This window comes from Lactuca virosa, chromosome 8 (assembly GCF_052849685.1).
Source record: "Lactuca virosa cultivar CGN04683 chromosome 8, Lactuca_virosa_CGN04683_v6, whole genome shotgun sequence".
Lineage (NCBI taxonomy): Eukaryota > Viridiplantae > Streptophyta > Magnoliopsida > Asterales > Asteraceae > Lactuca > Lactuca virosa.
The window spans coordinates 244,065,269-244,126,216 of record NC_136433.1 but is presented as its reverse complement, the minus strand read 5'-3'; the positions used below and the strand labels follow the sequence as shown (position 1 = coordinate 244,126,216).

The window sequence follows — 60,948 nt, the reverse complement described above, 5'->3', positions numbered from 1 at the left end:
TCGTAAACTCAAGAACTGAGTTTACGGTCTTTGAAGCTCGAACCGTAAACTCGGAAAACGAGGTTTTGAATGTTGATTTCGATGCGAGGAGTGATTCCAGACGTTCCAAAGTGCTCCAAACGGTGTTTTTCGACGTTTCCCGGAGTTTAAATGCGTTTTAAGGAGTTTACGGTTGAAGAATCTTAGAGAGAGAAGGAGAGAATGTGGCCAGAAATGTTCTAAGGAGGGTGGGGGTATCGTATTTATAGGGTGAAAATGGGGTCCACTCGTGGTTTACGGTCGTAAACCATTTTACGGTCGTAAACGAGTTTACGGCCGTAAACTAGTTTACGGTCGTAAATCCCATTTTTGACCAAAAATGTTGATTTTCGAGATTTTCAGGTTTCCGCGCGATTTTTGGTTTCGACTCGTAAATAATTTAATTAAGCATAACTAGATTATTTTATTAAACCAAAGTTTGAACGGAAAGGTTTACGGATCTGAAATTTCATTAACGGAAAAAGTTTCGGGTTGTCACACCAACTCCCAAGCTTGATCATCATCGTCCTCATCCACGTCTACTGTAGATCTGAAGCTTTTCCTCAAACATTTAATATTGAATTCTTATGGCTCACTCAATTTGGCTTCAATAGAGACAAACACAGAGGAAACACCATATGCTCTTCTAGCTTTTTTTCCTCATAATGCGCCTTGGCGATTCATCAAACAGTTTGTAAGCATCAACATTTTATCTTTTACCTATTAGCACCATTCCCAAATCATAACGGACATGATTTCTTTTATCAAACAAAGGAACGCCACACAAATTTCAACGAACCCGAGTCAGAGACTGGGTAGTCGGAGTAGGGGTTTTTATCAAATTCCAGCAAAATATCTTCAAATTGAACTCTGGATGATGACAAAACCCTATCAAATCTCCTTTTTTAAAAATCAGCAAACAAATTTATATTTCTTCGATTTTGTGAGCTATAGGGCTTTTGATTGTTAGCCTAAACTCTCGGATTGTCTTTCTCATCGTCAACTTTATCAACGCTCCTTTCTATCTTCTCAACATAACATAAAGAATTACAAGTACCACCACCTTTATGAATTATGATTCTAAAGATTGATTATGTATTTTCATAATTGGGTGTGGGATGAGACTTAGCCACTTTTTGCATTTTAGTCATCGTATGGGTTTCGTGATGCCCTTAACCATTTTGGTTCTGAGTTTTGACTAACATTTATTCCTCTTTCAATTTGACAGGAAGCACAAAGTAAAATCAATGATTTGAGTGGTGAGAATTATAAGTGTCTTCTTTTACTTATTTTATATCTTGTTAATCGAAACCATTCATTTAAAGCCTTTTTTGTACCGTTTTATCTTTTTTTATAGGAAAGTGGATTGGATGTATGCAAATATGATGCGACTAGGCAGCTAAGGGTGTTGATTTAGATGAGAAATATAGGTAGATACCAAAAATGTTGTCCATAAATGTAACATTAAATAGAAATTGATACATAAAAAGTTGGGAATTTGTTAGAGCAAAATATGGATGTTAATATATTATTGTATCTATTTTGACCGTTTCTTTAACGTGCAGGCAATGGTCAAGAAAAAACGAATGAAGACATCTCAGACTATACCCATTGGATCAAATGATCAATTGATATCGGTGGATATTATGAAAAAAAGCAGTTAAGAGTATTTAGTTTGGCCTAAACTCTAAACCTTAAACGAAAAAACTGATTAACTAGAATTGGACTTTTGTCTCTTTTCTTCCATATTTGTAAAATTAAGTTTTAATATATGATTACATAGACTTGTGTATTTATTTTTTTATGACAAAGTTTTGCATACATAATCTAAGCTTGGGGTTTTATCCTATAAATTACAGCTTAGTGCACGTGTCGAATACATTATGAAGATTTTTTATTATTTGTGTCATATATCTCTTTATTACTTAAACTAACAACTAATTCTTCATTTCAATTAGATTTTATTGAAAAATATCGTTTTAAAAATTCTTAGTTTTACTTCTCTTGTAATATTTCTTTTTACTATTTGGTATGGTAAAATCGGATAAGGAATGGAATGAGTTATTCCACCGAAATAAAACAATTGTTTGTTTTTTTCCTAATGGAATGGAATAGATCATTCATGTAGGACTCTAATTTCATCATTTTTCTTAATTTTCATACCTTAGGTGGGAGGTGTTTCTTTTTTCATTTTCATCATAAAATGCAGTTGGAAGTTCTAAGATTGACCATTTTTATTTATAAGTTTATTTTATGAGAAATATTTATAAAATTTCATGATTTTGATTAATAACAAAAAATAAAAGTACAATGTTATTTCATGTATCTTTTTTAAAAAAATTTGGCAGTTAAACAACAACGTCACTGTTGACCAAACATTTATTCTTTTAAATGTTAACTTCTTAATTTTTCTGTCCCCATGAAAAATTGTCCAAAATATGATGTTTTTAGGTTGAAGACTCAAGCTTGGGTTAGGGATTAGCTTGAAATTTAAGAAGGCTACATAATGTGTGTTGATCTTGAATCTTTTCTTGATATGCTTATTGTTAACAGCCTTGTGTTTTCGAACTTGGTTTAAGTATATTATTTTGGGACCAAAGTATTTTCCACAAACATAAGCTCTAAATTTTTGGGAATTTTTCTATAAATGTTTTTCTTAATTATAATTTCAATTATACCCTGAAGAGATGTGTTACATGGTTTTAGGAAGCAATTAGGGTTTAGTGAATGAAATCTATTATATCTTGAATGACCACTAAAAACTCATTTTATTTCATAAAACATTTTGAGTTTTCTTAGAACCTTCTTTATCAACAAAATAAAAGACCAAAACCTAATTTTATTAATTTTAAATTAATAAAGCCTTTAACTAATAAATTATTTATTCAAGACAAAATTACAAAAATGGTCTCTATAGTTTACCAAAGGTTACAAACTCAGTTCCTGTTAATATTTTTGATGCAAATAGTCCCTGTGGTTTGCAAAAGTTGCATGGATAACCCTTTTTAGTAACCCCGTCAATATTCGGTCGTTAGGCCATATCACGTGCCTCCCACGTGGGGGTATTTTGGTCTTTTCAAGTGTAACAGGGACTGAATTCGTAACATTTGGTAAACCACAATAACTATTTTTGAAGTTTATTTTAAAAGACAAATAAATGGCTGAAGAAAGGGGGGATAACCAATTGAGTTGAATGCTCACTTGGTTTATTTCTTCTTAAAATTAATTTATATGATAACAAAATCGATAAAACGTAAACAATAAATAAATTACCAAAAACATTTTTTACATAATTTTTTTAAATAAAACAAAATGTATTTTATCGTATTTATTTTACGTAAAATAATTTTTTTATGTCTTTAAAAAAATACATTTTCGTATAATATGTTATTACGTTATATTGGAAGGCAAAATCGGCCGAATATGTTTTCGGTTTGGTCCAATCGGTTTTCAAAAAACCATTTTTCGGTTATATGTATTTAAAAAAAAATAAAAAACCTATTCGGTTATATATCTTTTTTAAAATACGTATTTCATCTTAATTGTACATTGTAAATCGTATGGTTAAAATGAAGATGGAAAGAAATAGTCCCTATGGTTTATCAAATGTTATGAATTTAGTCCCTGTTACACTTGAAAATACCAAAATACTCCCACGTGATATGGCCTAACGGGCGAATATTGAGGAGTTACTAAAAAGGGCCATTCGTGCAACTTTTGCAAACCCGTGGGACCATTTCCATAAAAAAATTAGCAGGGACTGAGTTTGTGACCTTTGGTAAACCATATTGACCATTTGTGACATCCCCAAATTCATGGTCATTTTAAAATTTTTATTTATGCTTATTTGAAAATCAGAGTATTCAATTTTAAAGAATAATATTGCGTAATTTGTTCCCAAAAAACATGATAAATATATTATCAAAGCATTTCCGAAGAAATGTATTTTGTTTATATTAAAAATTTGGGATGTCATTGTCAATACAGAAACATAAGCATAAATAGATCTTACATTCATTTACACTAGTGATTTACATTTCCTTTAATCTCTCAGTGAAATGTAGCTTCATATCGACACTTGTGATATGAATAAGCTGAGCGGGTCAGGTTGGGAAACCAGGTGAATACATAGGGTTTTCAAGCCGCAATAATAAAGTTATTATGTTTCATCATCAAACAATTAACTCAGTTACTCATCCTTATTATCTTCTTTATTTCTTAAGGATCTACCCTAAGAAGTATCTATCATTCACTCATTCATTCCTAAGGATTCTCCTAAGGAATAGGCACGAAGTCTGTAATTGCCAATGGCACTACTGCCAATGTTATCTATTAGGCACAACTGTCAATATTATCATTTAGGAGCAGCTGCCAGGATTATGACGTTCTCTATTAGGCGCAGCTGTCGATATTATCCTTTAGGCGCAGCTGCTAGGATGTTTAGAGTACATCGTAGTTAAAAAACATCTACAGGTTATGGCGCAGCTGCCAATGTTCATCTATAGGGCACTAAGTCCATAGCTGTCAATGTTCATCTATATCATTTTTCATCCCTCATCATTCATCTACCCATTTTTACACAATATTTTTAATGGTATAAAATACATATATAGTTTACATCAAATAAAACATGTATATTCGGTTCATCCAATATAGATATCAAGAACACATATAATATGCACATATAGCACATAATTTATATTAAATACTTCATATCTATGTGTAAGATGAAAGTAACTATGCACTCACTTGTTAAGGTGATGATTCCAAACCCGGGCAGCGCTTCGCTTCTATCAATTATAATTTTCTTCGATGAAACCTATTATCATTACCACTAGATTTTAGTGTAATATTTATCGCGACTATTTGCAGCGATATTGTTTTATAAGTGTTAAACAATACATTTCAACCACTATGTACAGACAGGGCCAGACACTGGAAGGCATGACCATTTTGGCATTATAGCACTTCTGAAATCCAACAACCCAGACGACCCTTTAAACTGGATTCCCCGTACCGTGAGTAGTTAATAGATATTATAATAACACTTTTTATATCATATTTTATAATATATATTGTTTATAAGCTCCTAAAAACGATAATAAATTTAAACATAAGCTATTCTTAAAGTAGGGTAGGCATATCTCACTTACCGGGGGTTTGGCTAGGAACCGAGCTCTGCGGGGGCAAAACTTCCAAGCTGAAAAGCTCTTCTTCTCGGAGCCTTCGGTCGCTCCGGGACTTGCCTCTTAGCACTTGGGAAGTACTAGGGCTTGGGAGAGGTTTAGAGAGAAGTTAGAGAGAGATAAGGGTTAAGGTGTGAGGAAAATGAGTGAGCCTCGCATGGTATTTATAGGCTGAAAAATGGGTCAACTCGGCGAGTTCTGAGCCTCCAACTCATCGAGTTGAGTGCTAAGTGTCACCAGCTGGTGGCATGGTGTGGGGAGAAAGCAAGTGCCAGGATTTGGCCACGTCACACCCTTCGCAGCATCACCCTTCTGACTTCTAAATTCTATAACTTTCATATACAAGCCCCTTTTTCGACGTTCTTTATATCCATAGGTGACGACGTACTCTACAACTTTCGTTTAGACTCCGTCGGCTAATTCTCGACTGATTTTAAATTTAACAGTATAAGAAGATTACATTGTTAACGACCGTGTAAAATTCAAAACTTTTACATACGAACTCCATTTTCGACTGTCTTTTTATCGTTGAGCTCCTATTAACGAGATCTTCAATTATCGTCTAGATTGTGTCAGCTAAAAATCGATCGATCTAAAATTTGAATTTCAGGCTGTGCACTACTATGCTAAATCTTAGAAAATCATAACTTCCTCATACGAAGTCAGATTTGGGCGTTCTTTTTACGCACGCTCTCGGTTTAACGTATACCACAACTTTCGTTTAAATCGCTAAGGCTAAAAAGTAATTTATCAAAAATTCACTTTTTAAGTTACACGGTGTCGTGTCGGTTTAACCGTAAAACTTCGACGAGTCATAACTTATTCGTTATAAGTCGGATTTCAACGTTCTTTATATGTACGGATTCCTTATGACATACACTATAACTTGGTTAGGATTATTTATTCTAAGTAATCTTCTATCAAAAAGTCATTTTTGACGCTTATTGTCTCTAAATTGACTAGTCCGAATCTGCGGGCGTTACACCATTTTTGTAATTTTGTCTTTATTCAATTAAGAGTAAATTACACGAATGGTCCTTATGGTTTGGGTTAATTTTCATGTCTGGTCCCTAACTTATTTTTTAACTCAGACAGTCCCCAAAATGTATTTTAATTGCGCATTAGGTCCCTCACAGGCATAAAAAGACAATATTGCCCTTATCCTTCATCATTCAAACACACCGAGATGTGTCTGATTCGCTCAAGCTGTGCTCTGATACCAATTTGTAACGTCCCAAAATTTTCAATAAATTTAAACTTTTAAAAACATTTATATTTATAATAAAAACCATTAAATCCATTAATTAACCAAAACCGTTAAGTTTCAAGTATTCAGTTAATATTTCAAATCATACTCTCAACAATACCAATCCATTCATAATTCCAAATCAACAGCGGAAATACTAGTGAGAAAAATCTCATATCAAGTGTTTGTGACAAGGAACTAATCTTTGAATCACGCTTGTGTACAATCAAGCTTTGGCCTTACCCTTATTCATACCTGATGTACCTGTAATAATCATTTTATAAAGGAAAGGGGAAGCACGAAGCTTAGTGAATTCCAACACAGCATAACAATAAAAGCATTTCACCGTACTCCTACTTATCATGCCATCATCAAATATACAAATATTCATATAGTATAAACATCAAGATCATGTAACTCGTGCCTATTTAGGAACACATCCTAAACAACTCCCAAATAAGGACTCGGTATTCAGCCGTCGAATCCACAGACTTGGCGTTTCCGCCTTGTCCCCCTAACTTGACATAATGGCCTTCGGTCAGTCAGCTCGGTATTCAGCCGTCTAGCCCAAAAATATCATGCATATACATTCCACATAAAAAAATAAGAACATCAAAGATAGCTCATGCAACAAGTATTACTTTTGTTGGGTTTTGAGCACTATAACAACCTTATGGTGCACATACAACCCTAGATGTTTTGGATCTGAGTTTTCTATGTCATCATCTTCCTCTTCTTCTCCATCAACAATCTCATCTTCTCAACTCTAAGTCTGATCATCATCATCCTCATCCATGTCTACTGTAGGTGTGAAGCTTTTCCTCGAAGATTTAAAATTTCCTTCAGGATTTCAATTCTTATGGCGCACTCAATTTGGTTTCAATAGAGAGAAGCACAGAGGAGACAACATATGCTCTTTAACTCTTCTTTTTTCTTCATGATATCGCCATGGCAATTAACAGCTGGTAAGCATCAACATTTTGCTTTAAAAAAATTATTTTTAAGGCTAAAGCATGTCATGCTTTTTTTACCAATGGTAAAAGGACGCCACATAGGCGCCACATAGACTTTTACAATTTTCACATTTTTTTACCTACGAAGTGTGGTGTCATGCCTATGAGTTTGTTTTTTTAGTTTCATTTTAGAAAAAGATTAAATTATTTTAGAACCATACTAAAATTTAAAATAACATAAACTTAAAAATTACAATTTAAAAATCCTAAAAACTAAAAAAAAACATGAAAATTAAAATTACCTTGAAAACCTAAAAATTAAAAATAAAACATGACGTTAAAATTTAAAAACCTAGAAAAAAAAACATCGAATTTTCAGTTGCGTTTCAGATTATATTTTTCCCGAATCGATGCTTTCATAATTCTTGCCTCTTCTTGATCTTCGGGGTCGAGATGCCTCACATCTTGCATTAACAACATATACTCGGTGAATCGGATGGTTTCAACCATATGCCTCTCCATAGTTGAATTCAATTGTGCCATTTGGGTCATCATTTCTTCCGATCTGGCTGACCGCTCGGTTCCGACTGAAGAATTTGAAGAAGTCGCTTTCCCTTTTCCTTTTGCTCGAGATTTTGTTTTGTCCCTTCCCATTAGACGAGGAGGCGGGTGTATTTCTTCAATGTCGTCGTCATCATTGTTAAGATTAACGCCTACGTGACCATCCGATAAGACTTGTTGCGAGCTCGAATATTAAGATGTCCGACTTCTTTTTGGCAGATTTGCAATTTCTTCATGTGTTGCAAGTTCCTTCCACCTAATTCTTCTTTTGACTACTTCCCACACATGAATAAACTTAAAAGACTTTTGCATATCATCTTGGAATGTAGCGTGTGTTTTTTTTTTCAACAAACTCGTTTCACTTTCTCTGCTAGCCCATTGTTTCTCAAAGTTTGTGTAAATTCCATTCCAATGTGTGACGACTTTGTTCATAAGATTCTATTTGGAGTTACAATGGTCGGAGGTCCGATAATCTGGACTTCGACCCATTCCCCTACAAAAGAGCTCCGTGATACGTAACCAAAACTGATCACGATTTTGACCCTTTCCCGTGCCACCATCTTCAGATATGTCGACCCATGCCCTTGCTAACTCAACTTCTTCTTTTTGTGTCCATCTTCTCGGATCAACCTTCCCTTTCTAGCTGTAGCTAGCAGCTTATGTGCGAGATTGTCAGTCCTGTACAGATCTATACACAAGTATCACACTCTCTTACCGAGATTCTGGTTATAATTTAGGAATTTTAATGTGTACTCTTGTAGGTACGGTGAAGACTTTGTCTCACATAATTATTTCAACAAGTTTACGTTTTGTGTAATGAAAACCCTTTGTAAGTGTAAATATCACTTTTCCATAGTATTAATGTAGCGTATAATAATTATATACTTTTATATAATTATTCGTCTTGTCCCAAAACGTTATAATAATGTTAATGACCCATAAACTATACCTATTATAGTTTATTATAAATGTTTCGTTGTACCCAAAATGTTATAAATGTTTCATAAATAACATATATTATACATCTAACACGAGTATATGAACTTTTAGTATGATAATGCCAGTTTTCTAGTTTTTGGCCTTTTTACATCACCAAACGGTAAATATTGAATTATAAACTTTGTAAAAATTATTTTTACCTTTTTGTGAAGTTTATGTCAAGCTAACCTTATATGTTTAAAACAACATATTTTAGGTTAAAACTCACAAAAATGGTACCATAACCGGGTTATGACCATTTTTACTAGAAAACCCTAATTTTTACATAAAAATGGTGGATTTTTGGGTTTTCTTTTTGTAAAACCAAATCCTTGGTCTTTATAACTAGTTTCATAACATATGTCCAAAATAATATATTTTGGTTTATATCCCACAAAAATGGGAGAATAACTTGGTTAAAAACCATTTTTTTGCTAGAAAAGTCATATTATGTTCATAAAAACGCTAGTTACCTTTGTTTATATGACTTTTCTTAAGAACATATAGCATATTTATACTCATTTTTCATAGATTTGCAGTTTAAACAACATACCACACATAAATGTTCATAATACTAGGTAATAACATTATTTCATATAGATAACATTTTTACACAACATGAAGATAAAGCATGTATAACAACTTGTATAATTATACAAGTTTACTTGTATTCCCCCCCCCCCCCCCTAAAAGTTGGATAAAAATGAAAATGAGGGGTATGAACTCACTTTGAGTGTGTTTCTTGGTGGATAAAGAGGTGAAGATGAAGGTTTCAAGATAAGAACACTCGAAGAACACTTGAAGAACATTTGAAGTTCGAAATATCCTATGGATATTAACACATATTAATGTGTGTAACAATAACAAAACTAGTATATATTTGTATAGAATCACTAGATTAGTAAGGAAAAACTTACCAAAAGATCAAGAACCAACTTATGGATATTAATCTTGAGAGAAATGACTTGTTCTTGAAGAAGATGAAGAAATGAAGAAAATAGAATGAATAGGGGGGGGGGAGGGTTCGGCCGAGTTTAAGGAAGAGAGGGAGGGGTGAAGGGGGGGGGGTGAGGTGGGGTGGGTATAGGGGGTAGGGTGTGGCTTTTTGAATAAAAAATTCAAGTTGATTTTTTTTATTAAAATAACAATTCTTTATTAAAGGTGTAATCACCATATAAGACAAATGTTGTCTTTGTAGTGTATTTGTATATAAATTGGGTAATTTTTATAAGAGTTTGTGATTTTTATAAAAAGTATGGTAAAAATGATGTATAATTACTTAGTTTGAATCATATAAATTCAAATCTTTATAAAAATCATTATCATCAAAAAATAATAACACCTTACATGAAAGTTAGGATGATTCTTAATTCTTTTCCTTAAAGTTTGAGTGTTTAAGCTTGGTAAAGAATTTGTCGCATTTGGTGACGAATTCACCAAAAATCTGAATTTGTAACCCTTGTTATGAATTTTCCATATAGCATAAAGTTTATGAACTCAACTACATTGTGTTATGAATATTATTTATACCTAAATAATATATAATTGAATTATCGAATTTTTATGTTACTGATTAGGGTTTATATTTAATATATGGAAACAAGAGAGGTGCTTTGTATTATAACTTGTTAATAGTACATTAGAAACATTAGGGAATATCTCATTCCTCCTAAAATTCGAATACGAGTTGAGTTGACCTGGTTGACTTTTGTTGACTTTGTTTGACCAAAATTGACGGTTGTCACATGTAGTTTATGAATGTTTGGCAATGACATTAAATAAGAGCCAAGGGCCTTCGTTACCTTAGGTTGGTCTGTATCTTAAAGATCCTGTTATTTTGCATGGGCAATTGTATGTTGCCTTAATTAGAGTTCAAGGTAGAGATGTCAACGGGGGCAAACGGGACGGGGATTGCATCTCCCGCTGTAACGTCCGTATTTCTCAGTAAGCATTAATAAGATGATGTAATAGTTAGGGTCAACAATTGTAACCTATTTGATGTAATAAATAAGAATTATGTGAATATTATGTGTTTCATGATTTCTATAATATAATAAAATAGAAAAAATCAGCCGAATCGCCCGTAAATCGTAAAAATAAGTTTGACAAAACATATATATTATTATATATTTAGAAAGTACATGTCGTCCCGATCACGAAATATAAATTTCTTAGAAATCCGACTCTGTATGAATTAGATATGATTTTTATTAGATATAAAAGTGAGCCGCGCACAATAAATGTATGACGTAAAAAGCTAGTAAGAGAATGATTGAATTTTAGCTAAAGCCACCAAAAAGAAAATTGTAGTACTCTTTAAAATAAGAATTTTAAGAAAAAGAATGTCAAAAAATGGAGTCCGTACGAGAGTGTTATGATTTTAGCAAAATCATTTAATTTTATAAGAATATGGACGAAAAATAAAGTGAAAATTAGCCGACGGAGTCTAAACGGAAGTTGTAGATCTTGTCGATAGCTACGGGTGGATATAAATAACGTCAAAAACGGAGTTCGTATGAACGAGTTATGATTTATAATAGCATATTTACGTATTAAAATAAAGTATAAATTACATATACGTATATACATACATATATATATATATATATATATATATATATATATATATATATATATATATATATATATATATATACACACACACACATATACATATGTATATATCATTAGAAAGGTATCGACGATGCGGTCATTATAATACTAGTATTGAGTGCTTTCGACATTAGTTTAGTACAAATATCGTTAAATCTATTTAAAATAGTATTATAAAGAGGTGTTTAGTCGTTTAAATAACTATAAGGATATTTAAGTAACTATAAATGATAGTTTTTGAAAATTCAATTACTATAAATAAGAAGCTCTAGGCTCTCATATTTCTTGCACCATTTCTTGATTCAAGAGTTTTTCTCTTCTTATCCCCGAGCATTTCGGTCCCTCGTGATTCGACTTCTCTTTCTATAGTTTTCGTATAGTAAGGTGAGCGTTGAAGCACTACAAGAATCTTTTTAGAAAAAGGATTCAGTGACGAAGTTCTGACCACGGAGTTCTAAGTTTTCGCTAGAAACCCTGTAGGTTGAGCTACCCCTATTACACTTTAAGTGTAACTTATGTTTAAATTCATTATCGTTATTATGAAACTAGAAACAAGAGTTATCAGTGATTCCAATTCGTTATACTGATTGATCTACTTACGGGAGAGGTGTTTAGAACGGTCACGTTGGCTTGGTTGTTGGATTTCAGAAAGGCCCAAATGGTCCTGCCTCCCAACTGTCCTACCTGGCTGATCCTTACTTAATAGATCAAGAAGTAGAATTTGAATTAATGATGAATCTAGACTAATAATTAGTTGCAATAAATATTAGACTAAAACTTAGTGATAATGATACTAGGTTACGTTAACATAAAAGACAGTTACTAGAAGCGAAGCGTTGTCCGAATTACAAATCGTCACTTTAAAAAGTGAGTGCATAGTTACTTTCATCTTACACATAGATATGAAGTATTTAATATAAATTACGTGCTATATGTTCCTATATTATTTGTGTTCTTGATATCTGTGTTGGATGAATGATTTATACATGTTTTACTTAATTTAAACTGTATAAGTATTTTATACCTATAAATATGTTGGGTAAAGATGGGTAGATGAAAGATGACATAGATGATGAAAGATGAAATAAATGATGAGAAGCCTTGACTTTAAAGCTGATTCAGTCATCTAGAGATGACGACCACAGACTATTCTAGACAGTCTACTGGAACGCTGGCAGACTCACAACCTGTAGGTGTTTTTGAACGACATGTTCACCAAGTGTACACCATCCCCCTCATGGTTGCCTTACTAACATATATTGTTGAGGAATCCCCTAAGCATTATTTTCAATCTCGAAGATAATCCTTAGGCTAGGTCCCTTAAATTAGATGCTTTAGGGACAGAAAGTGAGGATAACAAGAACAGGTAACGGGTTGAATGATTTGATGATAATAAAGAATTTAATTATTGTGGGTTGAAAACCCTATGTGCTCACTAGGTTCCCAAGCCTGACCCACTCAATTTCTTGTATTACTAGTAGTGGCATAAGAGCACATGTGCGATGATCAGATGAGAGATTTATGGATTATAGGCCAGTAGAATAATAGATGTTTGTAAGGCCTATGTTATTTCCGTTTATGCATATGTAATATATTGACGACGACATCCCATCGTTTTTAATATAATTAAAATACATTTCTTTGGAAATACTTTGATAATATCTTTATCATATTTTGGGAACAAATTCTGCAATATTATTCTTCAAAATGATACTCTGATTTTTAAATAAAGCATAAACAAATCAGTCTTTTCTGGACGTGAAATTGGGGATGTCACACCCGCCCCACCCCCAAATTTTACCCATTCCTCCGCCCCCGCTCCCACCCCCAAAATTTCCAGCCTCCCTACCCTCACCTCTTCCCCGAATTCATGGATTAACCCCGCCCCCGCCCCCGCCCCCGTTTCCCCGTCCCCGATTGATTTTGAGATATTTTTATTGGGCTAAAAAGAAGTTCTTTTTTAGGCTTAATGAAACTATTTTTTGGGATTAAAAATAGTTACTTATAACTTAATTTTACATGTTAAAAACAAAAATGTTATCACATCTCAAAAACTTTATACTAACAACTTAAAAAAAATAATTTTTTGTTAACTTTTGGAAGCTCAAAATCATTGTTATTATCTTATATATATATATATATATATATATATATATATATATGTATATATATATATATATATATATATATATATATATATATATATATATATATAGGGTAAGGATCAAATGAGCACACCTAAAAGGTTGAGAACGCAAGAACAGTTTTGGACCAATCAATATATAAAAGCATATTAGTAATTTTTGTATATCTTAATTAAATTAAAATAAAATAAAATTCAGTCAAATTCCCTTAAATTTAGGATCAGTTACCAAAAAACAAAGAAATACTCTATTTTTTATTTTTCTTATTAATGGAATATAAAAAACATTTTTGCCAAAATTTATTTTAAAACTGAAAAAAAGTTCTTAAAGAAAACATTTTTTCTCCGATTTCACGTAAATTATACGTCAATCGTAAATGAATAAAAAACTAAACTATCAATCATAAATGATTATATTATAATTGGACTTTGTACATTTAAATTGACACAATTGTACTTAATGATTAAAATCACTTTGAGACCATGTACTCATATATGAATGCACATTTTTATTCATAAATATAAAATATTATAGTTTTTTAATGAATACAAATATAATCGTAATTGAATAAAGAACATTATAAAAATAAAAAAAGTCAATACATTTGTAATCTTAAATGAATAGAACACAAATTAGAGATAAAACATCAACTTTGCAAAAAAATAAATAAACAAAACACATTTACAATCATATATGAATACAATTATAATCACAAATAAAAATTTACAATGTCTTAATATAAATAAATTTTGGTTCCTTCCAAGTTGTTGTACATGTGCATTCATCCTTCATCCTTATAATCCTTTAGCCCATCCGTATTAACTCGGTCAATCTACAAGAAATCAAAGAATTTTTTTTGTATTATTTTTCCACAAAGTGCTTAACTCATTAGCCAATTTGTTTTCTAAATTGCATTATTAAATCAAAATGTCATAAACAGAAAAATAGATTATCATTAGTGAATAAGATTTTATAAAAATAAAAAAATTGAAAGTTGAAAATCAATCTTACAACAATAAAAAATGAATACAATGTATCCAAGTACTTAACATTTAGTAAAAACTCCATCAAAGATTCGTTAAATAGGCACCAAACTACCACAATATATAATCGAAACCAAGTCAAAATCTCTTGCAATTTCAATATTAATGTTAAAATCAAGCATTTGTGGTGAAATAATAAAAACAAAGCCGAATGAATGCAATAGATGCCTAAAAGAGAATGACGCAAAAGTCAGTAAAAAACTCAAACATTAAGAAAATAATAACACACCTTGAAACAATGGTTTTTTTTATTTTTGAACGATTGTGTTATGTATTCCCTTCCCACGGTATCCCATTTCTTTTTCTTTTCTCAAATTCCAATCAAGACTCACCAAAAATCGCAACAAACTTCTCCCTTTTCTTGCTGAATTGAATTACAGTATTAGTCAAACTACAAGAAAATAATTCACAAATCAGAAAAAAGCATATCGTGATCAAACAACAAACTCAGATTCACAGCATCATGAAATACAAATTAGGGAGAAAGAGAGGCAGCAACAACAACACACGAAGAAAGAAGAAGAATGAGGCGACATAAGTAGGTTGTGATGAAAAAGAGCATCAGGGTGGAGATGAGGTAGCGACACAACGCAAAAATGGTGCTCACTTTGGCCCTGAAAATTGATTCAACACCTTGAGCCTCTTGTTCTTCTCCATTAATCGAGACCTTCACATTAGCACATTTAAGAAAAATCGAGAACAATCATTTTTGATTAAAATCGATTTGCAAGTCTAGAATCTCAAAATAAAATTTATGAAAAAAGAATGAGCAGCAGGAGATCGATTGTAGATTGATTTACAAGTCTTGATAACAAGTTGCAGGTTTTGTAGATGCACTAAAGGATAAAAGATGAAGGTTGGGGTGATGGTTTTGGAAGTGTATGGTGGTGACGGCTCAATTAGGGTTTAAAGGTTTGAAATTTGTATTTAGAGAGTGAGAGGAAGAAGGATACACGAGTGAGAGATAGAGAGAGCGGCAGAGAGAGATTCCAACAACTTGACAAAAATAGGTTAACTTGTAATGACCATATTACCCTTTAGAGTATTAAAAATTTACAATCTCATCCCATGACTTTTAGAAATTTACAACTTCATCTCATGATTTTTATAAATTATATTAGCCTTAGATCGTAATATTTGAAGAGCTCAGATTTGTTCTCGTGTTCTCAACCTTTTTGGTGTTCTCATTTAATCCTACACACACACACACACACACACACACACACACACACATATATATATATATATATATATATATATATATATATATGGCTGAGTTACTGTGAGAACTAAAAAAAACGTGTGAACTAACGAACTCATAATCAACTCATCATTTTTCAAAAATAAAAACGCCAATCTTCTCCAAATGGTGTGTCTAAGCCATATCTTTTTTTTTGTTATATATATATATATATATATATATATATATATATATATATATATATATATATATATATATTTTAACGGGGCCCATGCATGGGGTTTCGGGACGAGACTACCTACCCTTGTCCCCGCCCTCGCCCCCAAAATTAAAACGGAGGTTAACATTGCCCCCACCCCGTCCCTGCCCCCGATTTTTTTAACAAATATCCCTATATGGGATCGGGGCCCCACAAGACTTTTTGACATCCCTAGTTGAAGGTAAATAATGATTAAAATTGTTAATTTTAGATAAGGATAATAGATTTACAAACAAAATTTCCAATGTTGTGTATAAGGATGTTTTAGAAATTTATAACAATTTGTAGTTTTTAATTTGTAATTTATTGTATTGCGTTATTTTTATATTTATTACATTTATTTTATTTTTATTGTTTCTTATATCAATGTTATTTCCATTATTGATTGCGATTTTATTACACTCGATTTGAATTTATATTCTGTTTTATAAATCATCATTGTCTTTACATACGTAACGTATATCAGATATTCAAATAAAAATATATATTAATTTTAAATAATCAATACAAAAAAAACTTTAATCTTATTAATAGTATATATGTTTTATAAATATTTTTCCCGTGGTTCCATAACCTAGTAAATAAATAAAATTTAAATATTATCATATGGTTATAGCAAACTGTTTTAATTTGAAGCCTTCTATCCTAATGCTATAGGGAGTGGTAACACTCTAACACCTTTTCACGTAAGATTTTGGAGTGCTACCTCATTTTTGAACATTTAGTATTTAATCTTAGCATTTGGTAGGGAGTGGTAATAGTCCTAGCACTCCATTATTTTTTGATTTTTCTTTTTCTAATTTAATTAAATTACTTTATTTTAATAAAGAAACATTTTTTGTGCGTAAATATTAAACAAATTTTATTTTTTTAAACCACAAATGAATTTGTTTTGTAACAATATTACATTCAAAACAATCACCAATCACCATCACTTTGACTACCGCCTCCACTGTTCCACCATTTTTACCGGCCACTACCAAGTTCTTCAAAGTCTACACACACCATTGGACCACAATCATCAGTGTCGGACCACCGACTTCTCTGTTCTCCTCCAAACTCAATCTCTTAGGTCATTTTCGGCTGATAGGAGTGAAGGTGCTAAGGAGCTCGTTACGCGCTCGCTAGGAAGAAAGAACACCGCCCCTATCTTTCGCTAAGGGGCTCGCTACCTTAAGCTCGTTAATGGCGTAACAAGAGGAGAAGAGAAGGTTGCTTGAATCTGGCTGTGGGAGAATCTTCACCATTCACGTCCGAGTTTATTTCAAATCTTTTTTTATTCCATTTGGATAAAAGTTTCAAAATCGCACCCTTATCTTTTCTTAATAGTTCATTATTTGTTCGAAATATATAAATAAAATGTATGTTTTGTTGTAAAAAATTAAAACAATAAGATCTTGTTCAAATTTCAAATAAAGATCAATTTCTAGAAACTACAACTTTTAGTATTCTTTTGTTATATGAACCAAAATATATTCCATCTCACAAAGTAGATTTGGATTCCGTTATAAATTCGTTTTTTAATTAAACAATCCAAATGTGTGCAGACAATCTGTTTGTATGAGATCTTAGCTATGTGCCTTTATTTTGCCACAATTTTGGTGGGTAATGGCTAGATCATTGGTCTTGATTATATGAATGCTAAGATTTTGTGTTTTGTAGGGTTTTATATTGTAGGATTGCAAGTTTGTTGTCTCTTTTACCCATAAATTATCTTAATGAATGATCATGTGTTTATTTAAACTTGTTAATTGGTTTGTCGAATTTCAATTTCTTGGAGAATTTTAATGGAGTTTGAGAGAGAAAGCATGTAAGGTATGGTAAATGGCATGAGTATTTTTGAAGATTTGAATATGGTTTCATCTTTTTTATGGTTATTTTTTATTTATTTATTTTTTGTAACAGGGATGTTAGACTTGGAGGAGTGACGCGGTAGAGACCGCACTTTTTGCCACATAGGCAGGGGAACACCGCCCCCTATGCGGTCTTGGGTGCGGTTTGGCCGCACCTCTCCCCATTTTGGCCGTGAAATCTGATTGGTGGATTGAAAAATAACCGTTGGAAATGTCAATTTTCAATTTTTTTTATTGTATTATTATTTTTTTAATTTATCTTTATATTTAGCTATATATAACCCATCTTTTTTTACCAAACATCACTCAAAATTTTTCATATTTACCTATATATAACCCATCTTTTTTTTTTTAATTTTTTATCTATATGTACCTATATGCTAAGTAGTTTTAAAATTTTTAGTAATTTAAACGTGTCATTTATGTTTTTTTAAGGTTGTAGGTTTAAGTTATCTAGTTTTTTTTCTAAGTTTTTAAGATTTTTTTAATGTCATGTTATGTTTTTAGTTATTTTAGTCGTGTAATGTATGTTTTTTTAATGTCATGACATATTTTTTTAAGTAATGCAATGTAATGTTTTTTTAAGTAATGAAATGTTTTTATAAAAATGAAGCTTTTTTTTTTTTCAAAAAAAATTATTAAAAAAAATGTGGCACCACTCCTTGGGTGTGGCAAGAAACCACACTTTTGTGTTAAATGTTGATGTGGCGCTTACGTGGCAGTGTGACAAAATGAGGGAGTGTGGCACCACTCCCTCCAGCCTTAGTGCGATTTTGGAGAAGAGTGAAGGAACGGGAAAACATGTTTAGGGTTGTTAAAAAGAATTCTCCTGTAATGTCTTTTTTACATGCACTATATTCAATTCTTACAAGAATGAATCTGATTCGTAAGAATAATGATCGATTTTTTTTCAGAATTATGCTTGTAATTTTTGTTTTTTTGTTTTTTTTGTTTTTTTTGTTTTTTCCTTTTAACTATTTCATCCTTAATAGAATTTCAGTTTTTGTATGACATTAGCATGATTCCAGAATAATTTTTTAATTTTAATGTAATTTTTAGTTTAAAATCATGGTTTCTTGTATTTCATTCTCATAAGAACATTTTTTTAAAAAATATATTCATATTATTCAATGAATGTATCTTTTTTTTGGTAGATTTCATTTATTTGCAATTGATATTCTTTTAGGAATGTTTTGTTCCAAAAATAAATCATATTCTTTCAAGAATGAAAATGTATTCTGTTAACGATATGTTTTTTTCTTTTTTCAAAAATATTTATCCTAGAATGTTTATGTTTTTTTTTTTGAAAAGAAAAAAATAATAAATCAATTCCTAAAAATAGTCAAAAAAAAAAAAAAAAGAAAGAGTACATCAAAGAATTATTTAAAAAATAGTCAGAAAAATCCATCGACTGATAAGCACTTCGGCGGGGCAAATGTCAAGTATATAGTTCCATTTTGAAAGAGTTCACTTGGATACCATCCAGTACAGAAAATATCATTTTCAACCTCTTAGTATTACAAGCTACCAGGTTCAGTCCCTACGACTTTAAAAAAATAATAAAAATTGAAATAAGATTTTTCTTATAATTCAGTGCATTTTTCAAATAAGGTCTAAGAAATATACATCATTGTTTCCTACATTGATACTATGCATTCCGATGCCCAGTTACTCACGCATTAGTTTTTTTTTTTTTTTTTTTTTTTTTCTGTTCTTTATTAAACCTAAATCCGATGATATAATAAGTTATTATTTTAACAATAGAATTTAAAAAATATAATGAATGACCAAATTTGTACTTTAACGTTTAGCGTTGTGATCTATAAAAAAGGTACCTATCATTTTGTGTACAATAACTCTTATCTTATCTTCTTTTGTAAACCAATCATACACTCCGAAAGTGTTGAATAATATTCACTCTTATCGTCACTGCTTTTCTTTATGCAGCTACCGTCTTCCATTCTTGCTTTATCATACTCTTCTTTTGTTAGCCAAACAAACACTGTTATCTTTACTTTTGTGCAATTGATAGTCAGGGCCTTCGGTTTTTGGGTCATCATAAATCTTTTTTTTCATATCTAAAGAATCCAAACAATCAGAAAAGAAGCAACCTCGGTAGAATGGGAGAGGTCACTAATACTGTGGTTGGGAAAATAATGGACTTATTGTTTAGTTCGGCTAAACGGGAGATTGATTATGTCCGAAATTGCACTAAAAATGTTGACAAGTTGAAGAGTGAAACTCAAAAGCTCAAGGATATGAGGGGTAGGATTCAACAACGAATCGATGCAGCAAAAGAAAAAGGAGAAGCTCTCTTAGCTGGTGTGCAGAACTGGATGGACAAGGCAGACGATGAAATATCCAAAGTGGGAGAGTTTCTTGAAGAAGAAGCCAACGCCATGAAGACGTGCTTCAACTTACGACCTTGTGTCAATTTGAGCAGCCTCCACCATTACAGTAAGATGTCGATAAACAAAACCCCTTTTCTTCTGCAGCATCAAGAAGATGGTCAAACTTACGAATCTTGTGTCTCCATTCCCACTCCCACCCCAAAATTTGTAGACCTCTACCAAACAAAGAATCTTGATGATATTGATACCCACAAGTTGGCGTTGAGGGAAATCATTGAAGCTATCAAAGATGAGAGCATACAGATGGTTGGAATTTATGGATCAGGAGGTGTAGGGAAAACTACATTAGCCAATGAAGTTGCTGCAGAAGTGAAGAATCAATTTGCAGACATTGTGTTTATAACTGTCTCACAGACTGTAGACGTTGAAAAGATTAAGAAGAACGTTGAAGTAGCTTCAAAGCGGATAATGATTAATAAGGAGAAGGTTCTAATTATTTTAGATGACATATGGGGAAAGCTAGTCCTCTCTGATGTGGGTATTCCATGTGGGAATGACCACATGAATTGCAAGATCTTGTTGACGTCTAGAAACAGAAATGTATGTGAAGGGATGAACGTTGATAGGAATATATGCGTAAACGCTTTGAAGAAGGAAGAAGCGTGGGTACTCTTCAAACGTATAGTTGGTGATGAAAAGTTAGCGAATAATTCTAGTCTGGAGAAAGTTGCAAAAGAGGTGACTGAAGAATGTGGTGGATTGCCCCTCATCATTCAAGCGGTGGGAAATGCTTTAAAAAATAAAAAAATTGATATATGGGAGGCGGCACTTGACCGACTAAGAAAGCATGCCCCTCTTGAGATTGCTCCAGAGATAAGGAAAGCATTTACACATCTGAAGCTGAGCTATGACTTACTTGAAAGCAAAGAAGCTAAATCATGCTTCTTACTGTCTAGTTTGTTCAAGGAAGATGATATCATATATACTTTACGTTTAGTAGAATATGGGGTGGGTCTGCGGATATTTGATAATCTGGATAGCATTAACGATGCCAAAAAAAGAGTCGAAATGGCAGTTGACACTCTCACATCCTCTGGCTTGTTATTGTCGGTGGGAAACAAGGGAGACAAGGTAAAAATGCATGACGTTGTCCGTGAGGTGGCTTTGTTAATAACTTCTTTTTCTGAAGGTGAAGAGAAGGAGAAGTTTTTAGTGGAGGCGGGAAAAGATTTGACAGAATGGCAACCAAGAAACAAAACCTTAGAAAGCTACACCAAGATCTCACTCATTGATAATCGAATTGGTAAGCTTCCAGATCATCAGCTTCATTTCCCACTCCTTGATACTTTCCTTATACGGAACAATGGTCTTTCGATTATTCCTGATGAATTCTTTGGAGGCATGAAAGAAGTTAAAGTTTTAGATATCTCTGGTAATAACATCACATCCCTCCCACAATCACTGAAGCTGCTCACAAAACTCATCTCGCTCGATCTAAGTGGCAATGGATCTCTCAATGATATTTCTATAGTTGGGGAGCTAAAGGACCTGGAGATTCTACAGGTTAGAGCGACCAGAATTGAAGTGATTCCTGAAGAGATCGGTCAATTGACCAACTTAAGGCTGTTGGATGCGCGCCACTGTCCCTATCTATCTCATGTAACACCTGGTGTCATATCAAAGCTCACTTGGTTGGAAGAGTTGTATTTTGGAACCTTTATCAATGACAAGAACGCAGTGTCTCGCTTTGGTCTTATGGAAATAAGTAAGTTGAAATCCTTTAGAGCTCTGCATTTATGGATGGTCCCAGATGATTGTCATATTTTTCCGGAAGGCACCTACTTCGAAAAGTTGAAAGAATTCTATTTTCGATTTTGGAACGGCAAAAGGTCTTTATTTGAGATAGAATCAAAATCATATTTAAAACGTCGACTACACATTTCAGAGTCTAACTTCCCGTTCAAGATGCCAATCAAGAAACTGTTTCAGGTAAGTGATGGTATAGTACTACGGAGGATAAACGATTTGGATGACATCATACCAGACCTTTATGGAGAAAGTACTATTGATGAATTAAAGTCTATTGAATTGGAGGAATGTGACAAAGTTTCATGCTTGGTGAAGAGAACGGATGAGGATGAGGATGCAACACAAACTTTTGTTGCACCCAATGACCTGATGCTTGGTCAAAGGAAAACAACAAAGGAAAAGTATTTCTCCCACGTGGAAAAAATCTGTCTGATTGGCCTTGATAACCTGAAGCTTCTTTTTGATTGTTCATTTCAATATATAAGCTTGTGTAATCTACAAGTCATTCAAATTTTTGGTTGTCCTTCCTTGTTGATGGTATTCCCGTTAAGTGTAGCACAAGGACTTTCCAATCTGAGACGTATATCAATTCGGGGGTGTAAAAGTATGATGGTAGTGATTTCTGGTGGAGATGAGCAAACAACTCATAATGACATTGAGTTCCCTAGACTTACCCATATTTCCCTTATGGATTTGCCCCAACTAAAGAGCTTCGACTCTGGGGATTCTACAGTCAGATATCCTTCTTTGGAGTTTATCAAGGTGAGAAATTGTGGTACCATGAAGAGATGGGGTTCCGGAGACCACGATATGCCCAACATCAAATTTGGTGATGATGAAGAGATCCTTAAGTTGTTCCATTCATGATCTTTTCAGCAAGTACATGTACCATGAGAGGTATGAGAAGACGGGTATATATATGAAAAGATGAGTAATATACAGCCAAGGAGACGGAGACCAATTTATATGTTTCAAAGACTCATCTTTCTTCTTTTTCCCCCTCAAGATTTCATGCTCTACCGAAGATTAACACAAAATCAAGGTTTATTGTATAGTTTAGGAGCTACGTTGAAACAACCATAGAATCCAGGTTTATTGTAGTTTTGATGCTTCCAAATTTAAAATTATGGCTCCAACAACCAACAGTGTTCAAAGAGTGAATTACTTGAAGAATATTTAGAATTAATTGCAAAAAAACAGAGTGGTTCTATGTCATCATCTTCCTCTTCTTCTCCATCAGCAATCTCATCTTCCCAACTCCCAAGTCTCATCATCATCATCCTCATCCTCATCCTGTCATCCATGTCTACTATAGATGTGAAGCTTTTCCTCAAAGATTTTATATTGAATTCTTATGGCTTGCTCAATTTGGTTACAATAGAGAGAAGCACAGAGGAGACAGCATATGCTCTTTAGCTTTTTTTCCTCATAATATCGCCATGGCAATTCATCAAAAAATTGGTAAGCATCAACATTTTATCATTTGCCTATTAGCACCTTTCCCAATTCATAACGGACATGATTCTAAACATTGATCAAATTTCAATGCACCTGAGTGAGAGACTTGGTAGTCGGCGTAGGGGTTTTTCATCAAATTCCAGTAAAATATCTTCAAATTGAACTACCACAAAACCCTATAAAATCTCCCTTTTTAAAAATCAGCAAACAAATTTGATATTTCTTCGACTTTGTCAAATATAGGGCTTCATTTCTTTTTGATTGTCTCGGATTGTCTTTCTCATCCCAACTTCATCAACGACACTGTTTCTCCTTTCAATCGTCTCTAAATAACATAAAGAATTATAAGTACCACCTTTATGAATTATGATTATAAAGATTGATTATTTATTTTTGTAATTGGGTGTGGGATGAGAGTTAGCCACTTTTTGATTCTAAAGATTGTTTGTTGTAGGATATGACTTTAGGTGTTCTGAAAATGAGTGAATTGAAAGTTTTTACAAACCGCAAATTGCGATACAACCCAAATATTGTAATTTACCCAGGTGCTCTATCTTTCTACTACTCTATTGTATTTTTTTTGTCTCAAGTTTTTTTGTGTGTATAATAAATCATGTGTTTATCTGATTTGAGTTAATAATTTACTCAACCCTAACTAGACAACGACTATCTTTTGGATTTTAGTCATGGTATGGGTTTCTTGATCCCCTTAACTATTCTCCTTTTGGTTCGGTTCTGACTAACCTTTATTTCTCTTTCAATCTGACAGAAAGTCCAAAGTGAAATCAATGATTTGAGTGGTGAGGATTTGAAGTATGTTGTCTTACTTATTTTATATCTTTGTTAATTGAAATTCATCCATTTAATGTCCTTTTTGTACCATTTTTTCTTTTTGTAAGAAAGTGGGTTAGGAGTATGCAAATATGATGGGACTAGCGAGCTAAGGGTGTTGGTTTAGATGAGAAATATAGGTAGATACCAAACATGTTGATAAATGGAACATTAAGTAGAAATTGATACACAAAAAGTTAGGAAATTGTTAAAGGAAATTATGGATGTTAGCATATTATTGTATCCATTTTGAAAGTTTCTTTAATGTGCAGACAATGGTCAAGAAAAGACAAATGAAGACATCTGAGGCTACACAGCTACACAAGTTGGATCAAATGATCAATTGATATTGGTGGATATTATGAAAAAGCAGTCAAGAGTATTTCGGCTGGCCATAACCTAACCCAAAAAAAATCCAAACCTTAACCGCAAAAACTGATTAACTGGTACCAGACCGGTGTCTCTTTTCTTCGGTCTTTGTAAATTGAAGTTTTAATATGTGATTACCTAGACTTGTGTATTCATTTTTTATGAAGAAACTTTTGCATACATAATCTAAGCTAGGGATTTTCTCCTATAAGTTACAAGTTACAAGTATAATGCTCGTGTCGAATACATTATCAAAATTTTGTATTGTTTGTGTCATATATCTCTTATTACTTAAAGTAACAACTAATTCCTCATTTCAGTTAATATTTAATTGAAAAATATCGTTTTAAAAATTCTTAGTTGCTTCTTCTCATATAATATTTCTTTTTACTATTTGGAATGGTAAAATCGGATAAAGAATTGAATTGGTTATTCCAGTGGAATAAAAAGAATTGTTTGTTTTTTCCTGGTCGAATGGAATAGATCATTCATGAAGGACTCGAATTTCTTCATTTTTCTTAATTTTCATACCTTAAGTGGGAGGTGTTTCTTTTTTTCATTTTCATCATAGAATGAAGTTGGAATTTGTAAGATAAGCCATTTTTATTTATATTTTTATTTATGAGAAATATTTTAAAATTTTCATGATTTTGATTGATAACAAAAAATGAAAGTACAATGTTATTTCATGTATCTTTTTAAATTCTTTGGCTGTTGAACAACAACACAGGTGACCAAACATTTATTTATTTAAATGTTAACTTCTTAATCTTTCTGTTCCAGGAAAAAGAATTGTCCAAAATAGGATGTTATTAGCCGTCTAAAGTAGGATGCTAAACTAAACAAAGAAATTTAAGATTTTCCTTATCGTTTTTTTTTTTTTTTTTTTTTTTTGTATTATAGATCTCACTTTATTTGTTTTCCTATTTGCAAGATTGTACATTTGTTTTTTTTTATTATTATTAAGGTATTGTAGTTTGAAAAAACCTACCCAATTAGGATATTAAACTTTTAAAATGTTTACCCATTTAAAGTAGTACAAATTGCTTTGTATTTCAATGACATTCTTATAATTGATTAGATTTAATGTTATAATACACAAATACATGGACATGTCTTGCTGTTTCTTGCATTTCACCGATCTAAAAACTTCCAATTACAAGAAATAATAATGTACTTCAATTTATTTGTGTATTTGGCATCCTACTTTCAATTAATTCGTCAATTAAGGTTCGATGTTTTCCCATCAATAGGGATTTTCTTTGTCATAATGTAGAGACAAGTACACATAATCTTCTTCCTATTATTGTAATCATTTAAAGAGTATATAAGCACAATGTTGTAATAGAAAGAAACAAAAGTAGATTGCTATAATAACAATTGAAGGAGAAATTGGGTGTGGTGTTCATGCTTTCCGACGAGGTTCCAGTCACCAAGGGTTGCTTTGGTGTTGCTAAGCACCTTTGATTTTGTTATGACTAATCGGGGGTAGAACCGGCTATGGCCATTGATAGTTGGAGAGGGGAATTCGATTGAGAAATAATGGGTATGCTTAAAGATTTTGGAGGTTTTCTTGAATGAAACTGTGTAGCATTTGGTGAGACTAATAAAATAGCTTGTAAATTGGATTTTAAAAATACTATTTGAGATTGTTTATTGATAAGCTCATGTAGCTTTTTTCACATAATTTCCAAATATACCCTTATATATTATTTAATATAAACTTAAAAATCATAATCAATCTTGTAAATGCGAGACAAAAAAATTGATGAAGGGTTTGGGAATTCTACAAATATTATAAATCTTCTTTCGAGTATGGGAAAAAAATTCTAGTATTATTTTATATTCTGTTAAATGTGACTTGGGCATTTGGAGATTCTTATGGAGCATTTGGGTTCAATGGAACACTTGGAACTCAATGGGACACTTTGAGTTTAATGAAGCATCTGAGAAAGGAAAGGATCATCTGAGAAGGGAATGGAATAGATCATTCATGAAGGACTCGAATTTCTTAATTTTTCTTAATTTTCATACCTTAAGTGGTGGGTGTTTCTTTTTTCATTTTCATCATAGAATGCAATTGGAATTTGTAAGATAAGGCATTTTATTTATAAGTTTATTTTATGAGAAATATTTTAAAATTTTCATGATTTTGATTGATAACAAAAAATGAAAGTACAATGTTATTTCATGTATCTTTTTAAATTCTTTGGCTGTTAAACAACAACACAGGTGACCAAACAGTTCTTTATTTAAATGTTAACGTCTTAATCTTTTTGTCCCAGGAAAAAGAATTGTAACGACCCAAAAATTCAGGGTAAAATTTTCGTTTTTAATATAGTCAGAACATAAATATTGGTTATTTCAAACATCCACAACAATGCTAATGAAATCATTTATCAGAGTTCGTCCCAAAATCATTCATTACGGAATTCATAGGTGTGTGCACTGCGATCAGTCCGAGCCCTTCTTTTCCAAATCGAAGATACCTGAAACCAAAACTGTAAACCGTAAGCACGAAGTTAGTGAGTCCCCCAGAGCATACCCCACACTCAATCCACATAACATATATTGTATTAGCTGTAATAGTTATCTCTACCGCATAATACAGAGCAAGTGGCTATAACAGCTACCTCTACCACATACCGCGTATCATTTAGCTATAAAAGCTATCTCTACCATTATCACATATCAATCAGCTATAAAAGCTACTTCTACCACATATCACATATCAAATAGCTATAAAAGCTATCTCTACCATTAACACATATCAATTAGCTATACAAGATATCTCTACCGTTAGCCACAAAGGCTATCTCTACCATCAGCCATAAAGGTTGTCTCTACCATTAGCCAGAAGGCTATATCTACCACTAGCCGGAAGGCTATCTCTACCGTTAGCCACAAAGGCTATCTCTACCGCATATCATGCATACATACATATCACACACCTCTACATAGCAAGTATACCAACTATCATAAAATGGGCAGGCCTTGGTGCCTTAGAGCCATTGGTATGGTGAGAAGACTCACCTCTCGAATGCTGAACTGATAAGCTGAAATCAAACATATCCCACACGCTGCTCCTTCTCAACTGCCCATAATCATCAGGTGATTAATTTGACACAAACCCATAAATACCCTCAGGTCAACCCCGGACAAAGTCATGGTCCACCGTCAAGGTCAACAGTCCATGTTGACCTCAACTCGTCGAGTACAACCAGCCACTTGTCGGGTTCCTTGCATGGCTCACCTACTCACCGAGTCACTTGAGTGACTCGTCGAGTTCCCTAATGTTTACGGTCGTAAACTCCCAACCGAACACCCTTGACCGCGAACCCTTGGCCGTGAACCCTTGACCGTGAATGAGAAAACCCTCCCGACTCTCCGAGTCACCAGAGCGGCTCAATGATTTCCCACGTATTCGGTCCTTCCCAGAGGGATTTAAGGCCTCCAAATTCAGATCCATAATCTCCTAACATAGATGTCACGTAAAGTTGCAAACTTTACGTGCATGCAAGGCCTCACATGACCGTAATACCCAAACTAACCTTCAAACAAGGTTTTCATGCATGGTGAGGAGTTAAACTAGAAAAAGATACAACTTTATGATATTGAGGACCCAGAAAGGTCCAGATCTGGAACCATATCCTAGGGATACGTCCAGATCTCGATTTGAACTCCATTTGCCCCAAATAATGGTCCTTTACGTGAAAAGAGTGAGATCTAAGAGTCTAAGACTTAAGGTAACGAATCAGTACCTCAATAAGGTGTTCACCCTGATATCACATTCAGATCTCGGAGTCCAAGGTCGGATGATCCCACAATACTTCAGCGACAACATCTCTCTCTCTCTCAGCAACTCCGAGGGGCTTTCTTAACATAATTTCTAAGGTTACTGAAACCTAGCCAAAATCCCCTCGTACGAACCCTTGAACCACCCCGACCATACTCAAAATGACACTCAATTGCTGGAAAATCCCCGATATATTCGGAGATGATCCCGTACTATTCCATCCAATTTCACAATATGCAGATGGCATATAGCTCTTCTTGAAGGTGTGTATAAATCAACCACTACTAAAGATAACAATTAATGATACGCCTTCCCATGCTGATGAAAAATAACTGCTACTAAATACAGGCAACGCTGGTGGGGAGGCAAAAGGGTACATACCTCGCACCCTTGCCTGCAGGAGTTCCGACCTCCCCAGTCTAACCCTGCAAAGTGGGGCCCCTCCCCGCTAGGCTCCGACTCCACCCTCTCGTCCAATGGTGATCCTCAAAATAGCCGGAACGGATGCTCTCACCGCTCCTCTCTGATTCTTAAACGGTCGACTTCCTTGTTACCCTTCTGATCGTAGGAAATATAACGGGCTTGCCCCTCGTGGTTAATCCTTGGAAACGCGACCAAACCTGATACACCCGTAGCAACCCAGATCACTGAACAGATTCCGACAACGACTCGGACCAATCACAGTACACGCGGGTTCCGCTCCGGGAGATACATCCGCCTGAAGATCTCTCAAAGATTCATCGTCATGCTGGATGGCATCTGACATCCCTTGCTAACCCAGACAATAGCAGAATACCGATCTGAGATCCAACTTATCACAATACCCAAGCGATACAATTACCCAATATCCACCGGAAATGGCTGAAGTTAGCATATCCACAAACATCTGAAGAATCCTGACCACCTCCTCTTGTGATACCTCTACCACCCTGAGAAAATGGTGTAACTTCCTCATTCCGATCCCGATGACAGTCCAAACCCTTGGAACGAAACTTCATCGCGCAGTTTCTGCAAACGTTGCACTGGATCCGACCCTGCTGGCCACTCAAATGCTGATCCAAACTCTTGGGTCTCAACCTGAGACCCTCCAATAAATTCACCTTACCTGAACCTCTCCTATTGAGGTACTCTTAATCAGTCTTCCGTCCTCGGCTCTGTGATCCATACCATTCAGGGTCTCACACCCCGACACCCTTGCCAGTTCAATCACCAACGGCTGAACTACAGTAACTGGAGCAACTTCTGCTCTAAGCCGCCTATAAACTGTTCCCAAGACATAGTCTCCAATCCTGAAAATGCAATAGACCGCACAATCAATCCTTTCTGCGTAATACAAGAGGTCCAAAGCGAACTTAAAGTCCTAGCAGTCCTTCCGCCAACTGGCTCTCCACCGGAGTCGGGACCAAACCCTGGTCCTTTCCCTTACGTGCTCATCCGCATTCTGCACAGCAGCTATCCTCACGGTCCAATCATAACCTAGAATTCTCCTTCATAGGCTTCTTAGATTCTCCAAGACTTTCCCCGATTCGAGTATGGATCTTGTGCATTCAGTAGTACGCGCCCGATACTACCTTCCACACCTATCCATACTTTCCTCCGAAATCATCTCGGATCTTCTAAGTCACCTACTCCCATGATGTACTAGATACCCTCTCAACAACGACACGATACTCACCGAAACAACTCCTAGGCTCCCAACCTCTACTAACCGCCCCACTAACTCACTGGAGCATAACCTAGGCTTTCCTAGGTTCCCAACCTCACCCTGCCATCAGCTGCTGAGGAACTCCCCATGATGCCAGCCATCCACCTCTTGGATATCGTCATATCCACTTAGTAGCTGACTCCCATCACTCAAGAGTTCCACAAAGAACAAAGCATGCAGCATTCGTGCAGTAGCACTCCGATCCAAAGAACTACCATAGAACATTCCACCCACACATCGCAACTCGCACTATCCACATCCATCCATCCTCACTGTCGGCTGCCTTATGCATGCAAATTATACACAGAACAGGATCTAATAGAATGTCGAATAATTGACTCTACCCTAGGACCACAACCAAACAAGGAACAGGAAATAAGGCCAAATCAATTATTCTAAGGCTATAAGATCCTAACCGTATAAAACTTTAAAAGCATACACGTAGCACTTACTAATACTAATAATCATTCTCATTCTAGCATGGCATCAAATATTCCCAAGGCTACAAGCATCACATATCAGGCCGATCTATTGCTGACTACTCAGCACTAACATGCAAGTCTACCAGCTCATACAACATATATATGCATCTCCCCTAGCCCTAGCTAGCATGCGATTCACAGATTCATAAACCAAGTTATAACAGATAACATATGTGGGTATCCTGGGGAAACTTACTTGAGCTCGGATGATTGCATGCACCACACCTTTTCTTGTCTTATAAATTCTTTACTTAAAACATTTTTCCTTTGAAAACTTTACAGATCCTCAGTTTGAGTTCAGACTCACCCGAAAGTATGTCCGAATCCCTCAAAACAAGGCTCTGATACCAACTTGTAACGACCCAAAAATCCATGGTAAAAATTTCGTTTTTAATATAGTCAGAACATAAATATCGGTTATTCCAAACATCCACAACAATGTTAATGAAATCATATATCAGAGTTCGTCCCAAAATCATTCATTGCGGAATTCATAGGTGCATTGTTGTAAAACTCGCCGAGTTGGCCGATTACTCCTCCGAGTACTCGCTACTCGGCCCCTTACCGAGGCGAGTTACAGAATCCCGAGTACTCCCCGATCGGCCCCTTACTGAACTGAGCCATGTTGTAAAACTCGGTTAACCCAGTGATTAATATGTATAATATACTTAATGATTTATTATTTAACACAAACACATGTGATTATTACTACATATATATCTTAAATTTTTAGTAATTACTCATGAAGTGAGACCATTATGTGTTTTTTAGTTTTTGTGTATTCATATTTATCTAATTTTGTTATATATTTCAATCAATTTATGGTTTTAACTTATGATTTTGACATATATAATTTCCCTAAAAATATTTCTATATGAATTATCAAATCCGAGTACTCCCTGAGTACTTCCAAGTACTCCCGACTACTCGCTACTCGGTAGTCGGTCGAACAGGTACCGAGTAACGAGTTCTACAACCTTGCATAGGCGTGTGCACTGGGATCAGTCCGAGCCCTTCTTTTCCAAATCGAAGATACCTGAAACCAAAACTGTAAACCGTAAGCACGAAGCTTAGTGAGTCCCCCAGAGCATACCCCACACTCAATCCACATAACACATATCGTATTAGCTGTAATAGTTATCTCTACCGCATAATACAGAGCAAGTGGCTATAACAGCTACCTCTACCACATATCGCGTATCATTTAGCTATAAAAGCTATCTCTACCATTTTCACATATCAATCAGCTATAAAAGCTACTTCAACCACATATCACATATCAAATAGCTATAAAAGCTATCTCTACCATTAGCACATATCAATTAGCTATACAAACTATCTCTACTGTTAGCCACAAAGGCTATCTCTACCATTAGCCACAAGGCTATCTCTACCATCAGCCATAAAGGTTGTCTTTACCATTAACCAGAAGGCTATCTCTACCATTAGCCCGAAGGCTATCTCTACCACTAGCCGGAAGGCTATCTCTACTGTTAGCCACAAAGGCTATCTCTACCGCATATCATGCATACATACATATCACACACCTCTACAAAGCAAGTATACCAACTATCATAAAATGGGCCGGCCTTGGTACCTTAGACCTATTGGTATGGTGAGAAGACTCATCTCTCGAATGCTGAACTGATAAGATGAAATCAGACATATCCCACACGTTGCTCCTTCTCAACTGCCCATAATCATCATCTGATTTATTTGACACAAACCCATAAATACCCTCAGGTCAACCCCGGACAAAGTCAAGGTTCATGGTCAAGGTCAACAGTCCATGTTGACCTCAACTCGTCGAGTATAACCAGCCACTCGTCGAGTTACTTGCATGGCTCGCCAACTCGTCGAGTCACTTGAGTGATTCGTCGAGTTCCCTAATGTTTACGGTCACATAATTATTTCAACAAGTTTACGTTTTGTGTAATGAAAACCCTTTGTAAGTGTAAATATCACTTTTCCATAGTATTAATGTAGCGTATAATAATTATATACTTTTATATAATTATTCGTCTTGTCCCAAAACGTTATAATAGTGTTAATGACCCATAAACTATACCTATTATAGTTTATTATAAATGTTTCGTTGTACCCAAAATGTTATAAATGTTTCATAAATAACATATATTATACATCTAACACGAGTATATGAACTTTTAGTATGATAAGGCCAGTTTTCTAGTTTTTGGCCTTTTTACATCACCAAACGGTAAATATTGAATTATAAACTTTGTAAAAATTATTTTTACCTTTTTGTGAAGTTTATGTCAAGCTAACCTTATATGTTTAAAACAACATATTTTAGGTTAAAACTCACAAAAATGGTACCATAACCGGGTTATGACCATTTTTACTAGAAAATCCTAATTTTTACATAAAAATGGTGGATTTTTGGGTTTTCTTTTTGTAAAACCAAATCCTTGGTATTTATAACTAGTTTCATAACATATGTCCAAAATAATATATTTTGGTTTATATCCCACAAAAATGGGAGAATAACTTGGTTAAAAACCATTTTTTTGCTAGAAAAGTCATATTATGTTCATAAAAACGCTAGTTACCTTTGTTTATATGACTTTTCTTAAGAACATATAGCATATTTATACTCATTTTTCATAGATTTGCAGTTTAAACAACATACCACACATAAATGTTCATAATACTAGGTAATAACATTATTTCATATAGATAACATTTTTACACAACATGAAGATAAAGCATGTATAACAACTTGTATAATTATACAAGTTTACTTGTATTTCCCTCCCCCCCCCCCCCCCCCCCCTAAAAGTTGGATAAAAATGAAAATGAGGGGTATGAACTCACTTTGAGTGTGTTTCTTGGTGGATAAACAGGTGAAGATGAAGGTTTCAAGATAAGAACACTCGAAGAACACTTGAAGAACATTTGAAGTTCGAAATATCCTATGGATATTAACACATATTAATGTGTGTAACAATAACAAAACTAGTATATATTTGTATAGAATCACTAGATTAGTAAGGAAAAACTTACCAAAAGATCAAGAACCAACTTATGGATATTAATCTTGAGAGAAATGACTTGTTCTTGAAGAAGATGAAGAAATGAAGAAAATAGAATGAATAGGGGGGGGGGGGGGGAGGGTTCGGCCGAGTTTAAGGAAGAGAGGGAGGGGTGAGGGGGGGGGGGGGTGGGGTGGGGTGGGTATAGGGGGTAGGGTGTGGCTTTTTGAATAAAAAATTCAAGTTGATTTTTTTTATTAAAATAACAATTCTTTATTAAAGGTGTAATCACCATATAAGACAAATGTTGTCTTTGTAGTGTATTTGTATATAAATTGGGTAATTTTTATAAGAGTTTGTGATTTTTATAAAAAGTATGGTAAAAATGATGTATAATTACTTAGTTTGAATCATATAAATTCAAATCTTTATAAAAATCATTATCATCAAAAAATAATAACACCTTACATGAAAGTTAGGATGATTCTTAATTCTTTTCCTTAAAGTTTGAGTGTTTAAGCTTGGTAAAGAATTTGTCGCATTTGGTGACGAATTCACCAAAAATCTGAATATGTAACCCTTGTTATGAATTTTCCATATAGCATAAAGTTTATGAACTCAACTACATTGTGTTATGAATATTATTTATACCTAAATAATATATAATTGAATTATCGAATTTTTATGTTACTGATTAGGGTTTATATTTAATATATGGAAACAAGAGAGGTGCTTTGTATTATAACTTGTTAATAGTACATTAGAAACATTAGGGAATATCTCATTCCTCCTAAAATTCGAATACGAGTTGAGTTGACCTGGTTGACTTTTGTTGACTTTGTTTGACCAAAATTAACGGTTGTCACATGTAGTTTATGAATGTTTGGCAATGACATTAAATAAGAGCCAAGGGCCTTCGTTACCTTAGGTTGGTCTGTATCTTAAAGATCCTGTTATTTTGCATGGGCAATTGTATGTTGCCTTAATTAGAGTTCAAGGTAGAGATGTCAACGGGGGCAAACGGGACGGGGATTGCATCTCCCGCTGTAACGTCCGTATTTCTCAGTAAGCATTAATAAGATGATGTAATAGTTAGGGTCAACAATTGTAACCTATTTGATGTAATAAATAAGAATTATGTGAATATTATGTGTTTCATGATTTCTATAATATAATAAAATAGAAAAAATCAGCCGAATCGCCCGTAAATCGTAAAAATAAGTTTGACAAAACATATATATTATTATATATTTAGAAAGTACATGTCGTCCCGATCACGAAATATAAATTTCTTAGAAATCCGACTCTGTATGAATTAGATATGATTTTTATTAGATATAAAAGTGAGCCGCGCACAATAAATGTATGACGTAAAAAGCTAGTAAGAGAATGATTGAATTTTAGCTAAAGCCACCAAAAAGAAAATTGTAGTACTCTTTAAAATAAGAATTTTAAGAAAAAGAATGTCAAAAAATGGAGTCCGTACGAGAGTGTTATGATTTTAGCAAAATCATTTAATTTTATAAGAATATGGACGAAAAATAAAGTGAAAATTAGCCGACGGAGTCTAAACGGAAGTTGTAGATCTTGTCGATAGCTACGGGTGGATATAAATAACGTCAAAAACGGAGTTCGTATGAACGAGTTATGATTTATAATAGCATATTTACGTATTAAAATAAAGTATAAATTACATATACGTATATACATACATATATATATATATATATATATATATATATATATATATATATACACACACACACATATACATATGTATATATCATTAGAAAGGTATCGACGATGCGGTCATTATAATACTAGTATTGAGTGCTTTCGACATTAGTTTAGTACAAATATCGTTAAATCTATTTAAAATAGTATTATAAAGAGGTGTTTAGTCGTTTAAATAACTATAAGGATATTTAAGTAACTATAAATGATAGTTTTTGAAAATTCAATTACTATAAATAAGAAGCTCTAGGCTCTCATATTTCTTGCACCATTTCTTGATTCAAGAGTTTTTCTCTTCTTATCCCCGAGCATTTCGGTCCCTCGTGATTCGACTTCTCTTTCTATAGTTTTCGTATAGTAAGGTGAGCGTTGAAGCACTACAAGAATCTTTTTAGAAAAAGGATTCAGTGACGAAGTTCTGACCACGGAGTTCTAAGTTTTCGCTAGAAACCCTGTAGGTTGAGCTACCCCTATTACACTTTAAGTGTAACTAATGTTTAAATTCATTATCGTTATTATGAAACTAGAAACAAGAGTTATCAGTGATTCCAATTCGTTATACTGATTGATCTACTTACGGGAGAGGTGTTTAGAACGGTCACGTTGGCTTGGTTGTTGGATTTCAGAAAGGCCCAAATGGTCCTGCCTCCCAACTGTCCTACCTGGCTGATCCTTACTTAATAGATCAAGAAGTAGAATTTGAATTAATGATGAATCTAGACTAATAATTAGTTGCAATAAATATTAGACTAAAACTTAGTGATAATGATACTAGGTTACGTTAACATAAAAGACAGTTACTAGAAGCGAAGCGTTGTCCGAATTACAAATCGTCACTTTAAAAAGTGAGTGCATAGTTACTTTCATCTTACACATAGATATGAAGTATTTAATATAAATTACGTGCTATATGTTCCTATATTATTTGTGTTCTTGATATCTGTGTTGGATGAATGATTTATACATGTTTTACTTAATTTAAACTGTATATGTATTTTATACCTATAAATATGTTGGGTAAAGATGGGTAGATGAAAGATGACATAGATGATGAAAGATGAAATAAATGATGAGAAGCCTTGACTTTAAAGCTGATTCAGTCATCTAGAGATGACGACCACAGACTATTCTAGACAGTCTACTGGAACGCTGGCAGACTCACAACCTGTAGGTGTTTTTGAACGACATGTTCACCAAGTGTACACCATCCCCCTCATGGTTGCCTTACTAACATATATTGTTGAGGAATCCCCTAAGCATTATTTTCAATCTCGAAGATAATCCTTAGGCTAGGTCCCTTAAATTAGATGCTTTAGGGACAGAAAGTGAGGATAACAAGAACAGGTAACGGGTTGAATGATTTGATGATAATAAAGAATTTAATTATTGTGGGTTGAAAACCCTATGTGCTCACTAGGTTCCCAAGCCTGACCCACTCAATTTCTTGTATTACTAGTAGTGGCATAAGAGCACATGTGCGATGATCAGATGAGAGATTTATGGATTATAGGCCAGTAGAATAATAGATGTTTGTAAGGCCTATGTTATTTCCGTTTATGCATATGTAATATATTGACGGCGACATCCCATCGTTTTTAATATAATTAAAATACATTTCTTTGGAAATACTTTGATAATATCTTTATCATATTTTGGGAACAAATTCTGCAATATTATTCTTCAAAAGGATACTCTGATTTTTAAATAAAGCATAAACAAATCAGTCTTTTCTGGACGTGAAATTGGGGATGTCACACCCGCCCCACCCCCAAATTTTACCCATTCCTCCGCCCCCGCCCCCACCCCCAAAATTTCCAGCCTCCATACCCTCACCCCTTCCCCGAATTCATGGATTACCCCCGCCCCCGCCCCCGTTTCCCCGTCCCCGATTGATTTTGAGATATTTTTATTGGGCTAAAAAGAAGTTCTTTTTTGGGCTTAATGAAACTATTTTTTGGGATTAAAAATAGTTACTTATAACTTAATTTTACATGTTAAAAACAAAAATGTTATCACATCTCAAAAACTTTATACTAACAACTTAAAAAAAATAATTTTTTGTTAACTTTTGGAAGCTCAAAATCATTGTTATTATCTTATATATATATATATATATATATATATATATATATATATATATATATATATATATATATATATATATATATATATATATAGGGTAAGGATCAAATGAGCACACCTAAAAGGTTGAGAACGCAAGAACAGTTTTGGACCAATCAATATATAAAAGCATATTAGTAATTTTTGTATATCTTAATTAAATTAAAATAAAATAAAATTCAGTCAAATTCCCTTAAATTTAGGATCAGTTACCAAAAAACAAAGAAATACTCTATTTTTTATTTTTCTTATTAATGGAATATAAAAAACATTTTTGCCAAAATTTATTTTAAAACTGAAAAAAAGTTCTTAAAAAAACATTTTTTCTCCGATTTCACGTAAATTATACGTCAATCGTAAATGAATAAAAAACTAAACTATCAATCATAAATGATTATATTATAATTGGACTTTGTACATTTAAATTGACACAATTGTACTTAATGATTAAAATCACTTTGAGACCATGTACTCATATATGAATGCACATTTTTATTCATAAATATAAAATATTATAGTTTTTTAATGAATACAAATATAATCGTAATTGAATAAAGAACATTATAAAAATAAAAAAAATCAATACATTTGTAATCTTAAATGAATAGAACACAAATTAGAGATAAAACATCAACTTTGCAAAAAAATAAATAAACAAAACACATTTACAATCATATATGAATACAATTATAATCACAAATAAAAATTTACAATGTCTTAATATAAATAAATTTTGGTTCCTTCCAAGTTGTTGTACATGTGCATTCATCCTTCATCCTTATAATCCTTTAGCCCATCCGTATTAACTCGGTCAATCTACAAGAAATCAAAGAATTTTTTTTGTATTATTTTTCCACAAAGTGCTTAACTCATTAGCCAATTTGTTTTCTAAATTGCATTATTAAATCAAAATGTCATAAACAGGAAAATAGATTATCATTAGTGAATAAAATTTTATAAAAATAAAAAAATTGAAAGTTGAAAATCAATCTTACAACAATAAAAAATGAATACAATGTATCCAAGTACTTAACATTTAGTAAAAATTCCATCAAAGATTCGTTAAATAGGCACCAAACTACCACAATATATAATCGAAACCAAGTTAAAATCTCTTGCAATTTCAATATTAATGTTAAAATCAAGCATTTGTGGTGAAATAATAAAAACAAAGCCGAATGAATGTAATAGATGCCTAAAAGAGAATGACGCAAAAGTCAGTAAAAAAACTCAAACATTAAGAAAATAATAACACACCTTGAAACAATGGTTTTTTTTTTTATTTTTGAACGATTGTGTTATGTATTCTCTTCCCACGGTATCCCATTTCTTTTTCTTTTCTCAAATTCCAATCAAGACTCACCAAAAATCGCAACAAACTTCTCCCTTTTCTTGCTGAATTGAATTACAGTATTAGTCAAACTACAAGAAAATAATTTACAAATCAGAAAAAAGCATATCGTGATCAAACAACAAACTCAGATTCACAGCATCATGAAATACAAATTAGGGAGAAAGAGAGGCAGCAACAACAACACACGAAGAAAGAAGAAGAATGAGGCGACATAAGTAGGTTGTGATGAAAAAGAGCATCAGGGCGGAGATGAGGTAGCGACACAACGCAAAAATGGTGCTCACTTTGGCCCTGAAAATTGATTCAACACCTTGAGCCTCTTGTTCTTCTCCATTAATCGAGACCTTCACATTAGCACATTTAAGAAAAATCGAGAACAATCATTTTTGATTAAAATCGATTTGCAAGTCTAGAATCTCAAAATAAAATTTATGAAAAAAGAATGAGCAGCAGGAGATCGATTGTAGATTGATTTACAAGTCTTGATAACAAGTTGCAGGTTTTGTAGATGCACTAAAGGATAAAAGATGAAGGTTGGGGTGATGGTTTTGGAAGTGTATGGTGGTGACGGCTCAATTAGGGTTTAAAGGTTTGAAATTTGTATTTAGAGAGTGAGAGGAAGAAGGATACACGAGTGAGAGATAGAGAGAGCGGCAGAGAGAGATTCCAACAACTTGACAAAAATAGGTTAACTTGTAATGACCATATTACCCTTTAGAGTATTAAAAATTTACAATCTCATCCCATGACTTTTAGAAATTTACAACTTCATCTCATGATTTTTATAAATTATATTAGCCTTAGATCGTAATATTTGAAGAGCTCAGATTTGTTCTCGTGTTCTCAACCTTTTTGGTGTTCTCATTTGATCCTACTCACACACACACACACACACACACACACACACACACATATATATATATATATATATATATATATATATATATATATATATATATATGGCTGAGTTACTGTGAGAACTAAAAAAAACGTGTGAACTAACGAACTCATAATCAACTCATCATTTTTCAAAAATAAAAACGCCAATCTTCTCCAAATGGTGTGTCTAAGCCATATCTTTTTTTTTTGTTATATATATATATATATATATATATATATATATATATATATATATATATATATATATATATATATATATAATTTTAACGGGGCCCGTGCATGGGGTTTCGGGACGAGACTACCTACCCTTGTCCCCGCCCTCGCCCCCAAAATTAAAACGGAGGTTAACATTGCCCCCACCCCGTCCCTGCCCCCGATTTTTTTAACAAATATCCCTATATGGGATCGGGGCCCCACAAGACTTTTTGACATCCCTAGTTGAAGGTAAATAATGATTAAAATTGTTAATTTTAGATAAGGATAGTAGATTTACAAACAAAATTTCCAATGTTGTGTATAAGGATGTTTTAGAAATTTATAACAATTTGTAGTCTTTAATTTGTAATTTATTGTATTGCGTTATTTTTATATTTATTACATTTATTTTATTTTTATTGTTTCTTATATCAATGTTATTTCCATTATTGATTGCGATTTTATTACACTCGATTTGAATTTATATTCTGTTTTATAAATCATCATTGTCTTTACATACGTAACGTATATCAGATATTCAAATAAAAATATATATTAATTTTAAATAATCAATACAAAAAAAAACTTTAATCTTATTAATAGTATATATGTTTTATAAATCTTTTTCCCGTGGTTCCATAACCTAGTAAATAAATAAAATTTAAATATTATCATATGGTTATAGCAAACTGTTTTAATTTGAAGCCTTCTATCCTAATGTTATAGGGAGTGGTAACACTCTAACACCTTTTCACGTAAGATTTTGGAGTGCTACCTCATTTTTGAACATTTAGTATTTAATCTTAGCATTTGGTAGGGAGTGGTAATAGTCCTAGCACTCCATTATTTTTTGATTTTTCTTTTTCTAATTTAATTAAATTACTTTATTTTAATAAAGAAACATTTTTTGTGCGTAAATATTAAACAAATTTTATTTTTTTAAACCACAAATGAATTTGTTTTGTAACAATATTACATTCAAAACAATCACCAATCACCATCACTTTGACTACCGCCTCCACTGTTCCACCATTTTTACCGGCCACTACCAAGTTCTTCAAAGTCTACACACACCATTGGACCACAATCATCAGTGTCGGACCACCGACTTCTCTGTTCTCCTCCAAACTCAATCTCTTAGGTCATTTTCGGCTGATAGGAGTGAAGGTGCTAAGGAGCTCGTTACGCGCTCGCTAGGAAGAAAGAACACCGCCCCTAGCTTTCGCTAAGGGGCTCGCTACCTTAAGCTCGTTAATGGCGTAACAAGAGGAGAAGAGAAGGTTGCTTGAATCTGGCTGTGGGAGAATCTTCACCATTCACGTCCGAGTTTATTTCAAATCTTTTTTTATTCCATTTGGATAAAAGTTTCAAAATCGCACCCTTATCTTTTCTTAATAGTTCATTATTTGTTCGAAATATATAAATAAAATGTATGTTTTGTTGTAAAAAATTAAAACAATAAGATCTTGTTCAAATTTCAAATAAAGATCAATTTCTAGAAACTACAACTTTTAGTATTCTTTTGTTATATGAACCAAAATATATTCCATCTCACAAAGTAGATTTAGATTCCGTTATAAATTCGTTTTTTAATTAAACAATCCAAATGTGTGCAGACAATCTGTTTGTATGAGATCTTAGCTATGTGCCTTTATTTTGCCACAATTTTGGTGGGTAATGGCTAGATCATTGGTCTTGATTATATGAATGCTAAGATTTTGTGTTTTGTAGGGTTTTATATTGTAGGATTGCAAGTTTGTTGTCTCTTTTACCCATAAATTATCTTAATGAATGATCATGTGTTTATTTAAACTTGTTAATTGGTTTGTCGAATTTCAATTTCTTGGAGAATTTTAATGGAGTTTGTGAGAGAAAGCATGTAAGGTATGGTAAATGGCATGAGTATTTTTGAAGATTTGAATATGGTTTCATCTTTTTTATGGTTATTTTTTATTTATTTATTTTTTGTAACAGGGATGTTAGACTTGGAGGAGTGACGCGGTAGAGACCGCACTTTTTGTCACATAGGCAGGGGAACACCGCCCCCTATGCGGTCTTGGGTGCGGTTTGGCCGCACCTCTCCCCATTTTGGCCGTGAAATCTGATTGGTGGATTGAAAAATAACCGTTGGAAATGTCAATTTTCAATTTTTTTTTATTGTATTATTATTTTTTTAATTTATCTTTATATTTAGCTATATATAACCCATCTTTTTTTACCAAACATCACTCAAAATTTTTCATATTTACCTATATATAACCCATCTTTTTTTTTTAAAATTTTTTATCTATATGTACCTATATGCTAAGTAGTTTTAAAATTTTTAGTAATTTAAACGTGTCATTTATGTTTTTTTAAGGTTGTAGGTTTAAGTTATCTAGTTTTTTTTCTAAGTTTTTAAGATTTTTTTAATGTCATGTTATGTTTTTAGTTATTTTAGTCGTTTAATGTATGTTTTTTAATGTCATGACATATTTTTTTAAGTAATGTAATGTAATGTTTTTTTAAGTAATGAAATGTTTTTATAAAAATGAAGCTTTCTTTTTTCAAAAAAAATTATTAAAAAAAATGTGGCACCACTCCTTGGGTGTGGCAAGAAACCACACTTTTGTGTTAAATGTTGATGTGGCGCTTACGTGGCAGTGTGACAAAATGAGGGAGTGTGACACCACTCCCTCTAGCCTTAGTGCGATTTTGGAGAAGAGTGAAGGAACGGGAAAACATGTTTAGGGTTGTTAAAAAGAATTCTCCTGTAATGTCTTTTTTACATGCACTATATTCAATTCTTACAAGAATGAATCTGATTCGTAAGAATAATGATCGATTTTTTTTTCAGAATTATGCTTGTAATTTTTGTTTTTTTGTTTTTTTTGTTTTTTTTGTTTTTTCCTTTTAACTATTTCATCCTTAATAGAATTTCAGTTTTTGTATGACATTAGCATGATTCCAGAATAATTTTTTAATTTTAATGTAATTTTTAGTTTAAAATCATGGTTTCTTGTATTTCATTCTCATAAGAACATTTTTTTAAAAAATATATTCATATTATTCAATAAATGTATCTTTTTTTTGGTAGATTTCATTTATTTGCAATTGATATTCTTTTAGGAATGTTTTGTTCCAAAAATAAATCATATTCTTTCAAGAATGAAAATGTATTCTGTTAACGATATGTTTTTTTCTTTTTTCAAAAATATTTATCCTAGAATGTTTATGTTTTTTTTTTTGAAAAGAAAAAAATAATAAATCAATTCCTAAAAATAGTCAAAAAAAAAAAAAAAAAAAGAGTACATCAAAGAATTATTTAAAAAATAGTCAGAAAAATCCATCGACTGATAAGCACTTCGGCGGGGCAAATGTCAAGTATATAGTTCCATTTTGAAAGAGTTCACTTGGATACCATCCAATACAGAAAATATCATTTTCAACCTCTTAGTATTACAAGCTACCAGGTTCAGTCCCTACGACTTTAAAAAAATAATAAAAATTGAAATAAGATTTTTCTTATAATTCAGTGCATTTTTCAAATAAGGTCTAAGAAATATACATCATTGTTTCCTACATTGATACTATGCATTCCGATGCCCAGTTACTCACGCATTAGTTTTTTTTTTTTTTTTTTTTTTTTTCTGTTCTTTATTAAACCTAAATCCGATGATATAATAAGTTATTATTTTAACAATAGAATTTAAAAAATATAATGAATGACCAAATTTGTACTTTAACGTTTAGCGTTGTGATCTATAAAAAAGGTACCTATCATTTTGTGTACAATAACTCTTATCTTATCTTCTTTTGTAAACCAATCATACACTCCGAAAGTGTTGAATAATATTCACTCTTATCGTCACTGCTTTTCTTTATGCAGCTACCGTCTTCCATTCTTGCTTTATCATACTCTTCTTTTGTTAGCCAAACAAACACTGTTATCTTTACTTTTGTGCAATTGATAGTCAGGGCCTTCGGTTTTTGGGTAATCATAAATCTTTTTTTTCATATCTAAAGAATCCAAACAATCAGAAAAGAAGCAACCTCGGTAGAATGGGAGAGGTCACTAATACTGTGGTTGGGAAAATAATGGACTTATTGTTTAGTTCGGCTAAACGGGAGATTGATTATGTCCGAAATTGCACTAAAAATGTTGACAAGTTGAAGAGTGAAACTCAAAAGCTCAAGGATATGAGGGGTAGGATTCAACAACGAATCGATGCAGCAAAAGAAAAAGGAGAAGCTCTCTTAGCTGGTGTGCAGAACTGGATGGACAAGGCAGACGATGAAATATCCAAAGTGGGAGAGTTTCTTGAAGAAGAAGCCAACGCCATGAAGACGTGCTTCAACTTACGACCTTGTGTCAATTTGAGCAGCCTCCACCATTACAGTAAGATGTCGATAAACAAAACCCCTTTTCTTCTGCAGCATCAAGAAGATGGTCAAACTTACGAATCTTGTGTCTCCATTCCCACTCCCACCCCAAAATTTGTAGACCTCTACCAAACAAAGAATCTTGATGATATTGATACCCACAAGTTGGCGTTGAGGGAAATCATTGAAGCTATCAAAGATGAGAGCATACAGATGGTTGGAATTTATGGATCAGGAGGTGTAGGGAAAACTACATTAGCCAATGAAGTTGCTGCAGAAGTGAAGAATCAATTTGCAGACATTGTGTTTATAACTGTCTCACAGACTGTAGACGTTGAAAAGATTAAGAAGAACGTTGAAGTAGCTTCAAAGCGGATAATGATTAATAAGGAGAAGGTTCTAATTATTTTAGATGACATATGGGGAAAGCTAGTCCTCTCTGATGTGGGTATTCCATGTGGGAATGACCACATGAATTGCAAGATCTTGTTGACGTCTAGAAACAGAAATGTATGTGAAGGGATGAACGTTGATAGGAATATATGCGTAAACGCTTTGAAGAAGGAAGAAGCGTGGGTACTCTTCAAACGTATAGTTGGTGATGAAAAGTTAGCGAATAATTCTAGTCTGGAGAAAGTTGCAAAAGAGGTGACTGAAGAATGTGGTGGATTGCCCCTCATCATTCAAGCGGTGGGAAATGCTTTAAAAAATAAAAAAATTGATATATGGGAGGCGGCACTTGACCGACTAAGAAAGCATGCCCCTCTTGAGATTGCTCCAGAGATAAGGAAAGCATTTACACATCTGAAGCTGAGCTATGACTTACTTGAAAGCAAAGAAGCTAAATCATGCTTCTTACTGTCTAGTTTGTTCAAGGAAGATGATATCATATATACTTTACGTTTAGTAGAATATGGGGTGGGTCTGCGGATATTTGATAATCTGGATAGCATTAACGATGCCAAAAAAAGAGTCGAAATGGCAGTTGACACTCTCACATCCTCTGGCTTGTTATTGTCGGTGGGAAACAAGGGAGACAAGGTAAAAATGCATGACGTTGTCCGTGAGGTGGCTTTGTTAATAACTTCTTTTTCTGAAGGTGAAGAGAAGGAGAAGTTTTTAGTGGAGGCGGGAAAAGATTTGACAGAATGGCAACCAAGAAACAAAACCTTAGAAAGCTACACCAAGATCTCACTCATTGATAATCGAATTGGTAAGCTTCCAGATCATCAGCTTCATTTCCCACTCCTTGATACTTTCCTTATACGGAACAATGGTCTTTCGATTATTCCTGATGAATTCTTTGGAGGCATGAAAGAAGTTAAAGTTTTAGATATCTCTGGTAATAACATCACATCCCTCCCACAATCACTGAAGCTGCTCACAAAACTCATCTCGCTCGATCTAAGTGGCAATGGATCTCTCAATGATATTTCTATAGTTGGGGAGCTAAAGGACCTGGAGATTCTACAGGTTAGAGCGACCAGAATTGAAGTGATTCCTGAAGAGATCGGTCAATTGACCAACTTAAGGCTGTTGGATGCGCGCCACTGTCCCTATCTATCTCATGTAACACCTGGTGTCATATCAAAGCTCACTTGGTTGGAAGAGTTGTATTTTGGAACCTTTATCAATGACAAGAACGCAGTGTCTCGCTTTGGTCTTATGGAAATAAGTAAGTTGAAATCCTTTAGAGCTCTGCATTTATGGATGGTCCCAGATGATTGTCATATTTTTCCGGAAGGCACCTACTTCGAAAAGTTGAAAGAATTCTATTTTCGATTTTGGAACGGCAAAAGGTCTTTATTTGAGATAGAATCAAAATCATATTTAAAACGTCGACTACACATTTCAGAGTCTAACTTCCCGTTCAAGATGCCAATCAAGAAACTGTTTCAGGTAAGTGATGGTATAGTACTACGGAGGATAAACGATTTGGATGACATCATACCAGACCTTTATGGAGAAAGTACTATTGATGAATTAAAGTCTATTGAATTGGAGGAATGTGACAAAGTTTCATGCTTGGTGAAGAGAACGGATGAGGATGAGGATGCAACACAAACTTTTGTTGCACCCAATGACCTGATGCTTGGTCAAAGGAAAACAACAAAGGAAAAGTATTTCTCCCACGTGGAAAAAATCTGTCTGATTGGCCTTGATAACCTGAAGCTTCTTTTTGATTGTTCATTTCAATATATAAGCTTGTGTAATCTACAAGTCATTCAAATTTTTGGTTGTCCTTCCTTGTTGATGGTATTCCCGTTAAGTGTAGCACAAGGACTTTCCAATCTGAGACGTATATCAATTCGGGGGTGTAAAAGTATGATGGTAGTGATTTCTGGTGGAGATGAGCAAACAACTCATAATGACATTGAGTTCCCTAGACTTACCCATATTTCCCTTATGGATTTGCCCCAACTAAAGAGCTTCGACTCTGGGGATTCTACAGTCAGATATCCTTCTTTGGAGTTTATCAAGGTGAGAAATTGTGGTACCATGAAGAGATGGGGTTCCGGAGACCACGATATGCCCAACATCAAATTTGGTGATGATGAAGAGATCCTTAAGTTGTTCCATTCATGATCTTTTCAGCAAGTACATGTACCATGAGAGGTATGAGAAGACGGGTATATATATGAAAAGATGAGTAATATACAGCCAAGGAGACGGAGACCAATTTATATGTTTCAAAGACTCATCTTTCTTCTTTTTCCCCCTCAAGATTTCATGCTCTACCGAAGATTAACACAAAATCAAGGTTTATTGTATAGTTTAGGAGCTACGTTGAAACAACCATAGAATCCAGGTTTATTGTAGTTTTGATGCTTCCAAATTTAAAATTATGGCTCCAACAACCAACAGTGTTCAAAGAGTGAATTACTTGAAGAATATTTAGAATTAATTGCAAAAAAACAGAGTGGTTCTATGTCATCATCTTCCTCTTCTTCTCCATCAGCAATCTCATCTTCCCAACTCCCAAGTCTCATCATCATCATCCTCATCCTCATCCTGTCATCCATGTCTACTATAGATGTGAAGCTTTTCCTCAAAGATTTTATATTGAATTCTTATGGCTCGCTCAATTTGGTTACAATAGAGAGAAGCACAGAGGAGACAGCATATGCTCTTTAGCTTTTTTTCCTCATAATATCGCCATGGCAATTCATCAAAAAATTGGTAAGCATCAACATTTTATCATTTGCCTATTAGCACCTTTCCCAATTCATAACGGACATGATTCTAAACATTGATCAAATTTCAATGCACCTGAGTGAGAGACTTGGTAGTCGGCGTAGGGGTTTTTCATCAAATTCCAGTAAAATATCTTCAAATTGAACTACCACAAAACCCTATAAAATCTCCCTTTTTAAAAATCAGCAAACAAATTTGATATTTCTTCGACTTTGTCAAATATAGGGCTTCATTTCTTTTTGATTGTCTCGGATTGTCTTTCTCATCCCAACTTCATCAACGACACTGTTTCTCCTTTCAATCGTCTCTAAATAACATAAAGAATTATAAGTACCACCTTTATGAATTATGATTATAAAGATTGATTATTTATTTTTGTAATTGGGTGTGGGATGAGAGTTAGCCACTTTTTGATTCTAAAGATTGTTTGTTGTAGGATATGACTTTAGGTGTTCTGAAAATGAGTGAATTGAAAGTTTTTACAAACCGCAAATTGCGATACAACCCAAATATTGTAATTTACCCAGGTGCTCTATCTTTCTACTACTCTATTGTATTTTTTTTGTCTCAAGTTTTTTTGTGTGTATAATAAATCATGTGTTTATCTGATTTGAGTTAATAATTTACTCAACCCTAACTAGACAACGACTATCTTTTGGATTTTAGTCATGGTATGGGTTTCTTGATCCCCTTAACTATTCTCCTTTTGGTTCGGTTCTGACTAACCTTTATTTCTCTTTCAATCTGACAGAAAGTCCAAAGTGAAATCAATGATTTGAGTGGTGAGGATTTGAAGTATGTTGTCTTACTTATTTTATATCTTTGTTAATTGAAATTCATCCATTTAATGTCCTTTTTGTACCATTTTTTCTTTTTGTAAGAAAGTGGGTTAGGAGTATGCAAATATGATGGGACTAGCGAGCTAAGGGTGTTGGTTTAGATGAGAAATATAGGTAGATACCAAACATGTTGATAAATGGAACATTAAGTAGAAATTGATACACAAAAAGTTAGGAAATTGTTAAAGGAAATTATGGATGTTAGCATATTATTGTATCCATTTTGAAAGTTTCTTTAATGTGCAGACAATGGTCAAGAAAAGACAAATGAAGACATCTGAGGCTACACAGCTACACAAGTTGGATCAAATGATCAATTGATATTGGTGGATATTATGAAAAAGCAGTCAAGAGTATTTCGGCTGGCCATAACCTAACCCAAAAAAAATCCAAACCTTAACCGCAAAAACTGATTAACTGGTACCAGACCGGTGTCTCTTTTCTTCGGTCTTTGTAAATTGAAGTTTTAATATGTGATTACCTAGACTTGTGTATTCATTTTTTATGAAGAAACTTCTGCATACATAATCTAAGTTAGGGATTTTCTCCTATAAGTTACAAGTTACAAGTATAATGCTCGTGTCGAATACATTATCAAAATTTTGTATTGTTTGTGTCATATATCTCTTATTACTTAAAGTAACAACTAATTCCTCATTTCAGTTAATATTTAATTGAAAAATATCGTTTTAAAAATTCTTAGTTGCTTCTTCTCATATAATATTTCTTTTTACTATTTGGAATGGTAAAATCGGATAAAGAATTGAATTGGTTATTCCAGTGGAATAAAAAGAATTGTTTGTTTTTTCCTGGTCGAATGGAATAGATCATTCATGAAGGACTCGAATTTCTTCATTTTTCTTAATTTTCATACCTTAAGTGGGAGGTGTTTCTTTTTTTCATTTTCATCATAGAATGAAGTTGGAATTTGTAAGATAAGCCATTTTTATTTATATTTTTATTTATGAGAAATATTTTAAAATTTTCATGATTTTGATTGATAACAAAAAATGAAAGTACAATGTTATTTCATGTATCTTTTTAAATTCTTTGGCTGTTGAACAACAACACAGGTGACCAAACATTTATTTATTTAAATGTTAACTTCTTAATCTTTCTGTTCCAGGAAAAAGAATTGTCCAAAATAGGATGTTATTAGCCGTCTAAAGTAGGATGCTAAACTAAACAAAGAAATTTAAGATTTTCCTTATCGTTTTTTTTTTTTTTTTTTTTTTTTTGTATTATAGATCTCACTTTATTTGTTTTCCTATTTGCAAGATTGTACATTTGTTTTTTTTTATTATTATTAAGGTATTGTAGTTTGAAAAAACCTACCAAATTAGGATATTAAACTTTTAAAATGTTTACCCATTTAAAGTAGTACAAATTGCTTTGTATTTCAATGACATTCTTATAATTGATTAGATTTAATGTTATAATACACAAATACATGGACATGTCTTGCTGTTTCTTGCATTTCACCGATCTAAAAACTTCCAATTACAAGAAATAATAATGTACTTCAATTTATTTGTGTATTTTGGCATCCTACTTTCAATTAATTCGTCAATTAAGGTTCGATGTTTTCCCATCAATAGGGATTTTCTTTGTCATAATGTAGAGACAAGTACACATAATCTTCTTCCTATTATTGTAATCATTTAAAGAGTATATAAGCACAATGTTGTAATAGAAAGAAACAAAAGTAGATTGCTATAATAACAATTGAAGGAGAAATTGGGTGTGGTGTTCATGCTTTCCGACGAGGTTCCAGTCACCAAGGGTTGCTTTGGTGTTGCTAAGCACCTTTGATTTTGTTATGACTAATCGGGGGTAGAACCGGCTATGGCCATTGATAGTTGGAGAGGGGAATTCGATTGAGAAATAATGGGTATGCTTAAAGATTTTGGAGGTTTTATTGAATGAAACTGTGTAGCATTTGGTGAGACTAATAAAATAGCTTGTAAATTGGATTTTAAAAATACTATTTGAGATTGTTTATTGATAAGCTCATGTAGCTTTTTTCACATAATTTCCAAATATACCCTTATATATTATTTAATATAAACTTAAAAATCATAATCAATCTTGTAAATGCGAGACAAAAAAATTGATGAAGGGTTTGGGAATTCTACAAATATTATAAATCTTCTTTCGAGTATGGGAAAAAAATTCTAGTATTATTTTATATTCTGTTAAATGTGACTTGGGCATTTGGAGATTCTTATGGAGCATTTGGGTTCAATGGAACACTTGGAACTCAATGGGACACTTTGAATTTAATGAAGCATCTGAGAAAGGAAAGGATCATCTGAGAAGGGAATGGAATAGATCATTCATGAAGGACTCGAATTTCTTAATTTTTCTTAATTTTCATACCTTAGGTGGTGGGTGTTTCTTTTTTCATTTTCATCATAGAATGCAATTGGAATTTGTAAGATAAGGCATTTTATTTATAAGTTTATTTTATGAGAAATATTTTAAAATTTTCATGATTTTGATTGATAACAAAAAATGAAAGTACAATGTTATTTCATGTATCTTTTTAAATTCTTTGGCTGTTAAACAACAACACAGGTGACCAAACAGTTCTTTATTTAAATGTTAACGTCTTAATCTTTTTGTCCCAGGAAAAAGAATTGTAACGACCCAAAAATTCAGGGTAAAATTTTCGTTTTTAATATAGTCAGAACATAAATATTGGTTATTTCAAACATCCACAACAATGCTAATGAAATCATTTATCAGAGTTCGTCCCAAAATCATTCATTACGGAATTCATAGGTGTGTGCACTGCGATCAGTCCGAGCCCTTCTTTTCCAAATCGAAGATACCTGAAACCAAAACTGTAAACCGTAAGCACGAAGCTTAGTGAGTCCCCCAGAGCATACCCCACACTCAATCCACATAACATATATTGTATTAGCTGTAATAGTTATCTCTACCGCATAATACAGAGCAAGTGGCTATAACAGCTACCTCTACCACATACCGCGTATCATTTAGCTATAAAAGCTATCTCTACCATTATCACATATCAATCAGCTATAAAAGCTACTTCTACCACATATCACATATCAAATAGCTATAAAAGCTATCTCTACCATTAACACATATCAATTAGCTATACAAGATATCTCTACCGTTAGCCACAAAGGCTATCTCTACCATCAGCCATAAAGGTTGTCTCTACCATTAGCCAGAAGGCTATCTCTACCACTAGCCGGAAGGCTATCTCTACCGTTAGCCACAAAGGCTATCTCTACCGCATATCATGCATACATACATATCACACACCTCTACATAGCAAGTATACCAACTATCATAAAATGGGCAGGCCTTGGTGCCTTAGAGCCATTGGTATGGTGAGAAGACTCACCTCTCGAATGCTGAACTGATAAGCTGAAATCAAACATATCCCACACGCTGCTCCTTCTCAACTGCCCATAATCATCAGGTGATTAATTTGACACAAACCCATAAATACCCTCAGGTCAACCCCGGACAAAGTCATGGTCCACCGTCAAGGTCAACAGTCCATGTTGACCTCAACTCGTCGAGTACAACCAGCCACTTGTCGGGTTCCTTGCATGGCTCACCTACTCACCGAGTCACTTGAGTGACTCGTCGAGTTCCCTAATGTTTACGGTCGTAAACTCCCAACCGAACACCCTTGACCGCGAACCCTTGGCCGTGAACCCTTGACCGTGAATGAGAAAACCCTCCCGACTCTCCGAGTCACCAGAGCGGCTCAATGATTTCCCACGTATTCGGTCCTTCCCAGAGGGATTTAAGGCCTCCAAATTCAGATCCATAATCTCCTAACATAGATGTCACGTAAAGTTGCAAACTTTACGTGCATGCAAGGCCTCACATGACCGTAATACCCAAACTAACCTTCAAACAAGGTTTTCATGCATGGTGAGGAGTTAAACTAGAAAAAGATACAACTTTATGATATTGAGGACCCAGAAAGGTCCAGATCTGGAACCATATCCTAGGGATACGTCCAGATCTCGATTTGAACTCCATTTGCCCCAAATAATGGTCCTTTACGTGACAAGAGTGAGATCTAAGAGTCTAAGACTTAAGGTAACGAATCAGTACCTCAATAAGGTGTTCACCCTGATATCACATTCAGATCTCGGAGTCCAAGGTCGGATGATCCCACAATACTTCAGCGACAACATCTCTCTCTCTCTCTCAGCAACTCCGAGGGGCTTTCTTAACATAATTTCTAAGGTTACTGAAACCTAGCCAAAATCCCCTCGTACGAACCCTTGAACCACCCCGACCATACTCAAAATGACACTCAATTGCTGGAAAATCCCCGATATATTCGGAGATGATCCCGTACTATTCCATCCAATTTCACAATATGCAGATGACATATAGCTCTTCTTGAAGGTGTGTATAAATCAACCACTACTAAAGATAACAATTAATGATACGCCTTCCCATGCTGATGAAAAATAACTGCTACTAAATACAGGCAACGCTGGTGGGGAGGCAAAAGGGTACATACCTCGCACCCTTGCCTGCAGGAGTTCCGACCTCCCCAGTCTAACCCTGCAAAGTGGGGCCCCTCCCCGCTAGGCTCCGACTCCACCCTCTCGTCCAATGGTGATCCTCAAAATAGCCGGAACGGATGCTCTCACCGCTCCTCTCTGATTCTTAAACGGTCGACTTCCTTGTTACCCTTCTGATCGTAGGAAATATAACGGGCTTGCCCCTCGTGGTTAATCCTTGGAAACGCGACCAAACCTGATACACCCGTAGCAACCCAGATCACTGAACAGATTCCGACAACGACTCGGACCAATCACAGTACACGCGGGTTCCGCTCCGGGAGATACATCCGCCTGAAGATCTCTCAAAGATTCATCGTCATGCTGGATGGCATCTGACATCCCTTGCTAACCCAGACAATAGCAGAATACCGATCTGAGATCCAACTTATCACAATACCCAAGCGATACAATTACCCAATATCCACCGGAAATGGCTGAAGTTAGCATATCCACAAACATCTGAAGAATCCTGACCACCTCCTCTTGTGATACCTCTACCACCCTGAGAAAATGGTGTAACTTCCTCATTCCGATCCCGATGACAGTCCAAACCCTTGGAACGAAACTTCATCGCGCAGTTTCTGCAAACGTTGCACTGGATCCGACCCTGCTGGCCACTCAAATGCTGATCCAAACTCTTGGGTCTCAACCTGAGACCCTCCAATAAATTCACCTTACCTGAACCTCTCCTATTGAGGTACTCTTAATCAGTCTTCCGTCCTCGGCTCTGTGATCCATACCATTCAGGGTCTCACACCCCGACACCCTTGCCAGTTCAATCACCAACGGCTGAACTACAGTAACTGGAGCAACTTCTGCTCTAAGCCGCCTATAAACTGTTCCCAAGACATAGTCTCCAATCCTGAAAATGCAATAGACCGCACAATCAATCCTTTCTGCGTAATACAAGAGGTCTAAAGCGAACTTAAAGTCCTAGCAGTCCTTCCGCCAACTGGCTCTCCACCGGAGTCGGGACCAAACCCTGGTCCTTTCCCTTACGTGCTCATCCGCATTCTGCACAGCAGCTATCCTCACGGTCCAATCATAACCTAGAATTCTCCTTCATAGGCTTCTTAGATTCTCCAAGACTTTCCCCGATTCGAGTATGGATCTTGTGCATTCAGTAGTACGCGCCCGATACTACCTTCCACACCTATCCATACTTTCCTCCGAAATCATCTCGGATCTTCTAAGTCACCTACTCCCATGATGTACTAGATACCCTCTCAACAACGACACGATACTCACCGAAACAACTCCTAGGCTCCCAACCTCTACTAACCGCCCCACTAACTCACTGGAGCATAACCTAGGCTTTCCTAGGTTCCCAACCTCACCCTGCCATCAGCTGCTGAGGAACTCCCCATGATGCCAGCCATCCACCTCTTGGATATCGTCATATCCACTTAGTAGCTGACTCCCATCACTCAAGAGTTCCACAAAGAACAAAGCATGCAGCATTCGTGCAGTAGCACTCCGATCCAAAGAACTACCATAGAACATTCCACGCACACATCGCAACTCGCACTATCCACATCCATCCATCCTCACTGTCGGCTGCCTTATGCATGCAAATTATACACAGAACAGGGTCTAATAGAATGTCGAATAATTGACTCTACCCTAGGACCACAACCAAACAAGGAACAGGAAATAAGGCCAAATCAATTATTCTAAGGCTATAAGATCCTAACCGTATAAAACTTTAAAAGCATACACGTAGCACTTACTAATACTAATAATCATTCTCATTCTAGCATGGCATCAAATATTCCCAAGGCTACAAGTATCACATATCAGGCCGATCTATTGCTGACTACTCAGCACTAACATGCAAGTCTACCAGCTTATACAACATATACATGCATCTCCCCTAGCCCTAGCTAGCATGCGATTCACAGATTCATAAACCAAGTTATAACAGATAACATATGTGGGTATCCTGGGGAAACTTACTTGAGCTCGGATGATTGCATGCACCACACCTTTTCTTGTCTTATAAATTCTTTACTTAAAACATTTTTCCTTTGAAAACTTTACAGATCCTCAGTTTGAGTTCAGACTCACCCGAAAGTATGTCCGAATCCCTCAAAACAAGGCTCTGATACCAACTTGTAACGACCCAAAAATCCATGGTAAAAATTTCGTTTTTAATATAGTCAGAACATAAATATCGGTTATTCCAAACATCCACAACAATGTTAATGAAATCATATATCAGAGTTCGTCCCAAAATCATTCATTGCGGAATTCATAGGTGCATTGTTGTAAAACTCGCCGAGTTGGCCGATTACTCCTCCGAGTACTCGCTACTCGGCCCCTTACCGAGGCGAGTTACAGAATCCCGAGTACTCCCCGATCGGCCACTTACTGAACTGAGCCATGTTGTAAAACTCGGTCAACCCAGTGATTAATATGTATAATATACTTAATGATTTATTATTTAACACAAACACATGTGATTATTACTACATATATATCTTAAATTTTCAGTAATTACTCATGAAGTGAGACCATTATGTGTTTTTTAGTTTTTGTGTATTCATATTTATCTAATTTTGTTATATATTTCAATCAATTTATGGTTTTAACTTATGATTTTGACATATATAATTTCCCTAAAAATATTTCTATATGAATTATCAAATCCGAGTACTCCCTGAGTACTTCCAAGTACTCCCGACTACTCGCTACTCGGTAGTCGGTCGAACAGGTACCGAGTAACGAGTTCTACAACCTTGCATAGGTGTGTGCACTGGGATCAGTCCGAGCCCTTCTTTTCCAAATCGAAGATACCTGAAACCAAAACTGTAAACCGTAAGCACGAAGCTTAGTGAGTCCCCCAGAGCATACCCCACACTCAATCCACATAACACATATCGTATTAGCTGTAATAGTTATCTCTACCGCATAATACAGAGCAAGTGGCTATAACAGCTACCTCTACCACATATCGCGTATCATTTAGCTATAAAAGCTATCTCTACCATTTTCACATATCAATCAGCTATAAAAGCTACTTCAACCACATATCACATATCAAATAGCTATAAAAGCTATCTCTACCATTAGCACATATCAATTAGCTATACAAACTATCTCTACCGTTAGCCACAAAGGCTATCTCTACCATTAGCCACAAGGCTATCTCTACCATCAGCCATAAAGGTTGTCTTTACCATTAACCAGAAGGCTATCTCTACCATTAGCCCGAAGGCTATCTCTACCACTAGCCGGAAGGCTATCTCTACTGTTAGCCACAAAGGCTATCTCTACCGCATATCATGCATACATACATATCACACACCTCTACAAAGCAAGTATACCAACTATCATAAAATGGGCCGGCCTTGGTACCTTAGACCTATTGGTATGGTGAGAAGACTCATCTCTCGAATGCTGAACTGATAAGATGAAATCAGACATATCCCACACGTTGCTCCTTCTCAACTGCCCATAATCATCATCTGATTTATTTGACACAAACCCATAAATACCCTCAGGTCAACCCCGGACAAAGTCAAGGTCCATGGTCAAGGTCAACAGTCCATGTTGACCTCAACTCGTCGAGTATAACCAGCCACTCGTCGAGTTACTTGCATGGCTCGCCAACTCGTCGAGTCACTTGAGTGATTCGTCGAGTTCCCTAATGTTTACGGTCACATAATTATTTCAACAAGTTTACGTTTTGTGTAATGAAAACCCTTTGTAAGTGTAAATATCACTTTTCCATAGTATTAATGTAGCGTATAATAATTATATACTTTTATATAATTATTCGTCTTGTCCCAAAACGTTATAATAGTGTTAATGACCCATAAACTATACCTATTATAGTTTATTATAAATGTTTCGTTGTACCCAAAATGTTATAAATGTTTCATAAATAACATATATTATACATCTAACACGAGTATATGAACTTTTAGTATGATAAGGCCAGTTTTCTAGTTTTTGGCCTTTTTACATCACCAAACGGTAAATATTAAATTATAAACTTTGTAAAAATTATTTTTACCTTTTTGTGAAGTTTATGTCAAGCTAACCTTATATGTTTAAAACAACATATTTTAGGTTAAAACTCACAAAAATGGTACCATAACCGGGTTATGACCATTTTTACTAGAAAACCCTAATTTTTACATAAAAATGGTGGATTTTTGGGTTTTCTTTTTGTAAAACCAAATCCTTGGTATTTATAACTAGTTTCATAACATATGTCCAAAATAATATATTTTGGTTTATATCCCACAAAAATGGGAGAATAACTTGGTTAAAAACCATTTTTTTGCTAGAAAAGTCATATTATGTTCATAAAAACGCTAGTTACCTTTGTTTATATGACTTTTCTTAAGAACATATAGCATATTTATACTCATTTTTCATAGATTTGCAGTTTAAACAACATACCACACATAAATGTTCATAATACTAGGTAATAACATTATTTCATATAGATAACATTTTTACACAACATGAAGATAAAGCATGTATAACAACTTGTATAATTATACAAGTTTACTTGTATTTCCCTCCCCCCCCCCCCTAAAAGTTGGATAAAAATGAAAATGAGGGATATGAACTCACTTTGAGTGTGTTTCTTGGTGGATAAAGAGGTGAAGATGAAGGTTTCAAGATAAGAACACTCGAAGAACACTTGAAGAACATTTGAAGTTCGAAATATCCTATGGATATTAACACATATTACTGTGTGTAACAATAACAAAACTAGTATATATTTGTATAGAATCACTAGATTAGTAAGGAAAAACTTACCAAAAGATCAAGAACCAACTTATGGATATTAATCTTGAGAGAAATGACTTGTTCTTGAAGAAGATGAAGAAATGAAGAAAATAGAATGAATAGGGGGGGGGGGGGAGGGTTCGGCCGAGTTTAAGGAAGAGAGGGAGGGGTGAGGGGGGGGGGGGGTGAGGTGGGGTGGGTATAGGGGGTAGGGTGTGGCTTTTTGAATAAAAAATTCAAGTTGATTTTTTTTATTAAAATAACAATTCTTTATTAAAGGTGTAATCACCATATAAGACAAATGTTGTCTTTGTAGTGTATTTGTATATAAATTGGGTAATTTTTATAAGAGTTTGTGATTTTTATAAAAAGTATGGTAAAAATGATGTATAATTACTTAGTTTGAATCATATAAATTCAAATCTTTATAAAAATCATTATCATCAAAAAATAATAACACCTTACATGAAAGTTAGGATGATTCTTAATTCTTTTCCTTAAAGTTTGAGTGTTTAAGCTTGATAAAGAATTTGTCGCATTTGGTGACGAATTCACCAAAAATCTGAATATGTAACCCTTGTTATGAATTTTCCATATAGCATAAAGTTTATGAACTCAACTACATTGTGTTATGAATATTATTTATACCTAAATAATATATAATTGAATTATCGAATTTTTATGTTACTGATTAGGGTTTATATTTAATATATGGAAACAAGAGAGGTGCTTTGTATTATAACTTGTTAATAGTACATTAGAAACATTAGGGAATATCTCATTCCTCCTAAAATTCGAATACGAGTTGAGTTGACCTGGTTGACTTTTGTTGACTTTGTTTGACCAAAATTAACGGTTGTCACATGTAGTTTATGAATGTTTGGCAATGACATTAAATAAGAGCCAAGGGCCTTCGTTACCTTAGGTTGGTCTGTATCTTAAAGATCCTGTTATTTTGCATGGGCAATTGTATGTTGCCTTAATTAGACTTCAAGGTAGAGATGTCAACGGGGGCAAACGGGACGGGGATTGCATCTCCCGCTGTAACGTCCGTATTTCTCAGTAAGCATTAATAAGATGATGTAATAGTTAGGGTCAACAATTGTAACCTATTTGATGTAATAAATAAGAATTATGTGAATATTATGTGTTTCATGATTTCTATAATATAATAAAATAGGAAAAATCAGCCGAATCGCCCGTAAATCGTAAAAATAAGTTTGACAAAACATATATATTATTATATATTTAGAAAGTACATGTCGTCCCGATCATGAAATATAAATTTCGTAGAAATCCGACTCTGTATGAATTAGATATGATTTTTATTAGATATAAAAGTGAGCCGCGCACAATAAATGTATGACGTAAAAAGCTAGTAAGAGAATGATTGAATTTTAGCTAAAGCCACCAAAAAGAAAATTGTAGTACTCTTTAAAATAAGAATTTTAAGAAAAAGAATGTCAAAAAATGGAGTCCGTACGAGAGTGTTATGATTTTAGCAAAATCATTTAATTTTATAAGAATATGGACGAAAAATAAAGTGAAAATTAGCCGACGGAGTCTAAACGGAAGTTGTAGATCTTGTCGATAGCTACGGGTGGATATAAATAACGTCAAAAACGGAGTTCGTATGAACGAGTTATGATTTATAATAGCATATTTACGTATTAAAATAAAGTATAAATTACATATACGTATATACATACATATATATATATATATATATATATATATATACACACACACACATATACATATGTATATATCATTAGAAAGGTATCGACGATGCGGTCATTATAATACTAGTATTGAGTGCTTTCGACATTAGTTTAGTACAAATATCGTTAAATCTATTTAAAATAGTATTATAAAGAGGTGTTTAGTCGTTTAAATAACTATAAGGATATTTAAGTAACTATAAATGATAGTTTTTGAAAATTCAATTACTATAAATAAGAAGCTCTAGGCTCTCATATTTCTTGCACCATTTCTTGATTCAAGAGTTTTTCTCTTCTTATCCCCGAGCATTTCGGTCCCTCGTGATTCGACTTCTCTTTCTATAGTTTTCGTATAGTAAGGTGAGCGTTGAAGCACTACAAGAATCTTTTTAGAAAAAGGATTCAGTGATGAAGTTCTGACCACGGAGTTCTAAGTTTTCGCTAGAAACCCTGTAGGTTGAGCTACCCCTATTACACTTTAAGTGTAACTTATGTTTAAATTCATTATCGTTATTATGAAACTAGAAACAAGAGTTATCAGTGATTCCAATTCGTTATACTGATTGATCTACTTACGGGAGAGGTGTTTAGAACGGTCACGTTGGCTTGGTTGTTGGATTTCAGAAAGGCCCAAATGGTCCTGCCTCCCAACTGTCCTACCTGGCTGATCCTTACTTAATAGATCAAGAAGTAGAATTTGAATTAATGATGAATCTAGACTAATAATTAGTTGCAATAAATATTAGACTAAAACTTAGTGATAATGATACTAGGTTACGTTAACATAAAAGACAGTTACTAGAAGCGAAGCGTTGTCCGAATTACAAATCGTCACTTTAAAAAGTGAGTGCATAGTTACTTTCATCTTACACATAGATATGAAGTATTTAATATAAATTACGTGCTATATGTTCCTATATTATTTGTGTTCTTGATATCTGTGTTGGATGAATGATTTATACATGTTTTACTTAATTTAAACTGTATATGTATTTTATACCTATAAATATGTTGGGTAAAGATGGGTAGATGAAAGATGACATAGATGATGAAAGATGAAATAAATGATGAGAAGCCTTGACTTTAAAGCTGATTCAGTCATCTAGAGATGACGACCACAGACTATTCTAGACAGTCTACTGGAACGCTGGCAGACTCACAACCTGTAGGTGTTTTTGAACGACATGTTCACCAAGTGTACACCATCCCCCTCATGGTTGCCTTACTAACATATATTGTTGAGGAATCCCCTAAGCATTATTTTCAATCTCGAAGATAATCCTTAGGCTAGGTCCCTTAAATTAGATGCTTTAGGGACAGAAAGTGAGGATAACAAGAACAGGTAACGGGTTGAATGATTT

At 34.0% G+C, this 60,948-nt stretch overlaps 2 protein-coding genes across 2 annotated transcripts; both read left to right on the top strand.

Annotated features, from left to right (window-relative positions):
- Positions 1-20,175: 20,175 nt before the first annotated feature.
- LOC145131386 (disease resistance protein At4g27190-like) lies at positions 20,176-23,082 on the top strand. The gene has a single exon (XM_079066076.1). The coding sequence runs from the start codon at positions 20,176-20,178 to the stop codon at positions 23,080-23,082; it is 2,907 nt and encodes a 968-aa protein (XP_078922202.1).
- Positions 23,083-44,194: 21,112 nt separating this feature from the next.
- On the top strand, positions 44,195-47,101 carry LOC145131384 (disease resistance protein At4g27190-like). The gene has a single exon (XM_079066075.1). It carries the CDS (start codon positions 44,195-44,197, stop codon positions 47,099-47,101), a length of 2,907 nt encoding a protein of 968 aa, XP_078922201.1.
- Positions 47,102-60,948: the final 13,847 nt, after the last annotated feature.

Excerpts from the sequence above, each read along its gene's own strand:
- LOC145131384 (XM_079066075.1), top strand. The coding sequence starts at position 44,195 with ATGGGAGAGGTCACTAATACTGTGGTTGGGAAAATAATGGACTTATTG.
- LOC145131386 (XM_079066076.1), top strand. The coding sequence starts at position 20,176 with ATGGGAGAGGTCACTAATACTGTGGTTGGGAAAATAATGGACTTATTG.